This window comes from Neovison vison, chromosome 6, assembly GCF_020171115.1.
Source record: "Neovison vison isolate M4711 chromosome 6, ASM_NN_V1, whole genome shotgun sequence".
NCBI lineage: Eukaryota > Metazoa > Chordata > Mammalia > Carnivora > Mustelidae > Neogale > Neogale vison.
In genome coordinates, this window is record NC_058096.1 from 15,251,447 (window position 1) to 15,323,535 (window position 72,089).

At 40.9% G+C, this 72,089-nt stretch overlaps 1 protein-coding gene across 2 annotated transcripts; it reads right to left on the reverse strand.

Moving 5' to 3' along the window:
* Nucleotides 1-13,472: 13,472 nt before the first annotated feature.
* On the reverse strand, nucleotides 13,473-52,895 carry MAP3K7CL (MAP3K7 C-terminal like). 2 transcript variants are annotated; one of them, XM_044251044.1, is made up of 6 exons: nucleotides 52,536-52,684; nucleotides 51,971-52,024; nucleotides 50,373-50,481; nucleotides 37,261-37,322; nucleotides 25,756-25,871; nucleotides 13,473-14,634 (listed from the first exon to the last, which is right to left on the reverse strand). In XM_044251044.1, the coding sequence occupies exons 2-6, from the start codon at nucleotides 52,004-52,006 to the stop codon at nucleotides 14,454-14,456; spliced, it is 504 nt and encodes a 167-aa protein (XP_044106979.1). In that variant the 5' UTR covers nucleotides 52,007-52,024; nucleotides 52,536-52,684; the 3' UTR covers nucleotides 13,473-14,453. The 2 variants fall into 2 exon arrangements, with proteins under 2 accessions (XP_044106979.1, XP_044106977.1); XM_044251042.1 differs by lacking the exon at nucleotides 51,971-52,024 and having other exon boundaries at nucleotides 52,536-52,895.
* Between the last annotated feature and the right edge of the window lie 19,194 nt (nucleotides 52,896-72,089).

A 72,089-nucleotide genomic window follows, 5' to 3' on the forward strand; every position in this document is an offset into this window, starting at 1 on the left:
TAAATACCCAGGAGTGCAATGGCAGGGTCATAGGGAAGTTCTATTTTTAATTTCTTGAGGAATCGCCACACTGTTCTCAAAGAGGCTGCACCAACTTGCATTCCCACCAACAGTGTAAGAGGGTTCCCCTTTCTCCACATCCTCTCCAACACATGTTGTTTCCTGCCTTGCTAATTTTGGCCATTCTAACTGGTGTAAGGTGTTATCTCAATGTAGTTTTAATTTGAATCTCCCTGATGGCTAGTGATGATGAACATTTTTTCATGTGTCTGATAGCCATTTGCATGTCTTTATTGGAGAAGTGTCTGTCCGTATCTTCTGCCCAGGAATTCACCTTTTGTTCTCATTAGCTCTTCCATTACGGCGGGCCACAGACCTAAACAAATGGCATAAACAGGAGCTTGCTTTCTGTACCACGTGGGAAGCCAGGAATTTTAAGTGCCAGGCGAAGTTTGTGACAACAGGGTATCTGTAATGGTTAACTTTATGTGACAACTTGCCTGGGCCCCAGAAGGCCCAGATATTGGGTCAGACATTAGCTTGGGTATTTCTATAGGGGTGTTTGGGGATGAGATTAGCCGTTAAAGTGATAGAATAAATCACACTGCACCTTCCAAAGTGGGCGTGCTTCACGCTGCACCCGAGGCTTGAATGGAACAGAATGGCGGACCCCCTCCCAAACGGAAGGGAATTCCTTCCGCCTGAAAGCAGCTCCTCCTAGGTCTCCAAGGCCCTGCCTTCAGACAGGAGCCACACCACCGGCTGTCCTGGTTCTCAGGCCTTTGGACTCAGATTGGATACGTACGGCCGGCTCTCCGGAGCCTCCAGCTTACTGACTCACCTTGGAGATTTGGGAACTTGCCCACCTTCGTAACTGCATGAGCCAGTTCCTTGTACTGGTTTTGCTTCTCTGGAGAGCCCTAGCAAATACAGTAGCACAGGAAACAAAGCAATCAGAAGCTATTTTGATTAGAATATGTGCTTTTCACAAGATGGGATTGAGAGGGAGACAAACCATAAGTGACTCTTAATCTCACAAAACAAACTGAGGGTTGCTGGGGGGAGGCGGGTAGGGAGAGGGGGGTGGAGTTATGGACATTGGGGAGGGTATGTGCTATGGTGAGTGCTGTGAAGTGTGTAAACCTGGCGATTCACAGACCTGTACCCCTGGGGATAAAAATATATGATATGTTTATAAAAAATTAAAAATTTAATTTAAAAAAAAAATAGAATATGTGCTTTTCAGTGTGCCTGGGTGGCTCAGTGGGTTAAAACCTCTGCCTTCAGCTCAGGTTATGATCTCAGGGTCCTGGGATCGAGCCCCACATGGAGCTCTCTGCTTGGCAGGGAGCCTGCTTCCTCCTGTCTCTCTCTCTGCCTGCCTCTCTGCCTATGTGTGATCTCTCTCTCTGTGTCAAATAAATAAATAAAACCTTAAAGAAAAAAAAAGAATGTGTGCTTTTGTTTTGTCTTATAAATCTTTCATGATCCAGGTGTATCCCGTCTCCCTGGGAAATGAGTTCACTCTTCACTACACATGGGCAATGTGATTCTTATAGGTCAAGGTACTTTGACAAACATCCCTAGTTTATTTAGAAGCACTCAGTCCCCTTCATACATATAGACCCATGAATGTTCTCCACGTGTGTATACATGACAAGGAAGCAACTCAGGGTACTGCCTCATATTAGAGGCAGTCAGAAGACAGGGAAATATCTGTGAGTCCTAATATTCAGGAAAGAGGAAAAAATCTAAGAACCAATTAATGTTTTCTCTTTAGATCCTCTTATCTCCTATGATTTTATGCAAAGTAAAGATTTGGGAAGAAAGAGAAGATTTGAGGGCACAGAGGGAGAGGTAAAGTGGGAGCTTTGTGGAGCCTTCAAGGACATAAAAGTGATAACGATACAACGCTAAGAGGGGCTGGCTTCATAGGTGTGCCACCTGCGCAGTTGCCCAGGATCCGCACTCAGAAGGGCTCTGCTCTGGTTTTAAATGCTCTACATCAGCGTCTTGAGATTCTCGGTTTTTGAACCAAGGGGCCACAAATTTTCATTTCACACTTGGAGTGAAATTTCACACAAATTATGCGATTAGTTCTGATGCTACATAACACTTCAAGTTTGGTAACCAATTACAAATTAAAAGTAAGCATTTATTCAACATTCCACCAGCTGATTATTTTGATGGCTTTATACTAGGATCTAATAATAGTGAACCAAACAGATCTCCTACTCATACTTCCCACAGATGGAAAGAAGAAGAAGCAAGAGAAGACTTTGAGCAAAAACAATCAGGAGTTGTGTACAATTGATCTTTGTACAAAGCTTGGAAAGAGACATAGGCTTCTATCAGCAGTTCTTACAAGAGCGTGGATCACTGCTCTGAAAATCAAGAACTAGACCTCTAATAGTGGCATAACATCTGCATACAGCCAGTGAAGTGGCTTCAAAATCCCCGACCTAAGACCCAGCAATTACACTACTAGGTATTTAGCCAAAGGATACAAACATAGTGATTCAAAGGGGCACATGCACCCCAGTGTTTATAGAATCAGCGTCCACAATAGACAAACTATGGAAAGAGCCCAGATATCCATTGACTGATGAGTGGATAAAGAAGTGGTAGGAGATATAGAAATAACATAGATAGATAGATAGATAGATAGATATAGATATAGATACAGATATAGTACAGCCATCAAAAAAGAATGAAATCTTGCTATTTGCAATGACATGGATGGAACTAGAGGGTATTATCCTAAGTGAAATAAGTCAGTCAGAGAAAAACAAACACCCTATGTTTTCACTCATATGTGGAATTTAAGAAACAAAACAGATGAACATAGGGGAAGGGAAGGAAAAACAAAATAAGATGAAAATTGAGAAGGTAGCAAACCCTAAGAGACTCTTAACTCTAGGAAACAACCTGAGGGTTGCTGGAAAGGGGATGGGGGATGAGGTAACTGGGGGATGGGCATGAAGGAGGGCACTTGATGGAATGAGCACTGGGTGTTAAATGCAACTGATGAATCACTGAATTCTACCCTTAAAACTAATAATAATTAAAAAAAATCCCCAGTCTAGGAACTGAAAAATTTCTCACCATCATCAAAACTTTTTGTCATCCATCTTTCACCCTTGACAGTTACCTGGTGTAAGAAAAAGAAAATGCCAAGAAGCTGGGGGTATATTACTTGGTACACAAAAGTAATCACCCTTACTTCCATTTCAGTCATTAAAACAGACCACATATCCTATTTGCATGTTTTATACACATATATTCGTATCAATACCAAGATGCATCACTGTACAAAGTGACAGAGCTTTCTATTTGTAGAGATATTTGTATTAACACACTCTGGATAGATATTGAAAATGAAGGAATGTGGATATGATTAATATTTTCCAAGAACTTTGAACTGGTAGGACAAAGGAAGACAGTGCTGTCCAAATAGATAAATGGAGAGCCTGACCTGCTGATATGACTATGCCCTTGGTCAGCTCCCCCAGTGGAAGGCTGCACCCCTGCTGACTCACACATAGCCTGAAGGGTTTGCATTTCCTTCCTGTGGCAGAATCTTCTGCTTGCACCCCACACACACACACAGCTCACTCCACATACTTGCTCTTTTTCTTCCATACTAAGTTCCAGACAATAGGATTGTATTAGTAAGCATTCCCCCAGAGAAAGAGAACCAACAGGAGATACATAAGGAGAGGGGGATTTATGATAAGGAATTGGCTCATGTGTTTATGGAGGCTGACAGGTCTCCAGATTTGTCATCTGAAAGCTAGAGTCCCAGGAAAGCAATGGTGTCATTCTCCTCTGAAAGCCAGCAGGCTTGAGAGCCAGAAAGAGCCAATGTTTCTGTCTTCGTCTGAAGGCAAGAAAGAGCCAACATCCTAACTCAAGGTAGGCAGGCAGGCAGGAGAAGGATTTCCCTCTTACTCAGAGCCTTTATGTTCTATTCAACTGATCAAATGAAATCTTCCCACAGGGACGCCTGGATGGCTCAGTCGGTTAAGCCACTGCCTTTAGCTCAGGTCATGATCCCAGAGTCCTGGGATTGAGTCCCATGTAGGGCTCCTTCCTCAGTAGGGAGCCTGCTTCTCTCTCTGCCTCTGCCTCCACTCTGCCTACTTATGTTCTCTCTCTCTCTCAGAAAAATAAATAAATAAATAAAATCTTAAAAAAAAAAATCTTCCCACATTAGGAAGGACAATCTGCTTTATTCAGTTCACTCATTTAAAAGCAAATCTCATGCAAAAACATTCTCACACACCCAGAATAATGTTAGAGCAAATATCGAGCACCCCATGGCCCAGAAGCGTCTTGTGGCACCTTCCAGGATAGCCAGACCACCCTGTCAGCTGCTCTTCTTCTATGTCCCTTCCTCACGTGGCCATCTTAAACCATAACAATGAGCTGCTGCCATCTTGGACCTTAATAATGAGGGAGATCCCTCAATAATGACAGAGAAATTTGAGGCTTCCAAGATTTTATGGAGCGGAACCTCCAACTCAACCCAGGGATCTACATCTCCAGTTTTTCACATCATAGAAAAACACATCTTTCCACTGTTACTTGATGGTGGTGACGGGGGGGAGGGGAGAGGGGTAGGGGGCAAGCATGGAATCTGCCCTTCAAAGCTGATTCTTTTTTTTTTTTTTTAAAGATTTTATTTATTTGTTTGACAGAGATCACAGGTAGGCGGAGAGGTAGGCAGAGAGCGAGAGAGAGATGGGGAAGCACCTGCTGAGCAGAGAGCCCGATGCGGGGCTCCATCCCAGAACCCTGGAATCATGACCTGAGCCAAAAGCAGAGGCTTTAACACACTAAGCCACCCAAGTGTCCCTGAATCTTTTTTTATTTAAATCAGTTCATGAACATATAGTGTATTATTAGTTTCAGAGGTAGAGTTTAATGATTTCTGAGTTCCATACAACACCCAGTGCTCATTCCATCAAGTGCCCTCCTTCATACCCATCACCCAGTTACCCCCTCCAGCAGCCCTCAGTTTGTTTCCTGGAGTTAAGAGTGTCTTATAGTTTACCGCCCTCTTTGATTTCATCTTGTTTTTCCTTCCCTTCCCCTATATTGGTCAGTTTTATTTCTTAAATTCCACATATGAGGGGCACCTGGGTGGCTCAATGGGTTAAAGTCTCTGCCTTCGGCTCAGGTCGTGATCCCAGGGTCCTGGGATCAAGCCCACGTAGGGCTCTCTGCTCAGAGGGGAGACTGCTTCCCTTCCTTTCTCTCTGCCTGCCTCTCTGCCTACTTGTGATCTTTGTCAAAAAAAAAAAAAAAAATCCACATATGAGTGGAATCGTATGGTATTTGTCTTTCTCTGACTGGCTTATTTCACAGCAGATTCTAATCCTAACCTGATGTGCCTCCCTTTTTCTCCCATTGCACATTACAGAATAAGGTTACGAACTGGACATTAAGTTAGCTAAAATACTTAGGACTGGAAAGAAAGAAAACCGGAAGCCCTGCATAGCCCACCAACAGTACAGTGAGGGTAAGAAGAAAACTTCATTCAGCACAATAATCTTTTGTGTGTCTTTCACAACATCCCATTTCTTTCCAAAAATAACCTTGCCAAGCAGAGAAAGCTTATATTTTTGTCCTCATTTTTCTCTCTGAAAAATCCAGGATTGCTCCTGCTTGGATGATAATTTGGTTTTAAATGATTCCTCATTTTAAGCTAAGCAAAACCATGTGGTATCAAGTGAACAATCTAGTATCTTATTCAATAGATTGCTATCCGTTTACAAACATTTATGGGGAGCTTTAAAAACCTCTTTATAAATGCAGATTAAGCCTTAAAGCAGGATTCTGAGGTACTGGTAAAATTCTGTTTTAACATGATGGACATCAAAATGACTGCTAAATTTAAATTGCATTTCAATAGAACCCTCTGGTCACTGTGGAACAAAAGAATCTTGGGCCTGTTATTTGTTGGCTGTACTGAGTTTTCAATAAAGCCAGAAAGCCCCATTGTTGGTGTCACAGTGCATAGTGGCCTTAAAGGCCAGGAGAGGGGGGGCCTGGCTGGTTCAGTCAATGGAGCATGCGACTCTTGATGTCGGGCTTGTGAGTTCAAGCCCTTATGTTGGGTGTAGAGATTACTTAAAAATAAAATCTATGGGATGCCTGGGTGGCTCAGTCAGTTAAATATGTGTCTTCCACTCAGGTCATGATTTCGGGGTCCTGGGATGGAGTCCCGAATTGCATCATCGGGCTCCTTGCTCAGCAGGGAGCCTGCTTCTCCCTCTGCCTGCTGCTCCCCCTGCTTGTGCTCTCTCTCTCTCTCACTCTGACAAATAAATAAATAAGAGCTTTAAAAATAAATAAATAAAAATAAAATAGAACCTATAAATAAATAAATAAAAAGTTCAGGAGAAAGCCTAAAGCTGGGAGAGCTCTTTGACTTTAACCCTGTGTTACTCTAACTTATTTGATCATGAAACAGTGTTTTCTTCTCCTTTTTTTTTTTTTTTTTTTAATGCTTCACACGTCAAACACTGATGTTGCAAGAGCATGGTTTCGGAAATCCTCTACCACATTCTACTTCCAGAGCACTTTCTTCTAAACAAATGGCAGTGAAGGTCGAGGTTGAGAAAGGGCAGGGTATACCCACAGAGCCGTCTCCACACCACCCTCCCGAATTAGGATTGATAGATTTATCCAATTAAAAATACCGGAGTTCTCAGTTGAAACTGAACAGCAGATAAGCAGCTCTTTTTTTTTTTTTTTTTTTTTTTTTTAACGCAGTGTTTGGGATATACTAATACTATATATATTTATATATCTATTCATTATTTATCTGATTTCTGAAATTCAGTTTTAACTGGGCATCTCGTATTTGTCCGGCATCCCTGCCCCTAATCCCTCCTCAGGGAGGAGGAGCTGAGGGCCCTCTTGGTTTGTGTTTCTGTACATTTAATGGGGTTTTACAAAGTAGAAAGGATGCTGGGTTAAAATCACAAGCGTGGCTATCCTACTTTTCTTATGCACTTCTGAGCTATTTTTACCTTTTTTAGCCTGTTGGTCATCTGTGCTAAATACCCTCCATGCGCCCCTGCTGATCCCCTGTCCCTGCCTTTCCCTCCTGCTATGTTCCCCCGGGGGACTGCCTATCTGAACGAAAGCCACCAAGTTGACTTGTGATTAGGTTTGCGCCCTGGGAGCCGCCAGCAGAAGAGGGAAGGACAAGTATTTATTGCCCAGGCCTCTCCCTGCTAAGCTCAGGCCTCTCCCTGCTAAGCCCTGGGAGCCCTGTGGCCTCCTGTCCCCACCAAAGCACAAGTTCTTGAGGGTGTGATGGAGAGAAACCTCCCTCCAGACACAGTCTCTGCCAGGTCCTAGTCCTGCTTCTTCTCCCCTTCATCTTCGGAAGCTTAAGAGAGACTTTCCCGAGGCTGCCAGTCTCCAGGGATTCACCAATCCTCCCGGTTTCCCTTACCTCTCCCCCAGCTTTGTCAATATTCCCTTTGTTAGGTCTCTTCTATTGGCCCCTTTTGAATGTGCTCCTGTTCCTCACCAGGACATTGATTATACAAGGTAAGACTGAGATTTGGGAAATTCCTCACCTGTACCTTAATCCTAAATCTCAAACTGAAACGAGGTTTGCAGAAAGTCTTGCTTTGGGGATTTTAGCACCACTAATAAAGAGGTTCCTGACTTCTCATTTCTGATCAGCTAGCTAAAAATCAGTGAATGCCAATCAGTAGGTTTTTGGTTTTGGTTTTGGTTTTGTTTTGTTTTAAGATTTTATTTATTTGACAGAGAGAAACACAGCAAGAGAGGGAACACAAGCAGGGGGAGTGGGTGACAGAGAAGCAGGCTTCCTGCCCAGCAGGGAGACCAATACGGGCTCAATCCCAGGACACTGGGATCTGGACCTGAGCTGAAGGCAGACCTTTAACAACTGAGCCATCCAGGCGCCCCAATCAGTAGGTTTTTACAGTTACTGTTATTTCAACCGCTATTATTGGAATTAGCACCCTAAATATCTGTTTTTATAATGTTGCAATGGTCTTGCAACAGTTTGGGGGTGCAGGCCAGTGTATTCAAATGCTGCAACACTCATCTCTCTCTGTGAAAAGAAGAACATATAATCAGATAGAGATTTGCCTGTAGACCACAGTGACTCCTGGAAAGTCTTGAGCCTTGCTTCTTGCCTAGGATCTGACCACTGTGTTCAGCGTGTTCGTTCCCAGAAAACCCTAAAATGTGATTGGTAAACCAGATGTTGTCAGGATCCTTGGGGCCGGACACAATTGCAAGTTAAACGAAAAACAAAAACAAAAGTGGGGAGAAAAACAAAAAAAGAAAGAAAGAAAGAAAGAAAGAAAGAAAGAAACCCTCCCAACTTACCCATAGCTGATTTCTTGCTTTTTCCCAGCTATTTTTAAATGATCAAATCACCATAGTATCTATGGCATTCTAAAGATTGCAGGGCTTGTGAGTCATATCCTTATTTACAGGAATGATGGGGAAAGTCAGCATGTTCAGTATTTACTCCATTTTTGAGAAATGAGCAGACCAGAAGCTGGGGGCAGGGACGGGGAGGACAGTCTCTTTCACACATAATTTTACCTTGTCCTGCTATCTCTTTATCTTTCCCTTTCCAAGAGTCCGATCTGAGAGAACAGCCACTGCCCGGACATGTTCCGTGACAGACAAAATTGGTTCAGAGAAGCCGATGGCTGATGTGAATTCTTCCTTTCATTCCGCTGTTGAAAACCTTGGTTCCTCCTTGATTCCCACTGGCTCCGTCCTTCGGCTCAGAATTCTTGTCCTGAACGCCTTAGTCCAAAAGCAGCCAATAATGAGTTTTTAGAAGACAGACTCCAGAGGGAACAACTGTGTGTTCTGGCTTGTGTGACTCAGGCCATCGCCTCCCCATCATTATTGTATTATCTACACTTGCAAAGCCACCCACACACAAGGACTGACTAGGAAGGGATGTTCTCAAGGTTTCCAAGAGCAAAATGAAACATGTGATTTTAACACTGTAACCTAAAGCCTTTTTGAGTATAAGACATCTCTCTTTGAAGGAGCATTTGTCGGTAGCCGTGAGAAATAATACATTCGCCCTATGAGGTAATATGGACAGTCAGAACTGGAAGGGAATTCAAGGAATCGAACGGTTCATGCTATCAGCGTCATGGTTACTTCACCTCGGACTATGTGCATTTTGAGTTTCTACGTTCACATGTGATTTAATTTCACTCCGGCTCTGATTGTTATGGTCCTTTAAAATAACAAGAGGGGTGAAAACATTGTCTTAGAAGTTCAAACTGTTTCAGAGGATTCTCTTGCCCATTCTAGGCTTGGAAACTTTGAAATGTTTATTAAACATTTTTAAAAAGGTGGCGGGTAGAAATAGTCATGGAAAAGCAGGAATACTTGTCATCAAATTAAACATATTAATGGTGACTGTGAAGGTAGACTCAGTCTGTCTCTTATTCTGTCAGGACACACGATACTACTGAGGGTTTATTATTCTCTAAGGAGAAAAGTATTCATTGAAATGACTTATCAAGTAAAATGTATGCAATAACCTGTATAACTAACCCCATCTTCAGACTTTGTGGCCAGCAAGCCAAATACATACAACATAAATACCCTCTATAGCATTTCCAACAATGGAAGGTAAGGTAACTTAAAAAAGAAAAACTCTTAAAACATGTCACTGTAGAAGATAATGTGTTCACATGGTACCCCCTGTGCTTAAAATTCAATGACTTCCTAATGCTTTGGGGATTAAGGCCAAAATTTTTAATGTAATCTTCAAGTTTCTACTTTATTCTACAACCTCATCCCAAATCACACTCTCCCAACATCTTCATAATCAGCCACATTAGTCTTCCTTCAAGGCTTTGAATATGCCACAGGGCCTTTGCACATTTTCATTCTGTCTAGATGCCTTCCTCCACCTGCCTCCACTTGTGTCTTAAGCTCTTATTCACCCACCAGATCTTAGCTCAGTACTTATCACCTTTAGGAAATCATTCCAGACTCCTTATCTCAGTTAGATTCTCTTTCATATGTGCATTCATAAAGAAGTATGTTTCTTTTCTGCTTGGCACTTACTTACCTCATTTCTATGGTATATCTGTTATCTATTGCTGCATAACAAATCCCCTTGAAATTTAGTGGCTTCATACAACAAATATTTATTATCTCTTGGTTCCTGTTAATCAGGATCTAGGAGCAGCCTGGCTGGGTGGTTCTGGCTCAGAGTCTCGTTACATTGCATCAAGACGTCAGCCAGGGGGTGCCTGGGTGACTCAATCAATTAAGCATCTGACTCTTGATTTCAGCTCAGATTGTGATCTCAGGATTGTGAGATGGAGACCCTCATTGGACTCCACACTGGGTGTGGACACTGATTAAGATTCTCTCTCTCCCTCTCCCTCTGCCCCTTCCCACTTTCCTCTCTTAAAAAAAATAAAAATTAAAAAAAAAAAAGGAAAGAAAGAAAGAGAGAGAGAGAGAGAGAGAGAGAGAGATGATGTCGGCCCAGCTATAGTCATTTGAAGTCCTGCCTGGAGATGGAGGGACTGCTTCCAGGTTCACTAGTGTGGCCTCAGTTTTCCTTACCATATGGGCCTCTCCAGGACTTGCTTGAATCTTTTTAGAACAATGGAAGCTGGCTCATCCCAGAGCAAGTGATCCAAGAAAACAGAAGAGAAGGAAGCCCTAGGTCTTTTATAACCTGCTCTTAGAAGTCACGTACTCTACTCCTCCATTCTGTTTGTGAGAAACAAGTCTTCAAGTCCAGCTCACAGTGAAGGGCCGGGAAATTAAGCTCCACCTTTAGAAGAAATTTTTGGATATATTTTAAGAGTAACCCAAGACTACTTTTGGGTAAATGTCTACCTCCCTTACTAGACCAAGGGTATCTTGAGAATAGGAGCCATGTTTTTCTTGTTCACTGTTGTATCCTGGCACCTTCTGGAATGCCTGGCAAAGTACAGAATTCAGGAAATCGTTAAAAGAATGAATTAAATGATAAAGGAATGAACCTTTGTATTTCAATCCCAGTGTTAGGGAACTCTGGACAAATTTTCTAATATCAGTCACTAGTTTTGGATATTGGGTTTAATTCTAGCTACCTCTCAGGCTACTATAAGAATTAAACAATACAGCCTATATAAAGCACCCAGCACCATCTGGCACAGAATGGGGCTCATTAAATATTACTTCTCATCTTCTTTGTTTCAATGACATAAGCAAACTCCCCAGGCCACACTGATTCTGCTTCTCGCATCCCTCCATCCCTCCCAGACTGTGACTCCACTTCCATTGCTACCATTCTCCGTCTTGCTCCCTCCTTCCTACTGCCCTCCTGACAATTCCTCGTCCTTCTGGTATCTGTTTTGTGTGACCCATCCCATGTTCCGCAACCACGTGAAATATCTTTAAACTTTCCGCATTTCAAATCGTTTTTGTCCAAACTCCCCCCCACAACCAGAGCCCAGTGGAATTGCCCAACTTAATTTTCCACGACCCCCCATACACACTCTACAAGAAGACTACTTACTGCCCACAAATGTGTAGCCCTCGCTCTGTGCTTCCCAACCACTGTCCTTCTGCTTATGCCATATTTTCTTCTTTGAGCGCCTACTATAAACCCAATTTATCTTATTGCATTTGTGTTTATTCATGTGTTCCAGGAACTAGAGTGTGTGCGATTTCTGTTACTAAATTGGAAACACATCGAAGGCTGGGACTATGTCACTCATTCTTACATCCTCTATTGTAGTTCCTCTGCCCTGCACCAGGAAAGTGTATAATAAACTTCTGTTGAATTGAGTTTGAATTCTAGATGGTTTTTATTTCCTTATTTGTACTGCCTTAATGATACATCCCAGCCCAGTACCAGGATAAGATAGAGCAACATGGTCTGCCCGTACCGATGATGAGAGATTTGACTTCTAGCCACACAGAACCACGTTCTTTTCATATCTACATAAACTAAAGGACCTGCAAACAGCGAACCTTTTGTAGAGCAATTGCAGGATGTAATACAGGTTACATTTTCCTTTAATTCTAGCTCCAATGCAAGTATTTTCACCTTAATATTAATAGGACCTCTGCTCATTTTTAATGCTCTGTAACATTTTCATTATTGCTAGTAGCAAGAATACAGTAAATGTATTTGAAGATAGAAAATCCTTAAATGATTCTGGGTTATATCGGTAATATGCAGCAGTAAGTAAGATTGGGGAAAATCTGTCAAATGAAGAAATATATGGGACTGACAATGTAAAATATTTTACCTTTGGACTGCTCTGGTAATGCTTCAAAAGTAGATGATGTTTTCATATTTTCAATGAATAACACACACACACCTAGGGAAATTCTTACTTTTGAGTCATGAATAGATACCTTTTGGAAGCACATAGTAAATTTTCAGGCTGAGACTGGCACAGACATGAAAACTATTTATTCAGTGTCTCCTTAATATATTACCAGTAGTGTTCAATCATTTTGACAAACAAAATTATTTTCGTTCTGATAGAGCAAAGGTATTTTGGAACTATATTTCCCTGTTCCTCCCCGTTATCTATAAGGGGCCATGACTGCTTGAATTCTGCAAATAGATGTAACCATCTTCAGACGGGCAATGGTCAAAAACGAATTCTTGTGTGTAAATGTTGGTAACATACTCTTCTTCCTCCCAGTTCATTAATCCTGGATTTATAGAAACTTAGTGGACAATCCCTCCTTTGTATTAGTATCTATGAGCCTTGGGGTTACTAAAGAAGGAGGTTTTACCAGGATAATAGAGACTTTCATTTTTGGTCAAATGTTAAACCAGCTTCAGGGTGAATAGGCACATGTAACATTGAAAACTTTGAGATCTATCTAAAAGCTGTATTTTACAAATGAGGAAATTGAGAGTCAGGAGATTGAAGGACCTCATGGACTCTGCAGCACATGGCAAGAAACTTGTGACCCCACAATGTGCTTCCCAGTGACTAGGCTGGTCCTGGGTGTATCAAATTTGTCATCATGGGTGCATTGGGCCGATGATTCTCTGTAGGTGGGTGTTGTCCTTGCATCACTGACCTCTAGTCCCTAGAGACCAGTAGCAACTCTTTAACCTGGTCATGACAACCACAACAAAATGCCCCTAGACTTTGCCGCATGTCCCCCCGGGGTAAAATCTTCCCCTGTCCCATAACAGCTGGTCTCTTCTCAACCATCATACTGGCATAATCAACTATTCTTTTTTATGTTTTCTGGAAATACCTTAAGATATTAATGCATCATATTAAATATTAGAACTCTGAATGATTCCTGCGAGAAACCACAGTCTTTCCAAGAACAGGGACTTCCTTGCTTATTTCACACATTCAGATACAACTAAGAACACAGCCTGACTTGGGGTAACCAAACCCAACTAATTTTTAGCCTAAGAGAAGCTCAGAAAGAGACAAAATACAGACTGACAATTTTGATTCATGTTTAATGAAAAAGAACTTACATGAATAGAAATGGACATAAAACAAAGAGATCAGTTTGGGGAAAGACGGTGATAGGTGGAACAAGGGAAAAATCATTTTATTCCTGAATTGATTCATATATCCTACTTGTTATTCCTGATCCAAAATATCTCCTCAAATCAAAAACAAAGTCATAGTTACAGTTCTGCTGATGTTTTTATGGGAACTCACCAAAGTCATGTCCAAACCATACTTTTCCATTCCCCCCCAAGCCCCCAGAACACACACAAGCAAAGGCAGAGATGTTTACTGGTTGGTAACGTGGCGTGAAAGAAATGCAACCTTATCAGCATTTTATTCCAACAGCAAGTTAGCACTGGCAGATGTGTTTTTGGCACAAACATGCTTTCTGCTAATATTTTCATGAGAAAGCTTTTATGATAGGCAACCATTTATTCTTAGTACAATCAATCATTGAGGGATTAAACCTAACTCTGGTGAACATAAATATGTGTGCAGACATTTCTGACTTCACGTCCGAGCACAGTTGAAAGAGTCAAGACGTGAAATTTAAAGATACATGGATATAAACCTGTGGCAAGCCTCTCACTAGTTTGTTTCATGGCTCAATTCTGTTCAGGATTCTTAGTCGAGTCAGTCAATATTCTATTTTCCTTCATTTTGTACCCTGATGTACAGGGTGATCACATCTTCCTAAAGAAGAAGAAAAAAAATCTTTGGAAATGAATAATTGATCTCTGAAAACATATTATGGCCATAGGTTTGCTTTAATCATCTTATTTCAAATAAAATATCCCTTCTGTCAAACTCGATCTGGCAAGCATTAAATTCATTATAGACGTTTGCCACGTGGGTAATAAGAAGGAACAATAAAATTTTACACACTAGCCCTTGAAAATAAAAATCTTTTGGCCAGCACACAACAGTCACCAACCTTCTATGCTCACACTGAATCACTCAAAGTTAGGACGAGCCCTGTCTCTTCTGATACTGTATTCTAAGTTTCTCCAGCTGTTCCACACATTGGGACTGAGCCAACTTCAATGTCCGGTTCTCCTCCATCAGCACCTCGAATTCCCGAGCCAGCTGAGCGGCATCCACCTTCTCCTTCTCGGCCTGATCCAGCTTGGCGATGAGCTCCTTTCTGAAGATCCAGGGGATGGGTGAGGAAAAGAGCACAAGATTTTTTTTTTTTTAATTTCTTTTCAGCATAACAGAATTCATTGTTTTTTGCACCACACCCAGTGCTCCATGCAATCCGTGCCCTTCTTAATACCCTCCACCTGGCTCCCCCAACCTCCCAACCCTCACCCCTTCAAAACCCTCAGGTTGTTTTTCAGAGTCCACAGTCTCTCATGGTTCATCTCCCCTTCCAATGTCCCTCAACTCCCTTCTCCTCTCCATCTCCCCATGTCCTCCATGTTATTTGTTATGCTCCACAAATAAGTGAAACCATATGATAATTGACTCTCTCTGCTTGACTTATTTCACTCAGCACAATCTCTTCCAGTCCCATCCATGTTGCTACAAAAGTTGGGTATTCATCCTTTCTGATGGAGGCATAATACTCCGTAATGTATATGGACCACATCTTCCTTATCCATTTGTCCGTTGAAGGGCATCTTGGTACTTCCCACAGTTTGGCGACCGTGGCCATTGCGGCTATAAACATTGGGGTACAGATGGCCCTTCTTTTCACTACATCTGTATCTTTGGGGTAAATACCCAGTAGAAGAGCACAAGAGTTAATGCAAGCAAATTAAAGGGTGCAGCGACAGCGTAATGGAAGCAGAACGTTTCCTTTGGCTTTCCTGAATTTCACTATCTCTACTGGCTTCCAGTGACTTCCTTTTAGCTTTTCCAGCTTCATGATTTTTAGCCACCTTATTTTACTCTAGAACCTCAAACAGACACCTCCAAAATACTAAATAGAGACCAAAAAAGCTCAATGAGTCCTTCAATGGTCAAAACAAAAGTGATTTTTTTTAAGAATGTAACAGATCACAAAAATTGCAATTAGTTTAGGGCAGAAAAAACCCAAAAGTGAGTTTCTTATTTAAGATGGGATTGTTGTCCTGTGGGTAGAACTATATTTTGTCTCTTACCTTGTCTTTGTCTTCCAAATTCAAATACTGTCTTCCTTTGTTTTCTGCTTCAGAGCTTAACAAATCTTTGTTAAACTTCTTTGAACTAAAGAATCCAACTCCTTCCTACAAATATTATTTTCCATCTCCTTCCCTGCTGCTTATGTGTATTGTGCAGCCTTATTTAACAAACAATGTATCTATGTTTCATTCTGGCCTGACTCTAGAATTCAGGAGGTAGGCTAAGGTTATCAGAAGGAACTTGTAGTGATAAGTTCTTAAATTCAGTTCTCAGTAATTGCGTGTAAATAATTCATTGATATAAATACACATAATAAGGAGCTGTAGATTCCCATTCTATGTTTAGATTCATCAAACATGACGACCCAAAACAGGTCCACTCCCTTTATGTGAGTTAATTAATCCTGAACTAGGTCTAACCAAATTCTTTGCCTATAAACATGTGTCAGATTTCCTTCTCTGTAGGTAAAAGCATAAGAAACCTGGAAGACTGCCTTAACCAAGTGACCAACCTTGACCTCACCAGTAAGGAGATAAATAAGATACCGCTGGCACCAAGGACACATCCTTTTTCTGGTATTTTTGCCAAAAATGCATACACTAGACAACCTCAAATTGATGGAAATTTTTACAAAATTGCTAGCCTGTAGTCTTCAAATTGCTAGCCTGAACTGTTCTGTATTTAAGGAAACTAAAGAAAAATGACAACTAAGTGCAATGTACAATTCTGGACTGGAAAAAAAATTGCTGTGAAGGACATTGTTCAGAAATTGATGCAATTTAAATATGGATTAAGTAGTAGTAATGCATCAATGCTGAAATTCTTAATCTGTAATTATGGTACTATGGTAATGAGAGAATGTCCTTATTCTTAGAAAATGCTGAAGTACTGAAGCATTTAGAGCAATGGGGCATGATTAGATAGATAGATTGCAGACAGATAAATATCTCATCTCACTGAACGAGGGAGAGAGAGAACACCAGTAGTATGCAATGTTGACTATTTAATAAAGTACAACTGGAGAAGCTTTGAATAATTAGTGAATCCAGCAAAGGATATACGTCAGTTCTTTATATCATTTTTGCAACTTTGCTGTAAGTTTGAAAGTATCAAAATAAAAAGTTACCCAGGAAATGGACAAAACACAAATCAGAGTTGAAGTTCTTGTATAGTCGTCCTTCACCCCATGCACTGCCTTGTGCACCGACTTTGATGACCACTGATCAAAACTAGGCCTTGGAAAGAAAGTGCCCAAAGGGGACAAAGGGAGGATAAGCTAGAACACTGCTATATAAATACACAAGGTTTCTTATTGCTCTTTGAATTTTCCATGGTATTTAGAACATAAAGGCTCTTAATAAATACTTGCTGAATGAATAATTAAAGAGTAAGATACTTCGGAGACAAATCACGTGTATTTTTTTTAAAGATTTTATTTATTTATTTGACAGAGAGAGATCACAAGTAGACAGAGAGGCAGGCAGAGAGAGAGAGGAATGGAAGCAGGCCCCCTGCTGAGCAGAGAGCCCGATGTGGGACTCGATGCCAGGACCCTGAGATCATGACCTGAGCCGAAGGCAGCGGCTTAACCCACTGAGCCACCCAGGTGCCCCTCACGTGTATTTTAAAGACGAGGAAATGGGAATGCACAGTGCTTAACTTACTGGGAAAAAAATCACCTAACTCATAAGAAAGAGCCAAAAATCAAACCTATCCTTCTCATTAAATGTTTATGGCTCTTTGCCTCTAAGCATAGTTTAAGCAGGAAATGTCAATAATTAAGTATTAGTAAAGTTCCTTATGTAACTGTCCTAGAGAAATTAATAAGACTTAAAACTCAAATGAACTGTGTGACACAAATAATTCACATCGAAATAGAGTTTTGCTTTCAAATCATGGTCTGGAAATTGGGAGTACCAGGTATAACAATAGCGATGTTTGTGGCTCCATATCTGACCTTGCTTAAAACTCCTCAGGACATCTGTTATTAGTTTCAACTGGTAAGAAAAGATAAATCACAAAATCACAGAATTTGCAACTAAAAGGAATGATCATGATGGTCTAGTTCAGTTTTCTTGTGTTGGAGAAAGTCAATAATAATTTCTTCCTTACTGAAATCAAGAGGGCTCAAATGACAGGTTTCTAAATTAGTTTGATGTATCTGATAAGCAAACATGTACATATTCAATGAGTACTGTCAGAATGTATGTTGTCTTCTGTCCAAGACATAGCTATATAGATATGTTTATGTTCATCCATTAGCAAATCATAATTAAACCTGGCACATCAAGCTATGGAGACAATCTTACAAACAGATGATCTGAGGAACAAATCAATATCTATAATTGGCTAAAATGTGGCCCTGCCTTTGATTGTGTGTTTATCATTTCTAGCACTCCTTTCAGTGTAATATGATAAGGGGGTAGGAGGCCATCATTACAGGAATATTATTTCCTTTTTTTTTTTAAGATATCATTTATTTATTTGACAGAGAGAGTGAGATCGCAAGCAGGCAGAGAGGCAGGCAGAGAGAGGAGGAAGCAGGCTCCCTGCTGAGCAGAGAGCCCCATGTGGGGCTCCATCCCAGGACCCTGGGATCATGACCTGAGTTGAAGGCAGAGGCTTAACCCACTGAGCCACCCAGGTGCTCCATGGAATCCTATTTCTGAAATCAAGAACCTATAATATAGTTTCCAACATGGTGTACTTCAACAATGGAAAGACCTTGACCTTGGGTCCATCATAGATCATCTACCATCCCCATCCTATGCCGCCGTATGCCTGGAAAAGTTTTTGTTTGGTTGGTTGGTTTGGTTTTTTTACTACAACAAATGGCGGAAGGGAAAGTGCAAGTGAAGAGACCTTTGAAACTTTGTGGAAACTAACTCCAAAATTAAAACATGAATTCACCTGTTTCTGGCAAGACCACTACCATTGTTCTTGGGACTTTCAAAGATGACTAAGACATTTATTTGGAAAAGACAAAATCTAAGATGTTTTTGCCATAATGAGCTAAAGAGTTCTGGATAGTAATGTGATAAAATACTATCTTCATCATGGGAAGAATTTTATTCTAAATAGTGATTTAGACTGCACTATTGGTGGTTCTTAAAAGATGTGTGTTCTAGTACAAGCATTGATGCACAGGAAAAAAGAAGCAGATGCCTCAAGATGGCGAAAACGGATGTGAAAATCTACCTTCATTTTATGTGGGTGGGGGAACAATCAATGTTATTGAAATGGAATTGCAAAGCACAGTCTAGACTGTGGTAATTGAAGCCCTACAAATGAATAATGCATAAGAAATAAATGTATTACATCATTTGGGAGCCAAAGGGCAACACTTCTTGCAGGAAGAAGTGAGATTTGCTCTAGAGTTTCTCTTGGCACAGTTAATCTTTTGGGCCGGAAAACTCTTTGTTATTGGAGGCTGCTCTATTCACTGGCATCACAGAAGGTTTAGCATCATCTTTGGCCTCGATTCACTAAATGCCGGTAGCATCTTTCCCCACCCCTGATGATTACAACCAAAAATGTGTCCAGACATTGCCAATAACCAGGGGTCGGGAACTGAGGAATTGGTCTAGTTAAGAACCACGACCCCAAAGGAAATGGAGATTTCCCCTATTGATCACCCCACAAAGAGTTAATCCTGGAGGGGTGCCTGGGTGGCTCAGTTGACTAAGTATCTGCCCTCAGCTCTGGTCATGATCCCAGAGTCCTGGGATCGAAGCCCACATCAGGTTCCTTGCTCAGCGGGAGCCTTCTCCCTCCCTCTGCCTAATGCTCCTGCATGTTTGTTCTCTCTCTCTCTCTCTTTTTCTCTCTCTCTGTGTCAAATAAATAAATAAAGTCTTTTAAAAAAAAAAAAAAAAGAGAGAGAGAGAGAGTTAATCTTGGAATAGGAATGGATGAAAGGCAAAACTTTCCTCATTCTACTCCCCCAAAGATTGGAGCCTCTTTCCTTGGCCAGGGAGATCTTCTTAAAAAGGCACTCTCATTGAGAAGTGGCAAATATTCTGTCCCTTTTATTATGGTTCCAGGCAGAGATTAGAAGGAGAGATACTGAGGAATGAGATTCTAGATAGAAGACTGAACATCAGATAATTAGGTGGCATAAAAGGCCCAAATCATTATGACTAGGGCATACACTGGTACTGGGCAACGGGGTTGCACTGCAAACACTTATGAAGAAATATCTCCATTTACTATTGCTTTACGACAACAAATTTGCTAATTTCTGGGGGCTGTGTAAATTTTTTCAAAGAATTTTTTTAAGTGCTTGGAATATAAAAGTGAAGTTTGGTGTTCAATGTTTTCTAACTGTGATACCATTTTTCAAGGAAAATTTCACCCTGAAGTGAAGCAAGTAAAACCGACCAGATAGGACTTTCTCTGGTTGGTCTTTGGACAGTTCCCTGTGTGACACCCGCTCTATTCCCAATCTTTGAAATGTTCCCCAGAACACAGCTTAAACATCTCTACCATCAGGAATGTCCTAAAGAAATGAATGTTTCTGGTTAAACATAAAAATCTATCATTATTGGAAAATAAAGAACAAACTAAATGTCATGACGGAAAACAAATCCTAACAGGGCTATTTTTAGACAATGCTGTTACCAATCACATATGCTCCCTTTTCCCCATCCTGATATGTTTCCCTCAATGAGATGTTGCTCTTTCAATCACCGTTTTATGATTTTTTTAAAGATCTGAGGATAGGGGGTCCTGGGTGACTCGGTTAAGTGTCAGACTCTTGGTCTCAGCTCAGATCATGATCTCAGGGTCCCAGGACTGAGCCCTGTGCCAGGATTCCCACTGAGCGGGGAATCTGCTTGTTCTCCTTCCTCCCTTGCACCAGCTCCTCTCCATTCATGTGCGCGCTCTCTCTCTTTCTCTCTCTGAAGTAAGTAAATAAATCTTTTTAGAAAGAGATCTAAAGATATAGGTTTGATATTTTTATGTTATCCCCATATTTTTATGTTTTGCCTGAACCCACAAAAAATGGTATAACAGTTTTTTCAATTCCATAATAACCCAACTGGAAAATGGGCAAAGAATCTGAATACACATTTCTCCAAGAAGACATAAAAATTGCCAAAAAGCCCATGAAAGGATGCTCAACAAAGTTCAGCTATCAGGGAAGCATCGGTCAAAAACACAATGGGATGTCATTCTGCCCTCACTAGCCTGGCTATAACCAAAGAGACATAATAAGAGTCAGCAAAGGTATGGAGAAATCAGAACCTTCATACATTTCTGGTGGGACTATAAAATGGTGTAGCCACTTTAGAAACAGTCTGACAGTTCTTCCAAAGATTACCCATTGAGTTATCACATGACCCAGCCATTCCAGTCTGGGGCACATACCCACGTGAACTGAACACATACCTCCACACAAAGACGTGTACTCAGATGTTCCTATTTAACCAAAGGGCAAACAATCCGAGTTTCCATCAACTGATGGGTGGATAAATAAAATACAGACTGCCCATACAATGGGATATTGAGTATGAAAAGTATGCTACATACTACTGCATAGATGAACCTTGAAAACATCATGCCAAGTGAAAGAAGCCAGTCGGAAAAAAATGGATATTGTATGACTCCATTTATATGACATATCCAGGATAGACAAATCCACAGAGAGAAGGTAGATGAGTGTGGACCAGTGGCTTGGAGCGGGGGAGAGAAAAGGGGTTCAAGGTTTGTTTCCTGGGTGATGAAAATGCTCTAAAACTGTGAGGGTGGCAACACAATTCTGGGAACATACCGAAAACCAGAGTTATCTTTAATTATGTAACATTTTTCATCCTGACTTTTCTAAGAGTTTCTCTCTCTTTCTGACATTCTAAGTCAATCTTTTAAATACCCCAGCATCTGGCACACATTTCACATATACAGAAGACAAATGGTTTCTCCTTTGAACAAGATAAAATACCCTATCTGGAGCAAAGCCACCTTTACTAATTGTAAATCTGGTTGTAGATCTAATTGTAGCTTAATCATATACTTTAACTTGCTGTCAAAATATTGGTGATAAATTTCAGAAGTCATAAAATGTCTACCTCTCACTTTTTCCCATTACATCTACAAAAAGACTGTGTTATATTTTAAAAGTTTACAATACTTATTGAGAAAAGCATGTACACATTCCATTTTATTATATATGCAATTTTATAAAACTAGTGGTTCACATTCAAAAGGCCTAAAAAGAGGCAGAAATTATAGTAGGAATTCTGGACAGATGTCAGAATTCTTGGTAAGTTTTTAAAGCCTTCAATAAAATTGTCATTTTTTTCAATTGAGAAGGAAAAAAAATCCAATAAAAGTAAGAACAAGCTTTTCATACATCAAATAAGCCAGAAGTGATTCTTTAAATTAAATTCATCGCATGCTGAGTTTATAGTCCAAGAAAATGTTTGACTCTCTTTATCTATCTAATAGACATGATTTAAAATAATAGTTATAATCAACACTTCTCTTGCCTCTGCAAAGTCTCCCAAACTTGATCCAGGGTGACCCCCTCTGGAGATGAGAGAGAAGTTCAGCTTCACCTGTCCCCACATGGTTCCACCAAAGAAAAACTCTTTTTAAAATACCTGAGTGAGCATCTCTCCTTGGTCTAGCTCATGCTGGCCAATCACCAGAGACAACATAATTGCCCACACTTTATGAAATGAGGGAAAGAAATTCATATCCAAATCATCAAAACACAGAGAGCTAATGAATTGGTTCAGATCCATTTGACCTAATTTATCTTGCTTGAACACAAAGAATGTCCAGGAAAATATCTGTTATGTAATGAATTTCTGCTTCACTAAAGTGTTCATGAAAACAGTGATCACCAGGAACCCCTGGAGAACCAGTCTTATTTATTTATTAAATAAAAGATATACCATACTTCTTATTTTAACAATTTATCTTAGTAATTCCTTATTGCTGATATCGACTCTGTATTTTAAATATGGACCCTACAAATTACAAATGACACATTTGTTACGGTGTTTGTATACATAGAGGGTATTACCATGTCTTATAATTAGTCACTCGAAATCACCCTCACTCGTGTTTGACTCTATGCACGTGTCCCTGCTCGGTGATTGGGACACAAAGAGATGTTAAAAGGTGACCATGTTTGTAGGGAATTCTGCACAGGCAGAAAGTCAGGACATAAAGTTAAATAGATAACTACTGATAACACCAGCCCACAAATATGCCCCCCAAATCATTCCAGGGGCTCCAGCATGGCTCAGTCGACTGGTTGGGCTTCTAGCTCTTGATTTTGGCTCAGGTTATGACTTCAGGGTCATGAGATCCAGCCCCACCCTGGGCCCTGTGCTCGGTGTGGAGTCTTCCAGAAAGACTCTCCCTCCTTCTCCTTCTGGCCCTCCCCCAGCTTGCTTGCACATGCCTGCTCTCTCTCTCTCTCTCTCTCTCTCTCTCTCTCTCTCATAAATAAATATTAAATCTCAAAAAAGAAAAAAAAGAACCATTCTGGTGTATTTTCTTTCACCCAGTAAGAGAGATGAACCCCGTGCCCTGGTTGGGCAGGGATATTGGCCAAGATCTCCTTGAGAGTGGCGTTTGGGCAGCCAAAAAGGAAGGACCCAGTGCTCCAGACCTAGAGCTTGTTGTGTGAGCCAGGGCACAGGAGCAGGAAGAGTGAATAGGCCAACATAGCTGAAGACTAAGGATGAGGTAGAACATTCCACAGGGGTGCTAAGGCCATCCTGAGCTAGAGCTTACAAGCCAGGCCAAGAACGTGGTGTCCTTTTCCAACAATGTGAAACTATAGGCAGGGAAACCAGTTTTAATATTGCATTGACCAGGATTTGAAGCAGCAGGTCCTAATCCCAAATAGCAGAATCAGGAATGGAGAAAAAAGAATTTGGGAGGCTTTATTTAAAAAAAAAAAAGAAGAAGAAGAAGAAGGAAGAAAGAAAGAAAGGAAAAAAGATAACAAAAGAATTTGGCCTTTGCTGTACATCTAGCCAATTATTTAAGAAGAAAGTGGGGGAGGGTAAAAAGATAACATCACAGTTTCAAGAAAAGTCCGAAGTTCAAACAGGCTTAGGGGAAACATAAGATTAGTTATGCAGAAACAGCAAGGATATGTTTTCAATAAAAGACCATATGAGTCACCAGTACATCTTATCCTATTTTTTTAATGAAACACACAAAAATATAAACTTACGAAACATACAATTTAGTGGGTGAATTTGGCGTTGCCAAAAAAAAAAAAAAAAAAGGCCACCCATGGATTAATTGATATAGGCCAAGTCCTCCAATACTTTCAATCTTAAGTGTTTACAAATAGATACATGATTACCTGTTTTTTCTGTCTAAACAGCACAGTTCACACACACACACACACACACACACACACACGAGGAGATACACTTACAGGCTACTGATTATATAAGTCCTCCTTTGACTTCCCCATGGGTATTATTAATAAGCTTCTTCAGCTCCTCTAAGAGGCTTTTTTAGGACTCAGAGTGTGTGCAAATGTGCAATCTGAGCTTTCCAACCAATTTATGAAAACTCTCAGATCAAAACCAAAGTCTCAGATAAATGAGGGGAAGTTGTGTTTTTCTGATGTCCTCATAAACATCTTTTCATCCCTTTAGCCATAAGCCCAGGGGTGATTTTATGTTGGAAGCACAACACAGAAAGAAGTAAGAAAAAGATTGTTAACCGAGAGTTCTTAGAGTAAGTGCAAGGTCTGACCCTACAACCCATACCACTCCCCACCATGTTACTCTGTCCAACCACCATTCTGGGGGAGGCAGATCAGGGAGGGGAGCTCAGGGAGGATCTTAAAAGAGTCCCAAGAATTTTATAAATTTCTCAAAGCATATTTCACTTGCTTTGATTTAAAAACAAGGTAATAAATGCATACCTCGTATCACTTCAGGAAGAGAAAGTGGAAACAAAGTAGAAAGTTAAGGAATCAAAACGTGTTTTGATTACATGTCAGGCACTCAGCAAAACCTGATTCAGCATCTGCAGCCCACGTACTGTGCTTGGCTTCAGAAGTAGGACGGTGAGCATCACCTGGCTCTCCCTGCATTCAGGGATCAAAAGCACTTAGCAATTACCATGTAGTAGGAGACGCAAATATTAGCCAAAAGATCTCACTAATAAATACATAAGGATGGGCTAAACAGGGCTGGGGTGAACAGATGTCTGAGGCTTTGAAAGCATGAAAGAATGGGGATCACTGGGGTAGACACTGGTAGAACCGAGTGCAATTAAAAGGAGGAGAATTCTGCAAGAAAAAGCTACGTGTGGTTAAAATTAGAATGCTTTAATTAATTTAATTATTAGGATTCTATAATTCCCGACAGCAGAACTGGAATGGTAATGGAAGCTATCATATTAAAACAAACAAACAAACCTCCTCAGGCTACTGGACTATAAAATGCAGTTAGTCGACTAATACATTTACATTATTCCAAAGATCTGTCCTACAGGCTCCCGTACTTGACTTGATGCGGGAACTCCTCCATTAAGCATCATCAAAATTCCCTCCAAGCCAAAGTGCTCTGAGGCCTTTGGGCACATGCATGGGGAACGCAGTGTGACTCTGGGTGGTATTCTGGTATTTTTAATTTCTTGAACTAAAAATGCTTATTAAAAATTTAAGTTTCTGGGGGCACCTGGGTGGTTCAGTGGGTTAAGACTCTGCCTTCGGCTCAGGTCTAAGGTCCTGAGATCCAGCCCCACATCAGGCTCTCTGCTCAGCAGGGAGCCTGTTCCCCCCCACCCCCTCTGCCTGCCTCTCTGCCTACTTGTGATCTCTGTCAAATAAATGAATAAAATCTTTAAAAAAAAAATTAAGTTTCTGTATGAAAAAAATAAATTTTTTTTAAAATTTAAGTTTCTGCTCAGAAGTCTTCCTACTGTTCTTCTCAGTACTCCATAAAGTAAAGCATTTTGTCTTCAGCAGTCCCATTTGGATCTTTTCTGTCATCAAGCATGATATCCACGGAAGTGGCCTAGTAACCTCTGACCCACAGACTATCCCTTGCCCCCCTCCCTCCCTGTGACCCTCAAGCTCAGCCCGTTCCTTCCGTTCCTTCCCTGCCTCCCCCAGGGCCATGACCAGCAGACAGCACTCAGAAGCAAGAGCGTTCAGGGGGGCAGTACTCACTTCCTTTCCTCAAGCAGAGCGATTTCCTTCTTGACCTCATTGTATTCTTCCGCTATTTGGCAGTGCTGTTTGAACACCTGCATGGATTCCGCGGAGTCATGGCAAGGCGGCAGAGGCTTCACAAACAACAAGAAGAAGAAATCAGTCCATTTCTTCACATCAGAATGTATTATCAATGATTTCGCTCCACTGATGTCCATTAAAGGGATTTTTTTTTTTTTTTTTTTTTTTTTTTTGCGTAAGAATAGCATTGGTGGTCAACACTGGACAGAGTTTGGCTGATTCTACTAGACTGAAAATAGGGAGGTGGCCTGACGTTTCCCCACGTTCACCTTCCGGTGTCGTTCATGGGCTTTCTCAGGCCTGTAAAAATAGGTTATCTAATAATTCTCTACTTCTCCCCAGAAATCTTAAACTCCGCCTTAGAGAAGGGCAGTGGCGGGGGAATATTTCAGTGGTCTGCTTGAATCATCCCTTGCTTTCTACACCTGTAGCCCCAAGGCATAGTCTCATCTTGGGGAATAGAGTAGCCATACCAGAAAGGTTCTCTTCTGAGAAATGCAAACAAACTGAAGAAATGTTGCTGGGCTGGAAATGAAGGATTAACAAACCCCATGAAAGAACCAAACCTCAAGTGAAACAATCCTTGTCACATGTTGGGCCAAAGAGAATGTGGATTTTTGTCTTTTTTTCCTCTCTCATCCACAAGGAAAACAAAGGCCAGGAGGGAAAGCCTTTAAACCCTTAACATGTGGAAAATCCTACTCCTTTCCAGAAGTTATTTTTTAAAGAACAAGCTTTCCTTGAGTTTGTAATTCTAATTTTTACTTCAGAACATATTATTAAAAACATTACCTTAAGAAACACTAGCTAAGAGTCTTTTAAAGAGTGTTTTAATCACCCTAGTCAATAATTCACAGAAAATGGCATATACCTCTCAGAAATAACAATTTCATTGCTGGGTGGGCTCTCTGGTTGAATCCTTTTCTTGTTATAGTCTATATATCTAAGTATATGTCTGACTAAGTACTATTTTCACTAATATATTCAGAAATTAGGAAGTGATGCATTTCTTCCTGTTTTCTCCTCTCTTTATATTCTTTGAGGACAAAGATTTCTTCAGGTATTGTATTTAGCAACCCCACCCAGGATGTAATAGAAATTCTATGAAGTTCTATAAAATCCTATAAAGTCTGATCAACAGATAAGATGACCCCTCTTATTTATCATGAGGTCTCTGATTAGAGGTCTTCTAAAGGAAATAAAATTTGAAATAAATTTGCATGGAATTTACCTCCATGTGGAACATTTCATATCCAAATTCACGGAAAATCTAATAATAAGTGCATTATGGAGCATCTTTCCCTTCTGTCCCATGAACACATTTACAACATGAACTCAGCCTGTTGGAACCATTATCATCTCTCTTTATAGAAATAAATTGAAAAGTACTGCCCAGTAATATTACAGTATAATGCACCCCATGAAACAAAGCTCTTGCCAAAGGAATTCAGAACTCCTGGCTCCTCTGGTCTATGTCCTAGAAATCACCACCCCCTCATCAATTTTCACCTGTTACCCTGGCAGATTACCAGGTATAACAGTAAGGAGAATGAAAACAATTTACTCCGGGCACCCTAGCCAAGTTGCTATTAAATCATCTGTATCCTCTGTCCTCACTTGAAAGCCCTAAGACTCTCGCATCCTATTTCCTGTCCTTACAAACATCACGTAGACTATATTCAGCTCATTCCGTAACTTGCCACCACTTGTAGGTCCCTGAGTCACAAAATCAGCATAGTCACCTATGTGACAGCCAAAAGATTCTAGGATTCTGTGCACAGGGTTCATGTCCTTAAGAGGAAATAAATGAATGTAGCCATGTACAGGAAGAAATGCCCTTGGCTGCTATGATCAAGAAGGAAAACTGAAAGTTACATATACGTGTGTCTATGTGTGAACATACAACACTATGTCATAAAGTTATATATATAATTTTCTTAAGTTCACATATATAATTCTCTTAAGAAGAGAATATACATTTACATATATAATTTTCTGAAGAACAGAGTGCTTTTCCCCCCCTTAGCTTTCTACTTTGCAATCCTTTCTACTAGTGGGAATTTTTTTTGTCTGTTCTGATTTACTGACACTTCTTAATTGTGGGAAATTTGGAGATATTACGTATAGGTAGTGTGATCGTGCTGCTAAGGGTATTGAGGATAAGGAGAATTTCAGAATAGATTCCGTATCCTCATATGCTCTTAGAGGATAATCATGCTTCTTACACATAACACTATTTTCAAGATTTCCCACAATTAAAAAGTAGTGCCAATTTAAAAAGGAAAAGCCAAAAATACTTAGTGTTCCATATCTCAGGGAATAAAAGAATGCCAGGTGTCACTTCAAGCCTTCAGCTCCCACAAGCTCCGTCTTCACCCAACCTGGCATGTAGCTCAGCACCATTTTCAGTTCCCTCAATTTGTATGAAAGCATTAAAGACCAATAGAGTAGGTTTTCTTAAGCAAGGAAGGAAGTTACATTGCACAGCCCACCACAACATTGTAAAGTCATTTCATTAGATGCCGGGGGCTGGGAGAGAAGTGGGGGAAATGAGGAGCTATTTAATGGGTATAGCGTTTCAGTTTTCCAAGATGAAAATGTTCTGGAAGTTAATTGTACAATAATGTAACAGACTTAACATGACTCAACTGTACACTTAAAAATCACCAAGAAAATGTGCTATGTGTTTCCACCACAAATTTAAAAAGTTAATGCAAAAAAAGAAAATTATCTTTAGAGCTTTCTGCTATCCCTACTCATCTTCTTTTTTTTTTTTTAAGATATTATTTATTTATTTGACAGAATGAGAGAGAGCACAAGTAGGCAGAGAGATGGGGGAAAACAGGTTCGCTGCCGAGCAGAGAGCCTGATGCGGGACTCGATCCCAGGACCCTGAGATCATGACCTGAGCTGAAGGCAGAGGCTTAACTCACTGAGCCACCCAGCTGCGCCCCCCCCCCACTCATCTTCCAAGAATTGCTGCAAAGATTCACTTCTAAGAATTGTGGCAAGGACTCGCTATCTGAGGCTCACTTCATATGCAACCTAATGCTCCCTCCTTCCCAGATTTCTCCCCAGGGAACTTAAAGTTTCTCATCCCTTTATGTCTACAGTCATTCACCACAAACCCTAAATGTCATTAGACAAAACAAAGTACCCCTGGCAGCAGGAGGCATTGTCATTGGAAGGCATTAGACGTTTATCCCAGCCAAAGAAACTCATCAGAGCATTTTTAAAATACATATGGTTCCCATTCCAACACGAATTCTGATGAAGAGTATTAAGATGTTTAGGTTTAGGGGAGCCTGGGTGGCTCAATTGTTAAACGTCTGCCTTCGGCTTAGGTCATGATCCCAGGGTCCTGGGATCGAGCTCCCTGCTCAACAGTAAGCCTGCTTCCCCCTCTCCTGCTCCCCCTGCTTATATTCCTTCTCTCTCTGTCTCTGTCAAATAAATAAATAAAATCTTCAAAAAAGAGAGATATTTGGTTTTATACCCCGCCCAAAAAAGTATACCTATAGGTAATGACATTTTGTTCTGTACAATATAAAACACTGTCACTGCTTGTCACTTGTGTTTGCATGTTTGTGTGTGTGTAGCATCCCAAGGTCTTCCCTGAGGGTGACTCTCTCTAACCTTCTTATAACCCCACAAAATAAGAGCGGACATATGACCACCAACATTCATTGAATAAAATGAAAGTGTTTGCCTGAGGAAACAGATTCTTAAAATTTAAACACAAGAATCGGGTTTCTGGGGCAAAAATGGAGCTATCAATGGGTTTATATCATGTGATATTTGAAACACTGGCATTCATGAATTAATCAGTCATGCATAGGTAAAGATAGCATTTAACACATGTTCACACTGAAAACTAAAAAATAATGTAAGACAATACTGGTGGTAACGAAATGAAAAAAATCTATTAGCTATTTTTTTTGAAAATTTTTTTTGTTTATTTTGGTTGTTTTGTTTTGTTTTGTTTTGAGACAGAGATCACAAGTAGGCAGAGAGACAGGAAGAGAGAGAGGAAGGAAAGCAGGCTCCCTGCCGAGCAGAAAGCCCAATGCAGGGCCCGATCCCAGGACCCTATCCCGGGACCCTATCCCAGGACCCTGGGATCACAACCCGAGCAGAAGGCAGAGGCCCCAACCCACTGAGCCACCCAGGCGCCCCTCTACTAGTTTCTTGGAATAAAAATTAACACATATTTTTGCTTTAATGCTCATTGCTTCGTTTCGACTATTCCGTCCGAGAGGCTTTTGTAGTCGTCATTCGCTGGGAACAAGCAAAGAATAAATAAACTCTTCATGTTGACAGTGAATTTCTTTTCACATTAGGAGAAAAAAAATTTCCTTATTTTATCCATAATTACTACCTCTTCCCACACTCTGGATACATTTCTCCCACACTCCTGCCTAAAGGATGAACTACTGCATCCCAAAGACAAGGAGTCCAAAGATGCTTGATTGGAAAGTGAAAAGATAAAGGTATTCTTCATGCACCAGAGCATGTGTCCTGTGGAATCGCAGAAACGACCCTTCAGACTCCCTTAATGCTTTGGTATCTAGCCTAATCACAGTACAGCAGGTCTAAGAAGGTTAAATCAAGATATTCTCCTAATAGCAACTCAAGCCAACTTTGAAGCACATTTTTCGGAGACCCACATTGAGGTTGGGATGAGGTCAGAGCCCAGGAGGGGGCACTTTCTCCACATTCACCCCCTATCCTCCTCTCCACCCCAACCCGCAGCTGCCTGAGGATGGAACTTGTAAGGGCTTTAAATTACACACACAGTGAGTGAATCGCTACTACCCCTGGTATCCACCCAATCAACAGGACAGATTTAACAAGATGAAGTAAGAGAGAAACCGCAGGCTCCTGTTCCAAGAATGCTGGCTTGAGCCACACCATCCCATCTCTGCTCTCTGCCTGGGAGTTTATAGCAAGCTCCTTCTGAAATGGATTCCCGTCCTCTGGAAAGCGCCCCGTGGGAAAGAACCAAGCCAAGCATCTCTCTCTGCAAGGGGCAAAGCCAACTTGAGTGCTTCCGTTTTCTACTTGGCTTCTTCAAATACTACTGGCCCCATCTACTTCAAAAAATGTAAGAATTTAACTTTCCTCTCCCAGCTTCCCACACAGAAGATTATATTTAGGAAGCTAAATATTCTACAGTTGCTGAGCAGACTTTTTATTTATTCCTTGAATCTCAGTGTTATCTTTATTTGGGGCGGGAGGGGTGGAGGTATCTGGTTTGAATTTATGTTGCATTTTAATGTCCCCAAATGAAAAGGTACAATTTGTTAAAACTAAAAGGAAAAAAAAAATCATCAGGACTAATCACAATATTTGAAAACTCTGTTATCTTAGAATTTAAAACACTTCTGAAAATATTTTAAGAATTGGCACTTCTATAGTATCTACCTGATGGCCAGAGTCAACACTAGTCATTGTACTGCATATCTTCTATAGAACTGAAATGAAGGATATTTAAGTCATTTTTATTAATGTAAGCAATATTAAAAGGAGAGATTACTCAAGAGTGCCTCAAGCTTTCCAATAAAGCATCTTATTGGATGGCTATTAGACTTCTTAAAATAAGCAAATAAATAAATAAATAAAAGTAAGATACCATAATAAAGCTCCAAGGTGTCTGGCTATATTTTCCATGTGGTCACAGCAGCCAATAAATGATAAAATACTTTTCAACATGCGTATAGGGAAGAAAATGCAGACATTTTCAGTGTTTTCTATGGGATTATTTCCTAATTGCGTTTCCAGATGGATGTTCAAGACCAGCATAGCAGGATTCCAGAATACTAAGACTTCCCCATTTGCTCTCATTTTCCTTTCCAAGATATCAAGCAATGACAATAAGACCTGAAAGAAATTTCTGGAGAGACTTCTCGGATAACAAGATATTACAGCACACAACTGAAGCTAGGAAATTGTTTATTTGTGGAGGTGACATCAGTTTCTGGACTTACTAGACTCTGTCTGAGAAAAGGCAAGTTCAGTGTGTACCACAGAGACACCTGTCACTGTCTTCTCAGAGTAGATGAGAGGACGTTAGGAAGGATTGAAGCTCTTGCTCAATTTGGCTTAAAAAATAAAGCCATATTGTTTTCAAAGTATCTTAGCTTAATGGAAAGAAGAGAGCATCAGAACCTGTATCCCTAACTCAAATATCCAAAGAGATGCTTCTCTTGTCAGTTTACACATACAAAAATAAATTACTAGTTCTTAAATACTTCATTTAAAAAAAAAAAGATTTCACTAAAGAAGGAAATTAACACAAAGTGAGCAATTATTTTGCCAAGCACTGTGCTAGATCTACTCATTACCACATTTAATTCTCACAACAGTGTGAGATCAATATTGTCTCCACTTTGCAGTTCAGAAAAGTAAGGTTTAGAAGAAGTAAATAATATGCCCCAAATCGTGAAAATGGTACGTAGCTGAGATCCAAATTCAGGGCAATCTAATGCCACTGTCCCTATTCCAGCCATTATAATTCCCCATTAAGGAAGTTTGTTACAATTTACTTGTTACCATATTCTCTACCTGATTATGAAAGCACATTCTTCACTGCAATGCAATTAAGACCAGATTACAGCTCAGCTTTGGGTCATCTATAGGTCAAACAACGATCTCCAAAACACAACAATATGGTTAAATTTTAAAACAAACGTGATGCCAACTCAGACCATCCTTCAGAACAAAGAGGGAGGTTGGGCATACCCTTGTTTTCCAATAGAAGGAAACTGGAGCCTAGAGAAAAAAAAAGTGATTTTTAATCATTCTTAGAAGTGGACATAGAATTGAGCCTCCTTTCTTTGGACTTTGTGTGCTAAACCAGCTCTACCCAACTACTGCCTCTAATAGCCAGAGAGAATTTAGAAACCAAGTTCTAGGAAAGGAATCTGCATAAAATAGAATCAACCTACCCATTGCCCCCTCGCTGAGGCCTAAGGCCCACAAACAAACATTATAAAGAGATGCTCCTTTTAACACCTACCTTACCCCAAAGTCTCTTGCCCAACCTTTTGCTTTAATAGAGACATCAAGAGAAATGTTTGTCACGGCTATTCTTGCATAGGGCTTTTTTTGGGTTCTGTGAAAATAGAAGTACCATGAATTACATGCTCCAACATGTCCACATTCTTGGCAAAGCAACAGAAAAATCTAGGGGGTCAAATTGGTGAGAGAGTGTCTACCAAATAGCTACTTTCTAGCTCCATTTTATAAACAACACAAGAATGCGTAAGAGATATCAGAAAGTCAGAACCGGCTTCACAACGTTGTCCTATAACCACATTAGGGCCACCTCACAAACCAGAAACAAACAAACGAAAAAACCCCTCTACCTATCAAAGTAATTTAAGCAGTCCACAGGTTTCCCAAAAGCTAAAAGGGAAAGAAAGCTACCAAGATGCAGAATTCCAGATCGAGTCAGAAATAGCAAATTTACTCAGGTCAAAATCTGGCCCTGGGTTTCTCATCTCTAAAGTGGAGACATAATAGTTAGCTTACACGATTATAGCGAGGCTCACATGAGATTATCTGTGGGGAAACGTCACTTGCCTATCGACACTCTGTATACACGGTGGGATTTAAATCTGAGGCTATGCAGAGAATAGCGCTGGCAGTAATCACCTGGCATCCTTTATTTTTCATTTGGCAAGTTTTGAAGGCTCCTGTAGAGATAATGAAGACTCGGTTTATCCTCGGGCAAATAGTGACAACCACAAGGCACTTCCTCTGCCTTTGTAACCTAACTTTTATTCTTCCATAGAGGATTATGATGGTCGGTAAAATTCCAAGAGCCATCACTGTGTGATGAAAGCCCATGACACTGACTGTGAAGATGGTCTGTTCCACAGAATGGATTGCTCCTTTCCTACATAAAGCATTTTCATTGCTTTCAATACAGAGACTTCCTGCTGCAGAATGCCTTAAATTTATACGCTTATGCAAAGCATGGAAAGAAGAATCTAGTTTTAGATGTGATTTTTTTTGTCTTAGCTTTCCCCCCTCTCAATTCCCACCATTTTGTTTTTGAGTCATTCATGCCCTGGAGTATAGAATAAAGGTAGTAGGTTACCACCCCAGGCAAAGGGGACCCTAACCAAATGGTTAGGACATGGACAACTGGCAAATGTTTATAGCAAACTCAATCATATCCTTCACTCAATAAGCAAGCACTTACTTAAATGATTTTAGGTGTGAAGCTGGGATTGTTCCCTCTATTCATGAAGATGTAAAACAATACCATATTTTAAGGGTAGGGAATTGGGGGATCAAAACCCATGAGTCAGAAAGTAGTATCTCAACTGCTTCTCTTGTTAAGGATCAATGAAGATGAAATAGTCTCATTGGATTAAAATAACTAAATAGACCTAATTTCATATATATATATATATATATATATATTTCCAATAAAGCATCTTATTGGATGGCTATTAGTCTTCTTAAAAAAAGCAAATAAATAAAAGTAAGATACCATAATAAAGCTCCAAGGTATCTGGCTATATTTTCCATGTGGTCACAGCAGCCAATGAATGATAAAATACTTTTCAACATGCATATAGGGAAGAAAATGCAGACATTTTCAGTGTTTTCTATGGGATTATTTCCTAATTATTTTCTATGGGATTATTTTCTAATTTCCTATATATATATATTATATATATATATATATAATACATATATATAACAGAATTAAAACCATAAAATCCAAATGGATCTCGAGATGTTCTAATAGAAAAATGTCTAGAGAATTGCCAAGGGCGCTATGAATATCTTTTAAAGAATGATCTGTGAAACAGGGAAGACCATCAATGTTCCCAAAGGAAAAAAAAAAAAATTGTCCATACAAAAAAAGTAGAATTAATGGGGCGCCTAGGTGGCTCATTTGTTACGTGTCTGCCTTTGGCTCGGGTCGTGATCCCAGGGTCCTGGGATCCAGCTCTCTGCTCAGCCGGAAGCCTGTTTCTCCCTCTCCGCCTCCTGCTGTTTGTGTTCCCTCTTTTACTGTGTCTCTCTCTATCAAATAAATAAATAAAATCTTAAAAAAAAAAAACAGTAGAATTAATGATCCATTGTTGGATGGAGACCATAACCTAAACATGTTTTTCTTGTTTTATTTCCTAAACATGTATACTCGTTATTTTCACCTAGCTGCCATGATAATTAATGAAATAACCTTGAGGTGACAATAAAATAAGAAAAAAAAAAACTGGGACTTGGAGGAGAAATATCTTGTTTTATGTTATAATCCCAACTCTAACACCAGTAGCACGTGCACAGCCGTTTTGCGAGGACAGGATGAAAGTGGGGAAAGTTGTGTGTATAGAATACATCGGGCAGCAAAGCAGACTGAGGGCTGAATCGTTCTCCATGATGAGAAAAAGTGACATTGGAACGATGTTAGCTATCAGGAACTAGGGGAGCTGGGTTGAAGACCTTGCATGGGGAGCAGGAGAAGGAGGAGATAAGATGGCTGATAGCCACAGAAGAAATCTTCAAGGAGAACAGCTCTGTCCTCTGACAACTGTGTGGTGATCAGCATAACCCTCCCACTTCCGGCGCTGTCCAGTAATCTCTGCATAAGGGATCCCGGTCTGTTCAGAGGACTTTCTGTTGGAGGGCTGTGACAATGCCCAGGACCATGGCAGAGGTAAGAAGGAGGACTCTCCTCCAAGCAGCCTGGTCACGCTGGAGTCTTGCTGGGTTCTTGTTTGTTTGTTTTTGTTTTTTTGAAGAGACCATTCCAGTACTGGAACACAGGCTGTTCTGATCTGACCTGGCTACTTCTAGATTTTTAACTCAGTGCACTGGGTACTGAAATCAGAACCGGAACCCATCAAAAAGGACATTGTTTGGGTTGCACAAGGGCTCATTCTTGGTTCTTCCCACCTCAGTCGAGGACTGTTCAGGACTGGGGGTCATGAATGTGAATGATGTCAGTATACCAGTCACCCCTGCAAATAGGAAAAGCTGTGGGGTGTAAGACAATGGGGGACATGAGGCCTGATAGGAAGTAGAGGATGCAGATCCCTCCTAAAGGCTTTCAAAATCCATACTTAGAGGGAAAAAAAAAAAGTAGTGACTAAGTAAATATCTGTGTGCCCCTATTCAGTTTGTCTAAGTTTGACTGCAAAGTGAGGTGCTCAAGAGCACATCTGACCCACAGCCAATATTCACGTCTTCTGGGCAGAGCCTCTTCCTAAAGCCATCTTCGCCTGGAATCACCATATATCATCTAAAGAAAACTGAAATGTCATAAGTCAGCTCCTTTCAAAGGATTCTGGTGTACTAAGATGGGATATCTTTGATAAGAGCATCTGTAACTATGCACACAAAATAGTTTTTCTGTGGACCAAAACCACACAGCATTCAGAATGTTTAACTTACAATAATTATATTCTACAGAAAGTTGACAGAGGACTGGGGAGGGGCTGCAGGTGGAGGAGAGGAAAGATGATTCTGAAGCCTCCTATCCATCCCCCACCCCCCATCCATGACAAGTCCCCTCCACACAGTTTGCCCCTAGTCACTAATTCAAAATGGGCAACCAGTGCCATGGTACAGAGACATTCTCAGCTAAAGAAGGTGGGGACCAGCCCTGTTCCCAGGCTCCAGAACTCCTTAAAAGTAGGTGCTTGCCTATTGGGTATTTACCTCAAGTATACAGATGTAGTAAACAGAAGGGGCATCTGTGCCCCAATGTTCATAGCGGCAATGGCCACAGTTGCCAAACTGGAAAGAATCAAGATGCCTTCAACGGACGAATGGATGAGGAAGATATGGTCCATATATACTATAGAGTATTATGCCTCCCTCAGAAAGGATGAATGCCCAACTTTTATATCAACATGGACGGGACTGGAAGAGATTATGCTGAGTGAAATAAGTCAAGCAAAGTCAATTATCATATGGTTTCACTTACTTGTGGAGCATAACAAATAGCATGGAGGACATGGGGAGATGGAGAGAAGTGAGTTGGGGGAAACTGGAGGGGGAGACAAACCATGAAAGACTGTGGACTCCGAGAAACAATCTGAGGGTTTTGGAGGGGAGAGAGGTGGGGGGTTGGGTGAGCCTGGTGGTGGGTATTATGGAGGGCCCATATTGCATGGAGCACTGGGTGTGGTGCATAAACAATGAATTCTGGAACACTGAAAAGAAATTTTTTAAAAAGTAGGTGCTTGCTTACACTATAAATTCTTGATATTCTGGTGCTATAGCCAGATACCCAGACAGGGAGGTTAAATGCGAGTTGCATGACTTTGGAGTTCTAAAAGTAGAAGCCTGGATGACTTGACTTGGAAGCTCCCCACACTGTTTCCAAGTCCGTCCTTTCTCAATGAGGCCACGTGTCCATTCACTACATCCGTGAAGCTAAGGAGGAAAAAGGAAAGACTCTCAACATATCCTTACCTGTAGCTGCTGGTCTAATTCTGGAAAGACCAGAGGAATGGCGTCTTCAGAAGGTGTATCATCTAAAATAAGAAAATAAAAGGATTCTTCATTATAGAGCTCTTTCTCTCCTGAGGTGGGGGGTGGTGGGGGATCCCGTTCTCACCATCTTTGGACTTATACAATTAAATCATCAATTTATACTGCTTTAATTATTCTCATCACTTCAGGCAGGGCCACAGAGAATACAAAAAAAAAAAAAAGAAAGAAAGAAAGAAATCTTGTTCATTCTTGATACAAACAGAAGCCTGGAGAGCATAGATGACCCGGCCAAAATTCTGCAAATACCAGAATCCTCCACAGTTCAGTCTGGTGGCTCTACAATTGAGAAGCACTGCTTGTCCTTCAAAATTCTCACAGTAGCCAAAACCAGATTCCCTGGTATGCAAGAAAGTGCTTTAACAAGGCGCTAATGAGGTGACCAGAGCAACCTCAATGGGACAGAAGAATGTGTTAGTGAAAAATAGAAGTTCGACTCTGAGTGACTCCGAAGTTGGCAAGCTTTGATGTCCTTACCACAAACCACCACCACCAGGCAGCAACCCAGTCAGAGAGGTTCTCCCCTGCGCAGGAGGCAGCAGTCCCCACCGGAGGCCCCGTGCACTGCCTTGATGTGGGAGAGCGAATAGAGCTGTGGGCACTCTGACCCCAACCGCCCTAACTGATGACTGGCAATGGGCAGGTGTTGCTGGATCCAAAGATGTTCTCAGAGGCATCCAAGGAAACCCGAGAGGAGTTTGGCCTAAAATATTCAAATCACCCCCAAATGTCTTCAAGAACAAACTGGGACCCAGCTGCGCTACAAGAGGACAGCCCCTTGTCAGCAGAACCTCCATTGTCCAAATGGACTCTGGCTCTGCCGGGCCATCCATTCCTGTCCCCTCCCTGTTGGCAACACCTACCCGAGATAGACAACTCTGAGAATAAGACAAAAGACAAGCTAAAGAATCGTTTAAAAGCAGTATCTCTTTTACATTGTAACAAAAGAAAAGAAAGTTCTTGGCTTTTATGTTCTCACTCTCATAACCCAATCTGTTTATAAAACTGTGCTGTTCTATTTGAACAAGAGCACGACTATGGGCCGTACCCAATGAAGAAACACGTCTCCTCTCCCGACTTGCTGAAAGCAGAGTCCAGAATAAAACACAGCACTCAAAGAGCTCCTGGCTTCTAAGGCAGTAAGATTCTTTGAAGGCATCAAAGATAATTACCAGAAAGAGAATTCAAAGGAGGACAGTATTTGCCTCTGCCAAGCACCTCAAGGGTCACTGCAGTTAATAGCCTCTGGTATATTTTAGTCAAGAGTCATATAAGAATACTTCCGTTTAAGTGGCTTAAGACAATGATAATGCATCACCAAATTTGAATCCCCTTTTTCCTGTACCTATGCCAGACGAGAGATGCCCGCAGGTTCACTAACACTGTTCAGCTTCACAGAGCATGGAGAAATGGAGAAATCTCCCCAGGATCCTTGCTGCGGGCTGGAGGACTGCATCAAGAGGACCCAAGGAGATCTGAGCCCCCGGCCCTCTGAGTGCTCACTTCCTACTCAGAATGACAACTTCCTCCAGATACTGTGGTTTTCAAGTCCATCCCTTCATCGGCAAAGAGCTGGACAAAAAGCAGAGATATTCACTTGTTGCTACTGACCCTTTACAGGTAGCCGTCGTGATGAAACCTATCATTTGTAAAACTAACTTGGGTCTAAGGCAGATTTAAATGTACTTCAATAAAATATCAATAAGCCGGACATCATGATTATGTCAGTTCATTGACTTCAAGGCCAGAACAACTTGGCACAGGTCAATGGGAACATCTTATACGTTGGCACCGCAACCCTAATAATTGTAGATGAACAGGCACTCGTTAGAAGGAGAAACCACTTCTGTAAAGTACCAGAATAGATAGTGCCTTCCAGAATCCTAAAAGTCAGCCAGGAAGGGAGCTCAAGGCTTCCTGGGATTTAATCTACCTTGCTGTCTATGAAGTCATATACCTTCCTGCTTAAGTTATAAAAAAGAAGAAAGTTATTCAATTGCTTTATTATAGTAAAGTAAGTAGCTAATTCTGATATGACCTGGAATTAATACAGTGCATTATAGAAATCTAATCAAACCGTGGCACTTATAAGTAAGCATGCTGATAATTTTGACATGGCTTAAGACTGGATTTCTTGAGTTTAAAAAAAAAAAGTCTAACTCACTGACATAGAAACATGTAACAGATGTTGTAATGATGTTGAGCAAAATAAAGATAAAACTTTGGTTAAAGAATGGTTCACGTTGGATTAATCCAAGCAGGAAACGGCAGCGGAAATAAGAAAACCAAAGACAGATGTAAGGAGATGACCGAGTCTGGAAGCAAGGGCTGCCTTTCACTGCCCGAGGCCATCTGGTTCAGCAGGCGTCCCTGCCCGCCAGAAATTTCAGGGCTTGTGAAGCCGCTTACAAAGCTGGTCTGAGTTGATGTGCGGTGTGTTTACTTTTAAACAGTGGCTGCCTTCTTTGACTGGTTTTAAAAATAGGCAAGTATTCTAAAAGCAGAATGATGAATCATAGGATTGGGCCAAAAGGAAAGAAGGAAAATGATTCAAGCAGACTAGTAGCACAGCTGTTCCACCAACATTTGGCCAAATCGTTGTAAAACATTTTGACAGTGACATTGGATCAGAGTTCCTGACGGCAGTTAGATTTGTTTTGAAAATTCAGAGGCACAAAGTGGATTGTACAGTAGGTATGCAAGAGACCTCTCTCGGGCAAATTTGGCTTTTTTTTTTTTTAAAGGAGAGCAGTTATAATACGACAAAATCAGAATGCAAGTACATTTTTATTGAAATATATTTATTTACCAAATAGTCATTGAATGCCTATGATGTACCAGGCAAGTAGTCAGGCTCTTGCTAAATTGACAAATCACTTTATCATGTTTTTTAATATATTACTATTTTATTTTATTTTATTTTATTTTTAAAGATTTTATTTATTTATTTGACAGAGAGATCACAGTAGACAGAGAGGCAGGCAGAGAGAGAGAGAGGGAAGCAGGCTCTCTGCTGAGCAGAGAGACCTATGTGGGACTCGATCCCAGGACCCTGAGATCATGACCTGAGCCAAAGGAAGTGGCTTAACCCACTGAACCACCCAGGTGCCCCAGTATATTACTATTTTAAAAAGTAATTCATCAGCTTCATTATTCAAAATGCCCCTGTGGGCTTTAATGGACCAAGCAAAGTGTATCCTACAGAATTTTTGAATATTAGAATATAAAGGAAATAATTTAAAGGTTTTGGGGGTTTTTTGTGGGGTTTTGTTTTGTTTTGTTTTGTTGGGTTTTTTGTTGTTGTTGTTGTTATTTGTTTGGTTTTTTTGTTTTTTGGGTTTTTTTGGATAAGCAGATGTTTGCTGTTTTGCAAAACACAACATGACTAAGTCAATGGTACTTAAGATAGAACTTTCTTACTGGTATCCCAACCATTAAGACATTCCATAGTACATTTTATGATGGGCTCGTCCCAGCATCTATGGAACAGCTGTTGAGTTGCTTTTGTGGTTATTCTGTTTCAGATTTCTTTAAATTGTCTTCTCTGTGTTTCTCCATGAATCAGATAAGTGGGAACCGCTGGGGCTGTAATCCAAACCCTCGATGTTATTTAGCAATGAGAGCTATGTGGTTAGAGTTTTCAGAGAATGCTGCAGCTGGACAGGGCTAAGCCATCATCCGGTCCAGGACTCAGCGAAGAGTAAAGGACAAGGGCCCCAACGAAGGAAAAGAGTCTCATAAGATGAAGGGGTATTTCCTTGCCCAGGGTCTCCACTATACTACTCCACTCTCCTTCACTTTCTGGTCCATTGGCTCCAGACTTTTTTATATTTCACAACAGTGAGTTTTCCTCAAAACATTGGGAATCATGCCTTAGAGTGTCCAACTTTTTATTCAGCTGGTGAAGACGACTCAAAACACCTACCATGTGTCGTTAGGATCTCTTTATGACAGAAAGAACATTTTAGCCCCCAAATCTTAAGACAAAGGTAATCAAAGAAGAGTGTCCATTATAAATGGATAAATTTAGCTTTAGAGACAAAAGCAAACACACACCAAGAAAACCTCCCTACCATGCCCTTGTTTCTTCTGTTGTACATCGAAGAAGTGAAAACTTCATCAAAGCCAGACCAGGTCTGAAAAGCAGCAGTTGAGAACCACTGTTCTGGGCAACATCTTGACTGAACTTTGGGATCCATTATCTCCCCCTTGCACTGGGCTCTTCAACCTGGGCATAACTGTGGGCAAATCCTTGGCAGGAAGAGTTTAGGTTTCCACACAGAGTAGACCTCAGAATAGAGACAAGTCATGCTCAGAGGACATGCCCCATCCCAATCCCTAACCAGAAACTCAAGAGGCAGCCCTGCCCGGAATCCACTGCATTTGACTGCATTTTCTGTAGTCAGACCTGGCCCCATGAGCCTGTGTCTACGAAGACTCACAGAGACCTTCCCCCAGCTGGGCTCTGCTCCTGGTGTAATGCTCTAACAAGAGGACTTGAAATTCTTAGAGAGTAGCCCGGTGGTTTTTGTACTGTGCCTCCACAAATTATGTAGCTATCCTGCTGGTTAGTGTCCTGGAGATCATCCTTCAAGGCACCAGAGACAGACTCACACTTAGGAGGCAGATGGTTTAGACAATGGCTCCAGTGCCAAGACTCATGCAAAAACGTTCTGGAACTGTGAAGACTCCTAACCACTCGAGACCCAGTGGATCAATCCACATTCTGCAGGACTCAGGTCAGGCACTTTTTAATGTGGATAAGCAACATAATCTCTTCGAGACCTGGTTTCTCCTCCCCTTTCTCAAAAACTTATTAGTAAAGGAATGCATGTCAATTCATTCAGCCTAAAGCCTGATACCTAGGAAATAATCTAGAACAATAATGAATGTTTAATATAACTGAGCTTACTTTCCATTCCTTTTCAGCATAAACCCAACCAAAGGGGTAATGGGGGGTAAGGGACCTGCATGTGGAGGTGTGCACATGAGAATATGTGTATGATGTTTGGGGGTGAAAGTTTATTCCTCATCTGAATAATACAGACAGGAGGCAGGGTGAGAATCATCGTTTCTGATTGCTTAGCTCTCCCCATGCTGGTTAAGAGAGATTTCCCTGCTGCAGCCACAACCTCAGGTCTCATGGGTTTTCTCTCTTCATTTAAATCTGAATTTAGGAAGGGTTTCCCTCTAACTTCCTTATTAGAGCAAACACTTTCTGTATGAAATACTATTTTTTAAACTTCTAATTTATACATGAAAGGTCTTTGAGAACTTTCATTTTAAATCTAAATCAAGATTCATATTTTATTTTTAGAAATAAGTGATCTAAGGTTCTCAACTCACATTACTAATATATCAGAAAAAAGTGCTTACTTCGGCAGCGCATATACTAATATATCAAAAAAAAAACTTTTTAAAATGTCTGTATACCTTGGTTTTTGGTAGAACATCACGTCATTTTGAAACACATCAAAAGCTTTTTGAAATTTTGCTTCCTGCCTGTGAAACCTTGGACATGTGAACCCTTCAATACACACTGGATTTTCAGGGCCCATCAAATTAAAAGTATAGACATGTATACGGATACAGGTATCCATTTCATATGACACCTAGCAGATTGCCAGTTCTTTATAATTAATAGTAATCATCATATCACCTCAGTCAGTACCTACAAATAAAATCATACATTAAGGGATTCCTGGGTGGCTCAGTCAGTTAAGCATCTGCTTCCAGCTCAGGTTATGATCTTAGGACCCTACCACTGAGACCCTCATCAGGCTCCTTGCTCAGCAGGGAGTCTCCTTCTCCCTCTCCCTGCCACTCCCCCTGCTTGTGCACACTCTCTCTCTAACAAATAAATAAATAAAATCTTTAAAAAAAAAATCATACATCAAACAGACTGAATTTCTCCACACAGAGAGATCTGATTCAGTTTAAAGACAGGTTTTATGTTTCTTAGAAATATTCATCTAGCCACTATTCTTGTAGCTATGAGTTTGTGAATCTTACCAGTTTATTCTTTTGTAAGAATATTTTTACTTATTTAGCTTACAACATATTTTCCCAGAAACATTCACTTTGAAAAGAGCCAGTTGGAGATCTATTTATTTCACAGCACACCACCAAATAAAACTTATCTCTACATTTCCTCTTTCCTTCTCTATAAAAATATAACACAACTAACCTTTCTCTACCATTTCCCATGACTACTGAGAAAGCTCTCTGCTGTCAGAAGCAATCATGCTTCTCTCTCATTACACGGCCCCTACCTTCAAACAGGTAATCAAGCACAATCAGCCCCAAGGGCCAGGCTTTGAATCCCTTCCTACTACTTATTAACTGCTTGATTCGAGGTAAGTTCCTTAACCTCCCTTAGCCAACGGTCCGCATCTGTGAAATGGGTATAATGCCATCCTCCCACAGAGCTGCTGCTGGTCTAAACTGATGAGATGATTTGAGTAAAAGCATCCAGGTACCCAAATAATGACTTCCCTTCAGCCTCTGGGGCCTTAAGCAACAAATACAAATGCATAAATCCGGCTGTATCTCAAAGAAACTTCATCTGTATCAGAATAACAAACTCAAAGTGGTTACAGATATTATATTATTGCTTTTATAGTATATGACGATTATGTTTCTACTATGGTTCTCAACTCCATGCTTTGTAAAAGATGTAACTATAGGAGATCCCTGCCCCCTCAACTCCCCCCAGATGGACATATGAGGGCTTTTGACTGCTTGTTGTTGCAGTGTGCTAAAATAGCTTTGGAGGCAGGGTCAGAGTTAGGAAAGGTCACTTGAAAGAGCCCCAAACAGCTCCCTGAGCCCCTATTCTTCTAAACACCATCCTCACCCTTCACTGGCTGGTAAAATTCCAGGGGGAGCTTTAAACCTTGACTTCATACCAATTCCCCTGTGGGTATTAAAAAAAAAAAAAAAATATATATATATATATATATATAGAGAGAGAGAGAGAGAGAGAGAGAGAGAAATACCTCGAGAGTTTGTTTGTTTGTTTGTTTTTAAAGTAAACCTCAATATTCACTCACTTAATGCTTAGTGTGAATGAGGTTTTCCAGTCTTTCCAGAGATACAAGGATTGAGACCATGGAGCAAAAGAAGACAGAAAGCATTAGGGTCCTGAGGAGGGAGAGGGAAATAATTCCCAAAGCTACCAAAGGTAGAAAAACGTGAAGGAAAGCAATGATGACAAGAGACCTTTCACCGGCATCACGATTCTGCTGAGACCAGTTGTGCACGTGCACACTCGACACTCACACAACGGCCGGTGAAATTAGATTCAACGTTCACTACTTCAGCTGCTCGACACAATTCCCGCTGCCACACACACACACCACACACACACCACGACGTGTGAGGAGAAGAGTAGTACTTCAAAGACATATTGACAGAATGGGTCTTGGATTTTTTTTTAACTGTCATATGATTAATTCATAGCCAGATATGAAAAATTCTAATAGTCTGAAAGAATTTTTTTAAAAACAAAATGTTGAGGGGCACCTGGGTGGCTCAGTGGGGTCTGCCTTCGGCTCAGGTCATGGTCCGAGGGTCCTGGGATCGAGCCCCACATTGGGCTCTCCGCTCAGTGGGGAGCCTGCTTCCTCCTCTCTCTCTCTCTACCTGCCTCTCTGCCTACTTGTGATCTCTGTCTGCCAAATAAATAAATAAAATCTTTTTTAAAATAAAATAAAACAAAATAAAATAAAAACAAAATGTTGAAAGCTACCGGTTTGGGCTGATACTAGTATCCTTGACTCCTCCTAAAATAATAATAATAATAATAAACCCTAAAAACTTAACAACAACAACAAAAAGAGCCCCAAAGCCAAGGTCTGAATTTACACATGAGTGTAGCAGATTTAATAGCTTGACTGAAATAAAGGAAGCTCTCAAGTAATGAACACGAAATCCTCATGTCTGTCCAACTCCAAATTCTCTCCAACTGGAGAAGAGCCAGTGATTCTCTAATAACCCAAGAGATGGGATTCATGTTTCTATTCTGCATATTTTCTCCTGGGAAAACTAACTCTAGAAATATCCTAATTTAGAAAGTTAACTCTTTGGAATTCCCAGGTTAGAAGTAATGCCAATCGTATCATTAGTTTATTCAAAAGAGTCATTGATGCCTTCAGGAGCTGTGGTTAGCTAAGTGTTACTTAATGAAAGGTTCTGATGATGGGCTAGAAGTGATGATTGTATTTTAAAGAGATTTTTCTACACCACCCCCCCTACTTCCCCGCTAAAAACTTGTTTCCTGTATTTAAGCCCCTGGAGGTCCACAGTCTATCTGGAGTTTGTGGCACATTCTGCTATCAATAGACTATGATCAACGCCCCATCCAGAGCCACTCTGTCAACAAGTCCTTTCAACCCTCCCTTCATAATGCACTCTGAATCCAGTCATCCCATTCCATCATCTGATCTAGGCACTCAGTACTTTGTCTCTGTACCATTACGAAAAGCCTCTTCCGCGGCGCTTGGGTGGCTCGGTCAGTTGAGCGTCTGCCTTCGGCTGGGGTCATGATCCCAGTGTCCTGGGATCGAGCCCCGACTCAGGCTCCCTGCTCGGCGGGAAGCCTGCTTCTCCCTCTCCTTCTGCTCTTCTACCTGCTTGGGCTCATTTTCATTCTCTCTCTTTCTCTCTCTCAAATAAATAAATAATATTAAAAAAAAAAAGCCTCTTCCATTCTCTCATCTCTACCCATCCCAGACTATTCAACCAATCAAACATTTACCATTTTCATCCTCACTCCCTTGCTCAAGAACTTTAGACACTCGATTTTTTCGGGTCAAATCCAAACCCTGTTGTTGAACTTTCAGGATTATATTATTAACCCTAGCCAATGGCTATATACACAGATATTCCAGGTAAAGCTCAAAGCAGGTTCATTAAATGATGTGCCACTCTTCTTCCCCCCAGACCTCTGCTCCAGCTGATGAGAATTTTACTATCTCATGAATATATCATGCTCTTCCTGACCTTTAGGTTTTGCTCAGCCTTTCTATTTGGAAGGAAAAGGAAGAATTTTTAAAAGTTATTTAGCCCATGGGGCGCCTGGGTGGCTCAGTGGGTAAAAGCCTCTACCTCCAGCGGGGGTCATGATCTCAGGGTCCTGGGATCGAGCCCCGCATCGGGCTCTCTGCTCAGCGGGGAGCCTGCTTCCTCCTCTCTCTCTGCCTGCCTCTCTGCCTACTTGTGATCTCTGTCTGTCAATAAATAAATAAATAAATAAATAAAAGCTATATAGCCCCCATTTTTTTACCTGGTACCCAGAGATGGGTCCTTTCCTACACTGCCTTTTAATACCCCACCCTTCATCAAGAGCAGGTTGAATATCACATCTCCCAAGAAGTTGTTCAAGCCACAGATTTTTTTTTCCCCCAACTCTCTTTATGAAACCTATGGGAGGGATCATGCCATACTTTGTGTTTGCACATCTCACTCCCCTGTGGCAGAGTGCAAGAGCATAGAAACTAAGTTCAGCTCATTGACAAGAGGAGAGACAGGGGTACCCAAAATCCACCAATCGCATAACCCCTCTCTACATAATCTCAGGCCAGTTGTACTATAATCTCCATCTTGACATTAAGTGGATGTGGAAGATGTAGGTGAGACATAAAACTGCTTAAGACATCTATATTTTCCTTAATACTCCAGAACCGATTATCATAGATACAAGGACAATTTGAGTCCTGAATCTGTGTCAAGCACTATGCTAAATGCTTTCCCTATATAGTGATATTTAATTGTTATAACCACTGTGTGACTTATCACTATACACATCTTGTGGGAAACTGAGGTTCAGCAAAATTGAGTGACTTGCCCAAGATCACACACATCGTGATAGATAGAGATGGGTCTAGAAACCATGTCTCGGGGATTCCAAAGTCCTATGTCCTTAACCTCTACACCAAATCATGTCAGAAAAATAGGCAAAAAAAATTCTGAAATAACTAAAGGAATGAGCACTGTATTAGACTCATAAGAAATGAATAAATTTAATATTAACAGGCAAAGAGGTCTCTTTTCTCATGGACTCTGCATAGCCCTCAATGATCAGTCCATAAATATGGAATTACTTCCCAAAATTCCATCTAGTTTCCCTATTTACCATGGGAATCTAGGATGTTTGCCTTTGTTTTCCCTCTAAATGTGTGCTCTAGAATGCGCTGGAATTCAAAAGGCATGCACAGGGTGCGTGACTGCACGTGTCGCTCAGTGTGACACTGCACAGGCTCCTTATTCAAGAATTCAGAGGGAGTGTCTCCAAATATCTGCGAAGCATCTTTCTGTGCACTCACGACTTCACATGCATACAGAAATACAGATTGCTGGGCCTCCATCTGTCCCTACGGTCCCAGAATATACAAGAGTAGGGCCTTGGAACATGTATTTTTGGTGAGTACTCTCAGGTCATTATTTTAAGAAAGGCTGAGAAACACAGAAACCTACTCCTGCCTTGGATTCTCAAATTAGATGCCTTTTTAGAGATGTGAGGACACACAGATCACAGGGAAAAAAAAATTTTTTTTTAATTGTAACCATTTATTTATACATCTTCCCATGCATCTTTTTGTGGAGCTACAGAGTAGGGATTACTTAAACAACAACCCCTTCTGGAAGCTCCGTATCAATAAACATGAATTTTGAAAGTGGGCATTCTTGGGACGTTTGAAAGACTGGGAAGAATCCATCTAAACTGACTGATTAAAAAAAAAAAAAATGTAAGAGCTCCTAGTCAGGGGCTGATTCCATTCAAAGGATGGTGGCAAATTAATGACAAGTTGTGTATCTTGTATTTCAAGGAAAAATCTATGCAGCTCAAAGATCAAGATCCACCTCTCCATGGCTCTTTTCTGTACATAAACTAAATTATGTTAATATAAAGATGAGGAGGGCGCCTGGGTAGCTCATACAGCTAAGCATCTGCCTTTGGCTCAAGTCATGATCCCAGGGTCCTGGGATCAAATCCTGCATCAGGGTCCCTGCTCAGTGGGGAGTCTGCTTCTCCCTCTGTTCCTCCCCCTGCTCATACACCTTCTGGCTCTCTCTCTCTCAAATAAATAAGTAAATAAATAAGCAAACAAACAAAATCTTAATAAATAAATAAATAAATAAAACAAAGAAGAAACAGTATATGTATTTGTCTCACCCAAAATTATGATATAATAACACTGCTTGGAATAACTAACCTTTATGTACTGAAATTGTCTTTGTAAGACTGCTGATTGTAACCAGATTTTTTTCTGCTCACATGGCACATAATCACAAGGAAGTAAATTATACTTCCCTGTCCCTAGATTTGGAGGTTCACATGAATCTGTCTTGAAAGCGAACCACTCAAGCATGAACTATTCCTCAAAATCTTACATTTATGAAATGCATGAAAGCAGGAGGGGTTCCTCTTTTTCTTTTTAGAGTAGTGATATAGAATAATAGAGTTCAGATTCATAAGTCTAGACACCTGTATTTAAATCATAATTCTATTACCTACTAACAGCGTGGTCTCTGGACCTCAAGCTCTGTGTCTGCAAATTGGCAATACTAATGTCTATATTACATGGTTATTTTTGTTAATATTTACTTAATCTATTTAAGTAATCTCTCTACCCAGTGTGAGGCTTGAACTCAGGACCCTGAGATCAAGAGTCACATGTTCTACCAACTGACCCAGCCAGGCGCCCCTACGTTGCATGGTTATTTTGAAGATTTAAAATGATACATGTGAGTGCTCGCTTCGGCAGCACATATCCTAAAATAATACATATGAATACCTAATACAAAAGAGAAATGCGAAATGCAATTAATGTTAGTCATCCTTTCCTTGTTGGGATGGGTGGTTTGCCTTTTGGGAGGATTTCCCGTTACCACTGCATTTCAAGGCAACCCCTGAGCAGAGCTATAGGACAACAGCAGGCCATTGGGAAGAGGGTTTAAAGAACAGATGACGGAGAGTCAAGGCTTCACCTCTTCTTTCTCTCGAACAAATCCTCTGCGGGGGGCTGCACGGTCCAGGAAAATGGAGGCAGATGTACCGTCACCATAATCACTTGGTATTAGTGAAACCTGAATTGACTGGGTAATGTCGGACTTCACAGAGCCCAGATCCTTACTCTGCATTATTTGGGGGATAAACTTGCTTCTTCTCAATTATTACTTCTTAAAATATTACCCCTCGAGGGGCAGCATACAAAGAAAAATAGATGACTGATTGACAGAGAGATAGGTAAATAGACTCAGTCCTCCAAAGTCCCAAGGTTGAAAGAGAAATGTTTGAGTGTGTGGTATGGATTTTAACAGATGACAGACTGACAGCCAAGGCTGATGCCAGCGAAAGAGATCCAAGCGTTCCCTTCCTCGCGTCTGTGACCTCACACCACCTGAGGTCCCCATCATAGGTGGTGTAATTCAATATGTGTGTTAAGAGGTCACTGAAGGGCTCTAAGTGTGGCAGCCTCACCTCAGACCTTACTATTTCAAGAGGGTCTGCCTCACCTGTCCCATTCATCACGCTCGGCTGAAGTCTGTTTGTTCAGCCGGAAGTGTGGGAGCACCAGTGAGAAACCAGCATTTGGAGCTCGGGCTCCAGGAAATGCTGCTGGAACCGGGACAGGGATTCTTTTTACATCACCTAACCAACTGCCAGAGCTTCAATAAACATCTCCTCACACAGTTTCAATGATGCCATACATTGGAATTGTTAGAAATTGTTATAGCTCCGGGAATTTTAGGCTAAAAGAAAGTTAAATAGGGGAAGCAAAAAGTGCTAAACAACCCCTCTGGTTGTGCTAAAACAACCAGACATCAGAGGCGGGGGATGGGGGTGGGGGAAGCATCCCCAGAGGCATTTCTGGAAGCCACGCTCCAATAATGCTTGATGAAAAATCACACACCCATCATTAGGTCATGGCAGGCATGCATTTTTTAAACACCCTCTGTGGAGCAGGAAAGGATGACCACAAAGCAGTGACAGGCAGGGAGATGGCCCCCTCCCCGGGTACAGAGCTTACCTGAGGCATTATCGAGGCTGAAAGCAATGCGTACTGGCTTATCCGCAGGTACCCTGGCTGTGCTGATCATGTGGGCACCTGAGCCTTGGCCTTCCCCTGGGTCTTCCAGCTGTAAGGACAAGGGAGAGCCGTTGTCACTTACCCAAGTCATCCCTCAAATACTCAGAGGATCTTGGGAATCGGAGGGAAAGTTAGTAAGCATTGCATTCATATTTTGAAGATACTCTCAGTTCCTAGCTCTCTTTCCCTACATGGAAAGTATTCACCTGCCCCTTTTAAAATTCTTTTTCTGGCTTATAAAAAAAAATTGTTTTGGAAATACATATCTAGAATAAAATATACAACGTAGAGCAAAATCTCCACCCACCTCACTTTTTTAGTATCTCTTCACACTGACTGATCTAACCCTGGCCTTCAAGTTCTTATATAGTGTTTTATTTTTAATTGAGGAGGATAAAGAAGTCCTAATAGGGCATCAGATGGCTTCATATTAAATTAGCTTCTCACACTCAAAAGCCTAAATTGGACCTGAATTATTGATCTGAATTATTAAGTGATAAAGAATGAATATCAAGGACCACTTCAAGAAATCCGAAGACATTTTAAAATATCCCGCAGTTGTAATATGAATATTATGTGCTTTAAATATCTAGTTAACTACCTATAAATCTATCAGATTTTTATCAGGTTGCACATCTTAACAATGTATTGTGCAAGCAAAAAAAAAAAGGACTTAAAAACATCCTACAGATGTTTCACTGTACCTGCTAAATTATCATTAATAAACTCAGATCGAATGAATGGAAAAACACCCCACAGATGAGTTGAGATGGGCAAAAATACATGCATATTTCCTTGTTATAATAATAGAATTTAGCCCAAATACATTTTAACCAAGATATTTGATAATTTTTGTTCAGTGGGACTAAGGAAAAGAGATTATTATGAATACATGATATCTTCATTATTTAAATACACATATGCAACTTTTCTATTTTTAATCCTGCTTCCCCTAAACTCTCTACTTTCCTTCTCATGTAGACCATAAAGCAAAAGCTCTGAGTGATATTTTTAGGAAAACGTCTCTAAAAATGGCAAAATATAAATCATCTCTTTAACCATCCCCAGCAAGATTCTGGGAACTGTTTAGCAGGACATTTTCTCAGAGCAAGGTTTCCGACTCTTTCCCATAACTTTTTTGTATCTAAAAATAGTGTCTAGAACACTGAATTTTGTTTTTACACATATTTATAGAGCAAACTCGAATGCATATACACACACACACACACACACACACGTATATTTAGACATACATACATATGGAATCATCCTACCCAGTATATGGAAAGAGAACAGGCTTATACTAAACACCTAGTAGAGCTTTGGAGAAAAACCGGCAGCTGTTTATCACCCAGTTAGAATCGTATTTGGCCCATTCATTTAAAACCACAAACAGCAATGAACCATAAAGCACTCCGAGTCATGTTCTTCTAAGTTACAAAAAATAATAATAACATGAAACATTCAACTTAAGAAAAGGGTAATATAAAATTGCTGTTACTTGACTCTGGATTTGTTTTATCTTAGCTCTGACATACATTTCTGTGTAGTCTCCTCTGCTTAGAATCAACCATCTTGTTAGCCACCTGTTCCTAGGGAATAGAACAGACTGTCTCAAATTTAACAAAACAAACAATAAAAAAAAAAAAAACCTTAAAGTTGTAGCTAAGAGAAAAAGTCTGACTGTTATGCACTGTACCATCACCAACCCATCGTATCCTAACATCTAAGGATGAAAAGCTCTGCTCTTTTGGCTCAATCTCCCAATGCTTTCCTGCACCAAGAAATAAAGCACAAGAGGTGGGAATTTGCCTCAAGGTTTCCAGCGCGGGGAAATGAAACTGATAAACACAGCTCGTGAGAGCCCCTCCCCTCCACACAACCGAGAACATCTGTCTGCCTTGGAGAGGATGACAGCGGCCAAGTGGGGTGGATTTTGAGTTCCTCACGGTGTCAGCCAGGAGAGCCCCTCAACCGACTTGCCTTTTCATCACACCGCCTGGGGAAATGGACCACTGATTCCTCCTCTAGGCTGTACCAGGGCTTCGGTTAAGTTGCTGGTGCCCCGAGCGTTTAGTTGGGTTTCCACACCTGTTGCCTTACCTCACTTAGTTGAGTGTCTGCACTTGTGTCATCCAGGGCCAGCCACTGCCTTGGCCAGTCGTTGCCTTTGTGGAGTGAAGACCTAGTGAGCGAGCAGGCTGCACCTGCTGCAGAGCAGTCACGGGCCGTCTGAGGAGCAATGACAGCTGTCCGGGCACGTCACTGCTACCTGCTCTCCCCCAGACCCCGCGTCCCACGGGCCTCCCTGTTCCGCTTCCCTCCGCAACCCCTCTCTCCTTTCCTTGCCTCTCCACCAGCCAGGATGTGGTCATGCTTCTAGAAAAAGCAAGCGCAAAAGAAAACCCTCCTCCTGTCAGAGGCATTGATAAACAGCAAGTTGTGGAGAGTCCAAATGTTTTAATTCATTAGTCCTGGCAAACCTAAAATACAAACAGACTTGCTTCACAAGACAGGAATGTCTTCAGCGTGACCCAATCGGTGTCTGTGTCTATTCCAGCAAACGGGCAAAGATAGCATGACTCCAGTCAGCAAAAATGTCGGCAGCCCCAATCGGCTCAGCAAGACCCGGGCAACTCGGACAAGCCGCAGGCTGACTCTCAGAATTAGCAGCAAGGATCCCGGTGAAGAGCGTGGGGCTTGAGATGGACGCGGATGGGCTTGATGACTCCATCCCATCTACAAACACACCCGACTGCAAAACCAGCCCACGGTGAAAAGGAATGGAGCATTTCACTTGTTCATCCTCTTTAATAGCTATAAACCTGCAGGTGCTTTAGTTTAAGAGTTGGATCATCTTCGGCTCAGGGCGTGATCCTGGAGTCCCGGGATCGAGTCCCACATCGGGCTCCCAGCTCCATGGGGAGTCTGCTTCGCTCTCTGACCTTCTCCTCGCTCATGCTCTCTCTCACTGTCTCTCTCTCTCAAATAAATAAATTTAAAAAAAATTTAAAAAAGAAAAAAAAAAAGAGTTGGATCATGATGTTAATGATGATGATGATGATGATGATGTTAATTAAAGATAAACAAGTACAAACCATAGACAGAAAGAGTAGTTTTTGCAAACAAAGTACCAGATAAGGAGACAGTGCCCAAAATCCCAAAAAGAACCCTTTAAGCGGTAGGAAAGCAAACAAACCAATTTTTAAAAATACGCAAGAGATCTGAACAGACGCCTCACCAAGGATACACGGTGGCAAATAAGCGTGCAAAAAACTGCTGAACACCACAGGTCACTAGAGAACTACGAACGTGAGTAACCACTACACACATATCAGAACGGTCAAAACCAAAACAAGGACAGCACCCAATACTGATGAGGACACATAATGGCACGGCCGGCTTGGAAGACAATTCGGTAGTTTCTCACAAAACTTAGTTCTACCCTATGACTTAGCAGTCCTGCTCCTTGGTATCTACCCAGAGGAGTTGAAAACTACTGTCCACACAAAAACTCACACCCAGATATTTACAACCACTTTCCTCATTATTGCCAAAACCCAAAGGCAAACAAGACCTCCTTTGGAAGGTGAATGGGTAAACTAATTGAGTCCATCCAGATAGGGGAATCTTATTCATGATTAAAAAAAAAAAAAAAAAAAAAAAGAGCACTCAAGCCACAAAAAGACATGGAAGAAACTTAAGTGTGTATCTTTAACTGAAGGAACCCAATGTGAAAAGGCCAGAGACTGGGGGAGCCTGGGTGGCTCAGTCTTTAAGCATCTGCCTTTGGCTCAGGCTATAAACCCAGAGTCCTGGTATCAAACCTCACATCGGGCTCCCTGCTCAGGGGGAAGCCTGCTTCTCCCTCTCCCAGTACCCCTGCTTGTGTTTCCTCTTTCTCTCTCTCTCTCTGTTGAATAAATAAAATCTTAAAAAAAAAAAAAAGAAAGAAAGAAAAATAAAAGTCTACAGACTACATGATTCCAACTATGCAACACAGGGAAAGGCAAGATTAAGAAGACAGTAAAAAGATCAGTAGTTGCCAGAGGTTCAGGGGAAAGGCAGCAGCGTGGGTTAAACAGGTGGGACTTTTAGGGCAGTGAAACTATCCTGGTAATGCTGTACTGTACTGTACTGTACAGTGATACTATAGCGGTGAATACATGTCATTAGACATTTGTCAAGACCCACAAAATATACAACACCAAGAGTGAACCCTAACCCAAACTGGACTTTAGTTAATACTTCTGTCTCTATCCTGGCTCATCATTAGTAACAAATGTACCATGCTAATGCCCGATGTGAATATAAGTGGCAAAAAGCATCGGGAGGGTATAAGGGAAACCTCCTTTTTATTTATTCTTTTCTGTAAGCCTAAAACTGCTCAGAAAAAGAAGTTTAAGAAATAAGTAAAAGGACTTAGCAGATTGTTGCTCAGTCAGTTGATCTCAGCCCAGGCTGTAATCTCAGGGTGGTGAGTTCAAGCCCCTCACTGGGCTCCATGCTGGTCATGAAGCCTACTTAAAAAAAGCGGGGGGGGAGGCTAATTTCTTATGATAGCCACAGCAATAAGCTACAAGATTCAGATAATTAGAGCCTTCACATAGAAACCTATTTGCATTTCTAACGGCAATTCTTTACAGGAATCATTATTACTCTTGTTGTTTTATGGTAAATAATATCACCTGACATAATGCATCATAATTTATCAAAGGAGTCTTATTCACTATCTCGTCCTCACCTTCCCTGTAATCCTATAACATAATCAGGGTCAATATTGCCATCCTTACCTACAGGTGAACAAACTGAGATTCAGACAATACAAGTAACAGTCTTAAGGATAAATGATCAGTGTAGAATAAAGAACCCAGATAGGATCCAAGTTTTCTAATTTTTGGTTCATCCTATTTCCAGTACACCAGGATGCACTCTGTATTAAATACTCAACTGAACTCTTTCATGAACGATGCCTGACTCTTATCTTTTGTCTTGGAGGAGACAGAAGTATAACTTGCTTCAATGGTCTGGCATCCGGGTTCATTTAATACCAGCCATGTTTATCATGACTCCCCAAGGAAACAAAGTTGGGCATCTTATCTGTGCTGATGGCAAAGGGGGTACCACGTCCACACTCGCTCCCAAATCAACCCCTCAGTGCACCTTCAGAAACGCTGGCGGCAACATCGACATTGCCAAACGATTTAACAACTGGAAACATTTGGATTCCAGTGAAGCTGACCCTTCAGAATGGAAAGACCCAGAATGAGGTAGCACCTTCCTCCACTACCCCATCATCAAATCCCTGGAGGAACCACCCAGATATAGAAAAGGAAAGCTACACATTAAATACAATAGAACAATCACTGTTTATGTTATTGTCAGAAGCACCTGACAGTTGCAACATTGATCTTTAGGCAGATAATTCCTCAGCGTTAGTTAAAGCAATCCTGGGGACCGCCCAGTTTGTGGGCCTCGGTGTCAACGGCTCTGCCCTTGTCACATCAAAGATGACATCAACAGTGATATGGTACATGCCCAGTTGATAAAGAACTATGAAGAGAAAGATTTCATTAAAGGATAATTTGGCAGCAACCAGAAAGGAACAAAAAGAACACATCCAAATAATCTAAATGTGCTCCGTCCAAGTCTCATGATATAAATTCAAGGTTTTAAATAGTAATTAATATTCACTAGTTCTTCTGTTCCCATAGGAACAACAATGTATTTCTTGGCTCTTTATCTAAACACTTTCAAGAGAGTAACAAATCTGAAACCCAAGTGAAATCCCTTCCCACAACTGTAACCCAAAATAACTACATGGTATTTTAAGAATTTAATAAAATTGTACTAATTCAATCAAAAAAGGATTGTGAGTATACATCAAAATAGTAACAGATGAACAGTATGTCTCTGAGTAAAAGCAATGTGTGTAATTTTTATTTTCTTCTCTTCAGCAATAAATGTATTTTATTATGAGGTGAAAGTTAGTTTTCAATAGTATTCTAGGAGCTTTTCAGAAAATGAAATCCAAACTTGCTTCTGAATTGTGGTCTATAATATGCACAGAGGCTCATGGGACAGGTCATCATTGCAATTAATGTGGCCCAGGGGCGCCTGGGTGGCTCAGTGGGTTAAAGCCTCTGCCTTCAGCTCAGGTCATGATCCCAGGGTCCTGGGATCAAGCCCCGCATCAGGCTCTCTGCTCGGCGGGGAGCCTGCTTCCTCCTCTTTCTGTCTCTGCCTGCTTCTCTGCCTATTTGTGATCTCTGTCAAATAAATAAATAAAATCTTTTTTAAAAATTAATGTGGTCCGAATGCCTCGATACAATTCAATAAGCTTTTGAGGAAGATTTATTTACTTACTTATTTATAGTAATCTTTACACCCAACATGGGCTCAAACTCCCAATCCTCAGATCAACAGTTGCACACTCTTCCGACTGAGCCAGCCAGGTGCCACTCATTTGAGAAAGATTTAGTGTGCTCCAGGCTAGTGTTTCCCAAACTTGCCTCATCACTGGGCCCTGCCTTTTAAAAATCCTATTCCTAGGCTCTGCCATGGCAATGACTCAGTAGGGCTAGGATGGGTCCAGGGTTTTGTAAATTTAAATAAGAAATACTAATGCCTATTAACAGTGTTTAGGGAATGGTTTAAAAGACATTCCTGACCCACGGTTCTAAGGAAAGACTGATTATTTCATGTCATGAAATAACCAACCCTTGAACTATGTGGGGGCTTAGGGGTGCCAACAGCCCCCTGCTGGCAGTCAATCATCCCCTCGTAGCTTTTGATTCCCCCTGAAATTTAATTACTCATAGGCTACTATTGCCCAGAAGCCTTACTGTTAATATAAATAGCTGAGTAACACATATTTTGTATGTTTTATGTATTATATACCTTATTCTCTCTCTCTTTTTTTTTTAATCTGAGGAAGTGAGAGAGAGAGAGAGCAGGGAGAGGGAGAAGGAGAAGCAGGCTCTCTGCTGAGCAGGGAGCCCAATGTGGGTCTCCATCCCAGGACCCTAATGTCATGACCAGAGCCTAAGGCAGATGCTGAATGTACTGAGCCACCCAGGTGCCCCTATATACTCTATTCTTACAACGAAGTAAACTAGGAAAAAAGAAAATTTTAAGAAAATCATAAGGAAGAGGAAATATAGCACTGTACTGTATAAAAAAAATCTGCATATAAGTGGACTTGAATAGTTCAAGCTTGTGTTTTCCAAGGGTCCTCTGTATTTTGTGCAGAGGAGAGTTCAGGCTAGCAGAACAATCATCTTTATACCACTAAGCTCAAGGCTGAATAGATGAGAAAAATTAAACCACCCAATGGGTCCTGCTGAGGGTTTGTGGCTCCCTCATTGCAAAGGACAGACTCTTCTGGGTCCCCAGCCTGGCTCTGTCTCTTGTTGGTATGGGACTTTGGTAACGTTGCTTAACTAATCTGTGCCTCAGTTTCCCCAAGTATGGTATATTTGTCATAGGCTGTTTTTTTTTTTTAAAGATTTTATTTATTTATTTGACAGACAGAGATCACAGGTAGGCAGACAAGCAGGCAGATAGAGAGGAAGGGAAGCAGGCCCCCTGCCGAGCAGAGAGCCCGATGTGGGACTCGATCCCAGGACCCTGAGATCATGACCTGAGCCCAAGGCAGTGGCTTAACCCACTGAGCCACCCAGGAGCCCATCATAGGCTGTTTTGATTATTTAAAGATCAATAATGCCAAGAAGACAATAAGCACTGTGTAAGTAAAAATTATTATTTTAGGGGCAAAAACATAGGGAAAACCATATGCAACTGGTATCTGGAGTTAGAAGGCCTAGGTTTGCACTGTGATTCTGGGCAAGTTTACGCTAAACACTTGACATACCAGCCTCAATCTCACTTAGAGCAGGGGTTGACACACTTCTTCTGTAAAGGGCCAGAGGGGAAATGTTTTAGACTTTGCATGTCATACCGGCTCTGCTGCAATGACTCACCTCTGCCATTTCTGCTGTCAAAAGCGGCAATAGACAACACATAAGTGGATGGATGGATGCCAATAAAACTTTATTTATAAAACAGTAAATAAATGAGCACAGCTGTGTTCCAATAAAACTGTACTTATAGACAATGAAATTAGTTTTTCATACAATTTCCAAATGTCACCAAATACTGTTCCCCTTTTGGTATTTAAGGTTTCTTTGAGATATAACTGACATATGACATATGACACTACATTAGTTTCAGGTGTAAAGGATAATGACTCAATATTTGTATATGCTGTGAAGTGATCACCACAATAAGTCTGATTAACATCCTCACCACACATAGTTACTGATTCTTTTTCTTGTGATGAGAACTTGTAAGATCTACTCTCTTAGCAACTTTCAAATGTATAGTACAGTATTGTTAACTATAGTTCCCATGCTGTACATTACATCCCCAGGATTTCTTTATTTTAAAACTGGAACTTTATATCCCTTTCAAATTTGTCAACTATTTAAACATATAAAATCCACTCTTAACTCATGAGCTAAACCAAAACAGGCAGTGGGCCAGATTTTTCCTGAGGTCTATAGTTTTAGGACCCTTAATATACAGAATGAGCCCAACAAGAAAGTATAGGATAACTCATGGTTTCCCAAACTAGAATAATACAGTGTGTATGGGGGGGGGAGGTATGGGAAGCATTCTTATATAGAATTTTAATGGTTTTATACTATATGTTTATCATTTATAGTTGATTAGATTTGACATATGTGTCCCAATTTCTGTAATAACTTAGACATCAGGCTCATGGAGAAGAATGACATTTTCTTTAATATTCTTGACTATGGGAAATTATATTTATCTTATATTTCAATGTTTGCCTCTTTCCCAAGAATATAAACTAGAACTAGTAAAACCAAGTTTTAAAACTTGTTACTACAAAAAAAAAAAAAAAACTTGTAACTACAGTAGAGATTTATTTTATCATTTTAATATTATCCTAAGGAAAATGTGAATTTCTTCTTACCTATAAATATCCCAGTGTGTACCCCATAGGGCAAGAATAGTCCCTTCTTTAACACATCTGAAGAGGGTATAATACCAAATAAAAGCCCCCATAGTTGCCCAACATCATCAACATCCAGACAGTGCTCAGATCTCCAGTTTTCTCACAAATGTCTTAAATTATTTTTTCAGTTCATTTTTTATTTTTAATCAAGACCCAAACAAAGACTGCATACATGACTGGTTGCTATTGTTTTTACATTTTTTAAATTTACAATTCATTTTTTGGTAATTTATTTATTTTAGAAACATAGAGGTTCCCTCTAGACTCCCTGTAAGTTGACAGTTAGATCCAGAAACTTGATCAGATTCAGGTTTGATTTTTTTTTTTTTTTTGGTGGGGGGCTGGGAGAAGCAGGACTGCTTCATAGAAAGTAAATACTATTCTTTTAAAGAAAAAGTATTCTCCAATATTGACTTAGATAATTTTGATGATAATGTTACCTAAGCACAAGCATAAAACTATGTGCAAGCTTCTCACGAAACTTATTAAAACCAAATTGATAAAGCACTTAATTGTTTAACTTATAAACTAGTTTATAAATTAAACACAATTAAAACACCATTTAACCCCATTAATTTAAGATGACAGAAGGCTTCCCTGAAAATAACCAAGTATATGCAACTTGAATATAGTAGTCATTTGGAAGGTATGATTCATTAGGTTTCCTCTGTCCACACTGCTACAAGCATGATGACTAGTTGCTTATGGGACTTTCTTCTGCGACCCACTTTGAAATTCATGCTTGATTGGTGTCCATGACATCTTGCCCTTCACAAGAACACACATGATCAAGAAAATGCTCAGCACCTGGTGTCTGCAAATATTGGCGTCCTTTTTTCTATCCACAACTGCTTCTTCTGCAGCATATTAACCCATGAGCACAGCCTGTTAAAATTGGAAGTAGATATAACCTGAATATTTTTCTGACATTTCTCAAATGAGCTTCAATTTTGAGGTTATATCTTGACTGAAATTACTAAAGAAAAGCAATGAACTACTGCTAAAAATCCCAGACACTGAGCTGTATTGTCCATTAATTATTGTGGTTGTCTGTCTTCTTGGCGTATGTCTTTACTTTGAAAGCCTCCAACTGTGAGAGCAGACCAAATGGCCAGTCAAACCTCCCATGTGATTGAGGGAGAGTAAAAACAAGCTTTAGCTTTAAATTAGGATTTGAATCAGAATTCGTTCAGGTATGAGAGTCAAAAATCAACTTATAACATTGGCATAAATAACAAAAGATATTTATTGGTTCTCATGACTAGGTAATCCAGGGGCCTTCTGATTTCAGAAGTGGATTTATACAAAGGCACAGGGACATCAGGAATATGTCTCTTTTCACCTCCTGGGTCATCTTTCTCTAGAGTTAACTCCATTCTCAAATGGAGACTCCCCATGTGGGGGCCATAAGCTATCTAAACTCACATCCTATCAACTTTAAAAGCCCGGTCAAGGGGCGCCTGGGTAGCTCAGTGCGCTAAAGCCCCTGCCTTCAGCTCAAGTCATGATTTCAGGGTCCTAGGATCGAGCCCTGTACTGGACTCTCTGCTCAGCAGGGACCCTGCTTCCCTACCTCTCTCTGCCTGCCTCAATGCTTACTTGTGATCTCTGTCTGTCAAATAAGTAAAATATTTTAAAAAAAAAAAAAAGGAAGGAAAGAAAAGGCCACTTAAAAATCCTATGCTACTATCTTTGGAAGTAGGACATATCAGTGTCCCATGAGGCATTCAGATTTCAAGATGGTGGTGAAAATGACCTTGGTGGGTCACCTCACCTGATGGGGCAATAACTTCCAGACCTTGGCTAAGTTTTTTTCATATACATGACATCACTTAACCACAAAACACACCTTTAAGATGGCTACAGTCATTTCTGTCTTATAGAAGAACAAAAAGACTCCAAAAGTTTTAGTAATTTGCTCTAAGTTGCAGAGCTAATAAAGTACTAGACCATTTTTTTTTCCAAGATAAATTTCTTCATCTACAAACCAAAATCCTGTTCAAGGAATATGGCTGAAGTTGCCTTTGTAGAAGATGCTTTTTCCCATTGCCAGAGTGGGAGTCTCGAAAGTCATTTCTTTATAAAGAAGAAATGAAAAGTCTAAAAAAATTCAGGGTGTATTTATTTTAATAATCAAATGCCAATAGATACAAATTTTGTCACCTCATCCAATGAATAAAAACGAGTTATTCCTTGTGCAGGAAATCAATATGAAGCCTCCATAATCAGCAGTCTGAGAAACACAGAATATTAGACCGAACTAAGATCTTAATCCAACTCCTTGGGGAAACTAAGACCCAGAAAAAGAAGGTTATGCCCTCAGGCTGGAGAACAAAAAGGAAAGAGACGAGCATTAAAAGTTCACACCTGTTCCAACAGCATCATCCTCTTTATAAGCTAAAATTTATACCAAACAAATGTTACTTTTGAAAGCACAATAAGGCTCTTATAAGGTATGGATTTATACCATTTAAATTTTGAAAGAAAGGCAGAAGTGAAGTAGGAGATCTCACTGATTCTTCTTACACAAAACATCATTCCCCTCACCTCTCCATGTAGAACTGATCACCAGATTAGGTGACTTCTCCCAAATGCGTTTCACAACATCCAGGTGGTGATATCGTCACCAAAACAACATCACTGTTTACCTTCCTTTAAAAAGAAATGCCTGAAACACTATCATACACGAATGAAAAGCATCCATTGGACAGAGGCAGGTTTGGGGGACACTGACTCCCACAGACCCCTTCCAAGAGCCTGGGTGGGACCCCTGCAATGGGTTCACATTGTCATATGTCCTTATAAAATCTGCAAAACTGAAATAGATTAGCAACATTGGTTAAGATTTTCATCTCTTACCAATTCTACTTCCCCTCTGTCACATCTCCTCTTGTGTTGAGTAGAAATGGATTCACAGTAGGAATTGGACTAAAGGGAAGTTGAACTGGAGATATATGTACTATCCATATACACCTGTGGTTCTCTGCCTCAGTACAGAATATATGTCTAGCTGAGCCAGTGTAGGAATGGCTTCCAGTACAACCCCACCACCCACTGTGCCAACTCACAGCAAGACAACACCAAGGTGCAGAGCCGTTGGTCATCTCATAATATCAGTGTGCCTTAGAGGGCATGCACCATTTTCTAGACTTCTCCAATAAAATTCCATGAGCTTCAAACACTACTAACCAAGATCCATGTGTCCATTTCTAAAGAGACTTACAGGTAAAGATGGCAGCTCAAACATTTTCATTTCTAAAGCCCTACTAAAATGATAGTAAATGGGGTGCCTGGGTGGCTCAGGGGGTTAAAGCCTCTGCCTTCGGCTCAGGTCATGATCCCAGGGTACTGGGATCGAGCCCGCATTGTGCTGTCTGCTCAGTGGGGAGCCTGCTTCCTCCTCTCTCTCTGCCTGCCTCTCTGCCTACTTGTGATCTCTCTCTGTCAAATAAATAAATAAAATCTTTTAAAAAATAAATAAATAAGAACAAATAAATAAAATGACAGTAAAGTTTTTTGTTGTAATTGGCTTTTGTTTTTATTGGTTTTGTTTTTGCTGTTAGGCATAAATCCATAAGGATGGGGAAAATAGGGACAAACACAATAGGAACAAAGTTTTACAAACTGGAAAGCAGGTGGAAGGGTAATAAGAAGGGATGAGTAGCCTGCTGATATCTGAATCAAACCTTAGCAAGGTAAGTTGAGATTCAAAGAAGATTATAATCTTCATAACAGGAGGCAAAAAATAGAAGAATCAGTAGTCGGCAATGTTTTGGGGCTCCCGGTCACAATAGTGGAAACCACAAGGAAATGGAGCTAGTCTTGAATCACCTGAAGATAAAGTTATTTCAACCTAGAATTCCATATCTGAGCAAACCAGCAATCAAGAGTGAGAATCAAAATCTTAAAAAAATAATAATTTATATCCCATACACTTTTCTCAGAAAGCTATTGGAGTAAACTAGAAAAGAGGAGGCCTCAGACACGGAGACAAAAGAGAAGGGAAAATACTTTGAGGATGACAGTAAAGAAGATTAGAGTGATCCTATGGACAAGGAGCAGAGGGCAGTCCATCGCCAGTTCCTCCAGAGGCATGTCCGAAGACCACAGAAACGATTGCTTAGGAATAGGAAATGGTTAGACTTTGTTGGTACCGTATCAGAAGAGATTTATACTGTTGGCAGAAGAGCAGACATTGAGGATTGAATTAGTGACGATACATGAACTGAAAAAGGAAACAAACAAGAAGATGAACTCAAGGGCCGTCTGTGGCAAAGCAGAAGGAACAGTAGTTGACTATTTGTCTCAGCTGTGAATAGCGTTTATAGGACCTTAATAATGTAAACACCAAATACTGATCCAACTAAAATCGCACTGTTGAAAAGAGGTAGTGTAGGAAGTGTGCCTGTGTGAGTGATGGCACCAGGGGACAGGGAGGAAGAACCCGATCCCCATCCTCCCGCCAGCAGATAATGACGCGGACCCAAAAAAGCAAGAAATGGTAATGCAAACGCGTGGTGCAGAGGTGGGAGGTAGAAACCAACATCATTTTAGAAGGCAGTTACCTCTGGAAGGGAGAACTGGGAAGGAGGGCTGAGCGCTGTTAGGATTTTTCAACAAATCTTGCGGAAATACTTAACTCATCAGCGTATGAGCGTGTCAAACTTTGATAAAAGTTAAGATGTCCAAGCCTCCATTTGGGGGCCGCGTCTTGCCTAGAAGATAATATTCACCATTCCAAGTCCTTCTCACCTTGACCTCTTCTCCTCTGGTCTCAGCTCATGGCCTTCTCTCCCTATGAGAGGCCACACTGAGCCCTCAGTGCCTTCAGACACGACAGCCTTTGTGCCTACTCTGTGCTCTTGCTGATCAAGGCCATCTCTGCTGTCACCTCCTCTGTAAAGCCACTTGAACTCACTATTCCTAAAGCCCTTATTCCTAAAGCTCATGCTAAAACACTCAGCAGCACTTGGTGTTGCTTCCATTTCTTTTTCCATTTCTTTTCCATTTCCATGGAGGAAAGATTGGCCCCCTTTCCTCCATGAAACTACAAGAGCGAAGGCACATGCACGGTGCCTCGTCCATAGCAGAAGCTCAATAAATATTATGGGAACAAAGCTCAATAAATATTATGGGAACTAAATCGAATCTGGGATCCAAATATCTAGTGGAGAAGACACCCAGAGAAAGCAGGGATATTGGGAGAGAAGTTAAGAGTTACCTATTTATTCTGCCGGATTTTCTAATTTTGTCTACTGCCAGGCCTGAACTGATCTTAACTCTAGATCTGTTTTTGTGAAGAATCAGTAGTCAAAAAGTCACAGGTATGGCCAAATGAACTGAGGCAACCCTGCCCTAAAAGGCACGCCTGAAGAACATACCACATCATTGTTGACAGTGGGCCTCGGTTTTGCTGAGTGGCACACAGTAGTCCCCCCTCTTACCGGCAGTTTTGCTTTCCATGGTTTCAGTTCCTGCCAGGGAACCACGGTCCAGAAGCCAATGACCCTCGTTTTGACGTTATCATCAGAAGGTCAATAGGAGCCCAGCGCTGCGTCACAAGGCCTACGTCATTCCCCTCACTCATCTCGTCATGTGGGTACTTTATCAGTTCACATCATCGTAAGAAGAGTAAGTACAGGACAATAAAACATGTTGAGAGACAGTCCACATTCACATAACTTCCATTACAGTGTATTAGTATCATGGTTCTTATTCTTAGTTATTCTTACTCATCCCTTACTGTGCTTACATTATAAATTCAGCTTTATCCTAGGTACGCGTGCACAGGAAAAAATACAGCATACGGAGGGTGTGATACTGCCCGCGGCTTCAGGCACCCACAAGGGTCTTGGAACCCAGGTTTCACGGATAAGGTGGGATTACCACACACTCTCCAGGCCAGAGCTGAGTCGCTCCAGAAAACCAAGGGAATTGAAAAAGCTGTGTGAGAAAGAGGAAGTGAGAAAACAGACCAGACAACAGGATGCCAAGAAGAGAAACATGAGATTCCAAAGGAATAGTCTACATTTTTCTGGGCGGTATGTAATCCGTCTCCCTAGGAAACATACAGTAAAATCCACCTTGTTCGCCAATGCTTTTGGACATGCGTATTTTGAGGAGGTAAAAAGGTAGCGAGTCTGGGAGTGCCTGGATGGCTCAGTCGGTTAAGCGTCTGCCTTCGGCTCAGGTTAGGATCTCAGAGTCCTGGGATCAAGTCCTGCATCAGGCTTCTTGCTCAGCGGGGCCCCTGCTTCTCCCTCTCCCTCCACCCCTCCCCACCACTCATGCTCCTCTTGCTCCCCCTCAAATAAATAAATAAAATATAAAAAGCAAAAAGCAGTGAGTCTAAATCCAAGGTCGTTCATGGGGAGACAACAGAAGTTACCCAAAGGGCTCAGCCACTTTGGAGTATGACACCTGATACTCCTGAGTAGTGTCACAAAGGCCAACGACACAGAGAGTTGCAAGACTCATCTAAATGGGAAGCCGCTGTTACGGAAAAATGTTGCTGTTGATGGTGGAGGTATTTAATTAGTTAAACTGACAACTCAAACGTTTCCATTTCATTACCAGCTTACATAGACTCCCTCTTTTCAGAAGTAGGGGAAAGGTAAAATGACTTGGAAGGGCAGAAAAGAAGATACACATTAGCAATTCACCTTTTTCATGGAAAAAGTCACCAACATGAGAGTAAAAGAAAAATGACCCAACACAATGAATGTTTCAGTCACCTTTTCATCCTGGTTCTGTCTCTCACTCACTTAGCCACGTTGACATTGTTACTTCCCATCCCAGGGCCACAGTTTCCCCGATCTGAAAGTGAGAGATTTAAAATTGACCCACTGAGCCACCCAGGTGCCCCATAAAATTGAGGCTTTCTGAAATTTCTATAATTCCAAATTCTTTCATTGGGGAGGTAGAACAGCCCTAAAAATGAAAAAAACAAATTATCCTCAGAATTCTTTCACTAGTTTTGATTCAGTAAAGGGGCAACCGGTTTGTAATAAACCAAAAATACATTTTACAGCAACCGTCAAGAACAGAATGAAGATAATCCCTCTTCTTTTTCCTGTTGAAGCCAGTTACCAACACCACCCCCAATTTTACTGCCAAACCCATTTAGTCATCGGATATTTCATACCCCAGCAAAATCCATTCAGTCCCTGATTATACTGTGAAACCGGAGGAAAGTGACAAGGAAGAGATCATGTTTTGTTCATCAAAACATTTTTCAAATTAAGCCATCACATCCTAAAATAGTGGATTAGAATCACCCAGCAGGACTTCTTCCTGAAAGCATGCAAATGCATAATCTTTGTTTAGAAGTGGGGTGTCAATTACTTGTGCAGATACAAAAATGACTAATAGCTAAAGCCTAATAAGACACCTGTCAATTTCCCTTTTTTTAGCTTGGCCACTTTCAATTCATAGAAGTTGCCCAACACAAACAGCATTTTGCTGACCGTTCTGTGTGTGCTTAGGCAGTGATCGCATTCAAACGAAAATGGAGTTTCAGATATTTCCATCCGCTTCTTAAAAATACATTTTAAGAATTACAGTATTAACCACAAATGAATGGCTGCCTTGCCTCTCCAATGAGATACAGAAATAGCATCGTTAAGTCCATCAGAAAAGGGACAGCTTCCCATCCTTGCTCCAGCTAAATGAGAATGAAGAAAACTTCCTAGAAGAGGCTACAAATAGAAACAGACATTTTCCTGGAACAGAAAATTCCCAGTGAAGGACAGGAGATGATCTCCTTTTGAAATCTGAGAATATATTAAATATAAGAAACCTATCAATAGGGAGGACAGAGTTCACAAATGCTTCTGTTGTCTGAGGTGAGGGCATCCTTCATTAACAAAAAGCCTTACTCAACAATAGCATAACCAAGGTAAGAATCCAAGTGATATTTCACAGGTTGCCAGACTAGTCCTAATAATTTAAATTTGACAAGTCTGTACTATAAGGTCCTTCATGGACAGATTTCCATGAAAATGGAAGTTATTTGTAAGGAAAGCATTCCTGAACATGAAAAAAAATGTATTGCTTTTAAAAGTCCAGAGGAATTTTAAACTACTTCATCCTATGAATGTTGAAATTCTATATATATGAATACATATAAATATGTATATTCAATCATTTTTATTTACTATTAAAGTATAATTGACATACAAAGTCATATTAGTTTCAGGTGTATAACATAGTGATTCAACAATTCTATATATTACTCAGTGTTCACCAGGTAGATGTAGTCAAATTTTTAAAGAGGCTTATTAGCATGCTTTTAGAATTCCCTTTCCAAATTTAGATTCTGCAATTTCATGAACATACATTATGTTCCCTTTTACCAAGAAAAAGAGTAAATGAAGATGAATGAGAATATAGAATGAATAGTATTTTATATTCCATTTAGGTTTTTTAAGCAAGGGTTTTAAAAAAAATTTATCTCCTATCCATCTGAGCTGTTTTTAATAATTTTCTTTAAGTACACATTAAGAGCAAAAAATAGAGTAATTTTAACTAGGTCTTTCCAGCGTTGTCTCCATGAACATTAACAAAGAATTGGAGCCCATGTGATTACATTACTAACGCTAGAACTGGATTTCTTTTAAATCACCCAAGTCATTCCCTGCTTTAACCCATGAAGAGACTCATCCATCATTTATATTTACATGTATCTTTTAAAAATAATTTACACCTATAAGTTCCATTCATATTTTGAGGATAAGATCTCAGCGTCATTTACCTGACTCTTCTAAATTCCTGAAGCTTAATAAGGTAAGAATACCAAGGTCCATCCAAGGACAGAGTTAGCACAACTTGAGATCTATTCTAGAGCACTAAAGCATTGTAAGTAAAAAACAAATCTCATAAACTGCATATTTCCGTGGTCTAGCACTGTGGATGGAACAGAAAATGCATCCAAAAATGCTGAATGAATGAATAACCTTTGCTGAAAAAAGCATAGAACATATGTAAATAAACCACGTGGGAAGCTAGGAAGCCATGGGACAGAGCCTAAGCCTCCATTTACCACCAACTCACTCAGTTTCCTTCAAGTGGTGACAACCTCTTCAGTTCTCAGAATACCGAACTGTCATTTTTTAGCTCTAACTAACATTTACATAGACTGCATATATGCTAAATGCTGCTTTGAGAACTTTAAACACAGTGGTGCCTGGGTGGTTCTGACTCGGTTTGGGCTCAGGTCATGATCTCATGGTCTCATGTGAGACTGAGCCCCACCTTGGGCTCCACGGGATATGGAGGCAGCTTGGTATTCTCCCTCTTCCTCTCCTCTGCCCCCCATCCCCCACTTCGCCACTCTTTCTCTTTCTCAAATAAACAAAAAAATTTTTTTTATTTTTCTTTAAATACAATGATTCATTTAATCCTCACAACAATCCTATGATTAGGGCCAGCTTCCTGGGCAACAACAGAGGGCCTCCCTCCCCCAGAAGGGCTCCACACTTGGTGTAATGCTCTGCTGTCGCCATCTTGAAATTGGAACAAGGGGCCGAGCATTGACTTCACTGAAATTTGAACAAAGGGCTCTGCGAACTTGGTAACGAATCCTGTCTATGAAGTGTTAGAACTATTATCCTTCCCATTTTACAGATGCAGGAACTGAGGCAAAGAGAGGTTAAGTAACTTGCCCAAGGTCCCCAAAGTTGGTCATTGCTGGAACCAGGATTCAAATCCTACACACCTCTGAACAACCCCACCCCTGTCCCGCCCCGGGTGGGAGACCCTGGAAGCCCTGGTGCTCAGTTCCTCCTCGCTGGTTCTGCAACCCTAGCTTAGTCCTTTACTGAGAGGAATGTTGTTTTCACTCTTTCCTCCTTCAATCAAGGCTTTTTATAGCTACAGAATCGCAGTGGATAAAGAAAAAGATATGTTGCATTCACAAACAAGCCGAATTTGAAAAAAGAACTGCTTAGCTAAATGAAAGGTGAGAGGGTTTGAAATGGTCATGGCCAGGGGCTTAGCTATTTAAATGACAAGCCAAACAGGATACCTTTGGGGCTATTTCAGGCTCTGATCCCCAAATTAGAGCTTTTAGGAGTGGGATCCAGAGCCCTACATGGGAAAGAACAAGTTAGCTGGGAATGGCCATGCCACAGCAGAGGCGGAACACATCAAAGGGAGCACTCCCGTGGCTGCCTTTTATAGAAGTGAAAACAGCCCAACTGCCCTGTTGTGCATCCCCTCAATCCCCGCCCCGCCCAAAGGGGAGCATAAATAAAAGGTTTGCATCAGCTGAGGATCAAACACTAAAGAAAAGCATTAAGATATCCCTAGGACTCAGAGTCAAAGGTCAGGTGGGAGAAAAGCATCTGGCCTCCCTTGGCTCTTGAGTTTCCTGCCAACCCTCTTCCATCCCCATCTTCTATCTAAGATAACTGTGCGTTTTTACCTTGACTAAAACCTATGAGCTCCAGCGGATGGACTGCAGACATTCCTCAGGAATCCCAGGCCTGGTCCAGACCACTTAAACTCTGACAGTTGTTATTGTTGCTATTATTATTATTATTATTAATTATCAGACCGCCTAAACTCTGAGAGTTGTTGTTATTATTATTATTATTTTTTATTATTATTATTACTGGCTGTTGTCTCATTTTCTGTCTGCGTGCTACATTTGGTTTTGTAAGCATCGGAATAAAACTCTTCTGTTTTATTAATTGCAAAACTATCTTCCAAATACAGGTCAATAAAAAGACCAACCAGATTTGGGCACAAACGTTGTCTCCAAAGAGAACCCTGGAAGCTGCTGCTTGGAACCCAGCACACTCCTTATCGCAAACTGCCCTTGCGACGGGCAGACCAGAACCATGTGAGCTACACCGAAGAGAGAGACCCAGTAATTGATGGTGGAGTCTTACATGCAGTGAATGATTTTCAAGAATCTTCGATTCTCGGATAAAACCGCATGTTTTGTGATTGGAGTATGTCAGTCCAATACAGGGTCCCGTAGTTCTCAGACCACTGCGATTTTTTGATCGGTCAGTAGGGTCTCTGTACATTCTAATATCTACTTAATCAGCCAGCATCAGCCTTCTTAGGACATCTCCAACCTCTGTCTCCCTCCTAAGAACCACCAAGAACCAAGTAAGAATTCCCAAAGAGGTTCCCTGTCCCCAAGTCCATTCTGCATTTGGCTGATGTCAGATATCCCACCTCCCCCCGAATTCCTTTCCATGACATCATTGTTCCACGTGCAACCAAAAGTCAGAAGCACTGACCCTGAAAGAGCAAATTTGAGGATGCACCTCTGAAGGCCATAGCTGGCAGCAGGGAAGTTTGCAAGGATGATGACTGACCTGGACCTCTGCACACGAAAACCATCTGCAACCACGTAGGTCGTGGTCTAGGTTAACATCACATCACTGTTCCAGAAAGCCTGGAAGACGAAGTTGTAAATAATTGGAGTGTTTCAGGAACTTCCTTAAAATTCACTTTAAAAGCATTCACTTGAAAAAATTCACCTAAAAAACACTATCCAGTGGTCCTTGATGAGTAAATAACCCCCTCTCAGAACGGTAGATCCCTCAACCCAGTCATCAGATGATTCTTTACGCTTCCTGACAGGTGGCGTTCTCCGTTTGTCCACTAATCCTAAACCATTATATAACAAACTGCCCAATCCCAATCAACTCCCACCAAGTTGAAAGACTCACCTTAAACCAGGCTTCATAAAAATCCCCCCTTTACCCTCTCACTGCCAGGAAGCTACTGACTCTGCTTTGCTTTATCAACCTTTTGATACTTGGAGGCTCTATTCAGGGAGTCAATAATCACTACTCCCTTCCCCTTCACAACCAGCTCCCACCTATTTGTCTCCCCTGAGGGCAGAAATGCCACATCACCAACAACTGGATACAAGGGAAGCCTCGAGCTCTGTGAAGAGTTGCAAAGCAGAGGAGTGGTTGCATGATTTCTTCCCAGGCAGCTGGGCAGGGACCTAGGAATCAGCATTGGAGGACCCACCTCAGCCTGCAGGAATTTATGGACCTCCCAGAAATGGTCTCCCCGTCCTTCTGGGTGACAGGGAGAGCTAAGCCCTCCCTGACCTGGAAGCTGGGAAAGCCTAAGAGAAAAAGAAGAGAGACTTTCTCTCCGGGGGTCTCGGCAATGGGTTAGCAGCCTACCTGCGTTCATCAGGCCTTCCCAGCAGACTTGGCCGCCACCTTTTGGAGATGCCAATGAGCAAAACTATACCACAGTGAATGGACAATGGAAAACAGACACACATAAAAGAAGGCTCAGAGAGAGAGAGATAGAGAGAGAGAGCAATCCACCAGATTGTTCCAATTCAGCACGGGCCAAGAGAAATAGAAGCATAGGAGAATGCCAAAGGGAGAAAAAATGAAGCCCCAATTCATGTCCAAAAGCAGGCTGGAGCTTGAAATGATCATTTTCCAGCTAACATTCCACAAGATGAGTTGGAGGAAAGGAAGGCCATGTTGATATCCAAAATGGTGGTGTAAAATAACTGAAGGAATAAATATCCTCTTTGCACAAAGCAAAAATAGAAATAGAATCATGAAAGAGAAGCAAAGATTTTTGAGAGAAAATGGTTATAATCCAAGAATCCTATATTTAAA

What these genes read in the sequence shown, in the direction of transcription:
- MAP3K7CL (XM_044251044.1), bottom strand. Translation starts at nt 52,006, where the DNA reads ATGGTTGATTCTAAGCAGAGGAGACTACACAGAAAT. An exon ending in CAGCCTCGATAATGCCTCAG is followed by an intron (nt 37,323 to 50,372) that starts GTAAGCTCTGTA and finishes TTCTTATTTTAG; the next exon opens with ATGATACACCTTCTGAAGAC. An exon ending in AATTAGACCAGCAGCTACAG is followed by an intron (nt 25,872 to 37,260) that starts GTAAGGATATGT and finishes TTGTTTGTGAAG; the next exon opens with CCTCTGCCGCCTTGCCATGA.